General features: G+C 39.3%; 3 protein-coding genes across 8 annotated transcripts; 2 read left to right on the top strand and 1 right to left on the bottom strand.

Annotated features, from left to right (window-relative positions):
- The first annotated feature begins 3,496 nt into the window (after positions 1-3,496).
- Positions 3,497-11,139, top strand: C1H5orf49 (chromosome 1 C5orf49 homolog). The gene is made up of 3 exons (XM_048312160.1): positions 3,497-3,673; positions 7,332-7,448; positions 10,921-11,139. The coding sequence occupies exons 1-3, from the start codon at positions 3,497-3,499 to the stop codon at positions 11,068-11,070; spliced, it is 444 nt and encodes a 147-aa protein (XP_048168117.1). The 3' UTR covers positions 11,071-11,139.
- A 3,059-nt stretch (positions 11,140-14,198) lies between these two features.
- On the bottom strand, positions 14,199-21,583 carry FASTKD3 (FAST kinase domains 3). 2 transcript variants are annotated; one of them, XM_048312150.1, is made up of 7 exons: positions 21,537-21,583; positions 19,573-21,033; positions 18,382-18,467; positions 17,817-17,979; positions 16,713-16,782; positions 15,263-15,377; positions 14,199-14,485 (listed from the first exon to the last, which is right to left on the bottom strand). In XM_048312150.1, exons 2-7 carry the CDS (start codon positions 21,002-21,004, stop codon positions 14,387-14,389), a joined length of 1,965 nt encoding a protein of 654 aa, XP_048168107.1. In that variant the 5' UTR covers positions 21,005-21,033; positions 21,537-21,583; the 3' UTR covers positions 14,199-14,386. The 2 variants fall into 2 exon arrangements, with proteins under 2 accessions (XP_048168107.1, XP_048168109.1); XM_048312152.1 differs by lacking the exons at positions 15,263-15,377; positions 21,537-21,583 and having other exon boundaries at positions 14,376-14,485; positions 19,573-21,327.
- Positions 21,584-21,646: 63 nt separating this feature from the next.
- MTRR (5-methyltetrahydrofolate-homocysteine methyltransferase reductase) lies at positions 21,647-52,228 on the top strand. 5 transcript variants are annotated; one of them, XM_048312104.1, is made up of 16 exons: positions 21,649-21,824; positions 22,578-22,709; positions 25,537-25,704; positions 29,820-29,973; positions 33,103-33,220; positions 34,134-34,506; positions 37,390-37,512; positions 39,132-39,285; positions 40,062-40,150; positions 41,856-42,036; positions 43,387-43,429; positions 43,864-44,050; positions 46,361-46,479; positions 47,953-48,045; positions 48,134-48,313; positions 49,270-52,228. In XM_048312104.1, the coding sequence occupies exons 3-16, from the start codon at positions 25,561-25,563 to the stop codon at positions 49,412-49,414; spliced, it is 2,103 nt and encodes a 700-aa protein (XP_048168061.1). In that variant the 5' UTR covers positions 21,649-21,824; positions 22,578-22,709; positions 25,537-25,560; the 3' UTR covers positions 49,415-52,228. The 5 variants fall into 5 exon arrangements, with proteins under 5 accessions (XP_048168099.1, XP_048168061.1, XP_048168070.1 ...); XM_048312142.1 differs by lacking the exon at positions 49,270-52,228 and having other exon boundaries at positions 21,647-21,824; positions 46,407-46,479; XM_048312113.1 differs by lacking the exon at positions 25,537-25,704 and having other exon boundaries at positions 21,650-21,824.
- Positions 52,229-60,948: the final 8,720 nt, after the last annotated feature.

The raw sequence follows: 60,948 nt of genomic DNA, 5'->3' as shown, positions 1-60,948 counted from the left end.
ATGCCCCAAAGAGGCTGTGAGCCTGTGGGTAACCTGTGCTGGAGGAGGCTCCTGACAGGACCTGTGGGCCCATGGAGAGAGGAGCCACTCTTGTAGCAGGTTTGCTGACAGGACCTGTGACCCCATGGGGAACCCGCACTGCAGCAGCCTGTTCCAGAAGGACTGCACCCCATGAAAGGGACCCACGCTGAAGCAGTTCATGAAGAACTGCAGACTGTGAGAAGGATTCAATGGGAGAAGTTCATGGAGGACTGTCTCCTGTGGGAGGGATGCAATGTTTCTGAAAAGCCTTCCTGTTTGAGGTGGCAGTCAGTCAGTAATTAGGATCTAGAAAAAACAAGCACTTCTGTGAAACAACTGGCTTGACCCAAAGCTATGGCAGTAGAAAGGAGACAGGTTTTGAGCCATTTTTGTTTCAGCCTCTTTCAAGGGCCATCCAATGGAACATATTCGACAAAGACTGTCTCTCCTTCATGGCTCAGCTGAAGGTCAGGACCACATGGCAATCTGATACATGTTGAGGTCAAAGAGCTAGGACAGGAGAGGGCTTGCTAAGCCTTAATTTGACAGCAGGTTACTCAGCTCTAAGTGACATGAGTTTGAAACAGGCACCTCAGCTTGTAGCAAAAAACAGCTACTGTTTTTTCTGTGTATCAATGACCTGTCCAGTTATATGTCCCCCGTCCTCTTGTGTCCATCCTGTCCCCCCCAGTTATCATTGTCTCCTTTGTGGCCTCTCTCTCTGGCTCCACTATTATTTGCTTCATATTTCTTTTAGGGCATTTTTTCAGAATTATTGCACAAGCCAGTTTGACATTCCAGAACAGTGCCCCTACCTTTGAGACACTTTATGGCTATAGAAGTACATACCAACATGTTCAAAGCTCAGACATCTTAGCAGTGGAACCTGAGGGGGTATTACTACTCTCTAAAAAGGCAGGCAATTGAACTTATCATCACCAAAACACCAAATTCAAAGCAACTTTTAACGCTTTGGTGTCTTAGCTCAGATGTATTTGAATGCATAGTTTTCATCATATGGACTAAAATTGCTCCAGTGTTTACATGTTCGAATTGAAGTTACTAAGGAAACAGACTGACCTTCCATGCTATTTCGTAACAAGAACATACACTTAACAGTAGCATATTAATAAAGTCTGGTTGCAACTGGAACAAACCCCCCTGGGCATTCATATCCTTCTTCTGGGCAGTCTGCAAAAGGTGACCAGGAAGAAAAGCCTTTTTAAGTTTCAAATAATTCTAAAAGGATTTTTACCTTCACTGGGAAGGAAAAATTAAGTGAAAAGCATAGTTTTTAATTACTTCAAATGGGCGGGGGGGAGGGAACAACAGTATTCCAAATCTGTAACAAGCATCTAGCAATATTTGTGACAATCTATACTGCATCCAAATGCTGTAATTCAACTTAATGCCATCAATTTAATGTTAATCAAAACAAGCTACATGAGAACAGTAGAAAGAAAACTGGAGAGAAATCTTTCAGATCTGACTTCAGAGCTCTTGCCTAGCTTAGTTGATATCTGTGGTGAACAGTTTCTTGTGGCTCTATTTATAGCTGCAGTTTCAGCTGAGCTGCTTTTTATAAATGGGCTTGCTATCTCTCTGTGCTCGGACTAAACTACAGAAAAGCACTTGCACAGTGGCAAGCGGGTCTCTGCGTAGGAAGCTGATGTAAGGCAGCTGTTGGATTTTCAATTCCACTGCTCGCTTACACTGTGCTAATTGGCCCATGCTACAGGAAGAAGAGGATCTTAATTGGTAGAGGGACATTATTAGATAAGCAGATGGAAATTGTCACAAATTATTAAAAAAACCACCCACATCAGTCTGCAGATTATAAAGCCTCCATGCTACACTCACAAAGAAGCAGGAGTCTGTGTTATTCAGTAGGTTAGTGATGGTAGAGTGGCAGCTACGTCATAGGGATGAGACTTTTGTAGGCCTGAATTACTGCGTGGCTCCAAGATGCCTGAAACAATCAGTTGTGAAGATTTCTGGTACTCTGAAAGTTGGGGGATTTTAAATAAATTTTGGATGTTCAGTAAAATTCAAGATGCCTGGGAGAGTGCTATTGTGAAAGTGCTTACCAAAAGATACTGGTAGCAATAATAATAGTAATGCTGTGCCCACAGGACAGTAGCTCTACAACTGTGGTTACAGGAAACAAAGATAAACTAAACCAAGCTGCTTGCAGATCCCTAGGGACCACAGTAAGAAGCAGCATGGGCATAGTTACATATATGTATTAAACCAGGATAACCATGGGGTGAATATCAAACCTAGGAGCCAGGTACTACTAGGGCAGAGAAGTTTTACAGTTGGTCTGAGATTTACATGCTTATTTTCAGTGTTCCCAACAAAAGTGTGTGAGAGAATTTTCCAACTGCATTGCCTGAAATGTCTGAGCATCCCATGCTGGATTCTGCACCTGGGATGGGGCAACCCTGGATGTACATACAACCTGGGGAATGAGATGCTGGAAAGCAGTGCCATGGAAAGGAACTTGGGGGTCCTGTTTGATGGCAAGGTGGATCTGAGTCAGCAGTGCCCTGGCAGCCAGGAGGGCCAACCGTGTCCTGGGAGGCATCAGGCACAGCATCGCCAGCTGGGCAAGGGAGGGGATTGTCCTGCTCTGCTCTGCACTGGGGCAGCCTCACCTCGAGTGCTGGGGGCAGGTCTGGGTGCCACAATTTAAGAAGGACATTAAGCTTTTAGAGAGCATCCAGAGGAGGGCAACAAAGATGGTGAAGGGCCTTGAGGGGAAGTTGTATGAGGAGCAGCTGAGGGCACTTGGTCTGTTCAGCCTGGAGAAGACTGAAGGGAGACCTCATCACAGTCTACAACTTCCTCATGAGGGGAAGAGGAGGGGCAGGCACTGATCTCTTCTCTGTGGTGACCAGTGACAGGACCTGAGGAAAAGGCCTGAAGCTGAGTCAGAGGAGGTTTAGGTTGGATGTTAGAGAAAGGTTCCTCATCCAGAGGGTGGTTGGGCACTGGAACAGCTCCACATGGAAGAGGTCACAGCACCAGCCTGACAGACTTAAACAAGCATGTGAAAGCCTTTGCCCGAGTCGGTGATCTGCTGTCCGAAGAGAGAAGCCCAAGCTCCTCAAGACACTGGCTCCTTATCCTGGTGGAAATTGCATGCTGTGGTGTAGTTTTATTCAAGTTATCCACTGAAAAGGGCATGTGGGGTCTAGTGTAAGCTGTCACAGTAAAAAAAGTCAGTCCCTTTCTGCCAGGCTTTGCTCTAACCTTCCTCCCCAGCTTCCAAGGACACAAAGGACCAGGGAGCGGGAGCCGCTGCACAAGACTGAGACCAAAACTCCACGAGCCGGTGGATCCACACTTGAGGCTCGGCAGGGCTCTGCGGAACGCCCCGAGGCCCCGCGGCCCCGAGCCCGGCCGCGCCCGGGCCGGCTCCCGCCGCGCTGGCCCGAGGGGCAGCAGCGCCGGTAACGGCGGCCAGGGCAGCATGGCCGCGCCCGGCCCGCGCACGCCGGCAGCCATCGGGACGCGTTTGGCACAGCAGGCGCTCGACAACGCGCCGGGGAGGAGGCGGCCTGCCCTCAGTTCCTTCTCCGCCTTCAGCTTCGTCCCGCCCAAACGGGAAGGGCCGCCGGAGCTCAGCTATTTCAGCCGGCCGCGCAAGGTGCGGGAGGGAGCGAGCGAGCTGGGGTCGGATGGGGGGCAGCGCAGGGCGGAGGGACGAGTTCTCCCCGCGGGTCTCTGCGCAGTGTAGACACTCTGCTTGGACCCGGTGCAAGGGCTCGGCTCTCATCGTGAGGGACCGGGTCAGACAGGTGCCTAAAATCGTCATAGCATCACGGAATGGACTGGGTTGGAGGGGACCTTAAAGATCATCCAGTTCCACCCCCCTGCCATGGGCAGGGATACCTTCCGCTAGACCAGGTTGATCAAAGTCCCATCCAGCCTGGCTTTGAGCACCTCCAGGGATGGGGTACCGACAACTTATCTGGGCAACCTGTTCTAATGCCTCACCACATTCACAGTGAAGAATTTTTTTTCTGATACAAAAATGCAGCGGATTAATCTCTATCACTAAGCTATCTAATGCCAAAGTAATAGGTTTCACCATGAGAGGCCTTTGCAAAGTGTGTTTGCTATTTGTGGATGGCAAATGAGAGTAATGTCTTCCACTGGATGACAAGAGAAGGCAGAGACATGGTTTGCCAAGGATTGAGGATGGACAGGCCACTTGGTAGCAATGAAATGTGAGGCATTTTTAGGGGGAGCACTAGGAAAGGCATCATTGGTCTCTAGGGTTTGATGCAGCACCAGTGGATTTTCTCCTAACACACTCTTGGGAACCCTTTAATAAGGAAACTTCTCCATTTTAATTGGAGGGAAAAGATTTTCAGTGTGCATTGCATAAATTTTCCACAATGCTCAGCTTTAGTAAAATCAATAGAGCTACTCAAAACAAAACATCACTATATGCCTCTGTAACTGAATCCTTCTGAAGGTGGTACACTGCCACTCAACATGTAGTAACTCAAGTACACTGGCAGGGAGTCTCACTCCTTGCTCTGCTGCATTATGTCACCTTTGTTCCTCATTCTGTCCTCATATTTAAAATCAGAAATTAAAACAATCTTACACCCTCCGCCTCAGCTTACCTACAGTTCCTGGGTGGTGAACTTTTCTCTCTATGAAGTGTCATGTGAGACATTGAAGTTAACAGGCTTTTTTGTCAAAAATTGGCATAAAAAAGTTCTGAAATACCTATTATGTCAGTGTAACATGGCAATGCTATGGCAATTTATAACAATAAATACAACCCATGAATCCCCTGCTCACCCAAGTGACAAGCTGCTGAATGCGCCAAGCACCGGGCAGTGCTGACTGGTGGTTTGTGAGAGTTTGCACGTCCTGTGTCCCTGGGTTGTGGGCAGGGTACATACCAGACCACTGTTCTGTGCATTAAAGGAACAGCAAATTTCCTGCATTGACCACCTGGTCCTGCTAAAAGACAAGTAGATTTCTAATGTCAGACTCTTTTGTGTTGATTCCAGCATTTCCTTGGGAAGGTGATCTGACCCAAAGGTGAACGGGCACAGTTGGTGCCATGCTTCACAAAACAGTAGGGAAAGAGCAAGGTGAGGGCAGGCCAAAGGGCTGGCGTGGTGCTCTTGGGGCTGGTGGAGCTCACAGTCTATCCAGTCTATCAATGGCTGCAGAATTAGCAGCCACATGGTAGAGCTTTTCCTTACAGTATGGTCTGCTTTCACACTCAGAACGGCCTGGTTTGTGAAAAATGCTGCTCCAGTGGCGTGGAAACAAAAAGTGGTAACAGCTCTTTAATAGGTTTCTTCACAGCCCAGGCCTCAGCCGCAGGGGACGAAGCAGATTCAACCCATTTTTCTACACAATTTAGGAATTAGATAATTTGAATCTTTTTATTTATACAGCAAAAGGAATCTCATTCCTTTCTGCAGCTTAAATACCTAAAACCAACTGAAGCAGAGAGAAGTAGGAAGAAGATGGGCTCATTGCATGGCCAGAAGCTAGAAATTCCTGCCTTTTAATCCCTTGGCTGACAGTTGCTCCCTGGATTGCTTTACATAAGTTACTGTAGCCAATGTGCCTGGTGTTTCCTCTTCTGAGACGTGGAGAAAGCTATTACCTATTTTATGTGTGTCCAGAATACCAATGAATGCTTGCAAAGCACTTAACTTTAGCAGCAGTACACAGAGGATGCCTACCCTGAGTGCACATTTATCATCAGCTCTGTATGACTCACTTGCTCTGATGGGTTTAAGAAACAGCTCACCACCACCACCACCACCACTATCACCACCCAGGCCAACCAAATTATCATTTACAACAAAGAGAAACAGCAGCAGAAAGTTATCAGTATATTGAGCAAAGAAGTGTTGTCTCTACACATCTGGCAGAAAATCTTAAATAGGTATCTGGGACCGAGGTAGTTTTTGATATAACAGCCTGGCTGACTATCTGCAAGTTCCAGAAAGAATGAATTATGTGCTCTGACACAAGTGACAAATAATGCCAGATGAATAACAGCAAAGAGCAAATAACATTTCTGGTGGTGAGTACAAATAAAATGCCCACTGAATGAAACTGCTAGCATGGGGAGGAAAGGAGAAGCAAGGAAGCACAGAAATAGTCATGGAGATGACAAATCATGTGCAGGGTGCTCTTGAACGTGCCTGAAATCCTATGAAGCTCAATGGTTTCAGAGAAGTGAAGGGATAGATGGGCTAAATACCAAATAATCTCTCCTCTTGGCAGAACCAAGCAATGGAGATACCTTTAGGAATAAAGCCTGAAATTACAGCAGTGTCTCACTAGTGCTCTTAACTATGGTGTCCTTTTAATGGAACCACTATAGCCTTCTTGACCTGCCATGACTTGACTATATTTGGAGAAGTCCATTGTAATTCAAAAGACTCAAAGTACATGAGATTTTCAAAGGTTAAATTGGACACACTGTAAAATTGGAGGAGAAAAAAAGCCCAACAAAACGCACCATTTTTTTAGTCAGCCATGCACAAAGCCAGTGATGACTGACATGTTTAACAGAATATGGACCTTTTAATGAAGTTCAGTAACAACTGGCAGCGAATTTCAGTAGGGATTTTGCTTTTTCTTTTTTCTTTGAAAACTTTTTTTGGTTTTGAAATTGCTTTGATTCCACTTATGAGAACTTCTTGATTGGATTTCACAAACGCCTTTGTTGGAAGAGCAGATCTTTTATGTTGCTTATTTGGATGCAACTGTGTCAACAGTTAAACAATAATATTCTGGTTTTGGGTGTGCTTTATTTTCATGCCTGACATGTGTGTCATGCATACTACTGGATCACTGGATTATCACTGTGGCATGTTTCTCAATTCTGCTCTAATCAGAAATGAAATTATGTTTACAGTGGAGAATCCCTTTGTCTTTTTGAAAATGCCTGTTTTGCTTTTACTTAATTTTGCCAGATCATTTGACAAATACACGAATTTATGAAGGAGAAATTAAGTGCAGGAAATTAAAACAGATCAGTTAAATTTCCAAACATTACAACAGATTACAGGGGGGGAAAATGAAGTAAAATACCACAAGAGAAATTTCAGAGCTGAACAAACTTAATAAATGATACCACGTGTCATTAGGTAATTTTGCAAACTATTCCAAAGGAGGGGCCCAAACTTCCTAATGAAGTTGTCATCACCTCATGCAATATATGCACTGTTTAGGTATTGATTTGACTACATGTGTTCTGTAATCTACAAAGTAAAGCAATTCTGTGAATTAGTCTTTCTTCCCCTTTTCTCAAGACAGGAGATTTTTTCACCTATGATGCCGTTTTTGGAATAACAGAAGGTTACGACCAATATCTTCCATGCTGCGACAGAAAACATGCAAAGGGTCGTGGCCTTAAAATTCATGAGGAGGTAACCCTTTTATAAATTCGTAATTATCTTTGTTAAATGTGTTTTGTACTTTTTGACATGACTGGAGGCTATAGGCATTGTTTTACCCTTTATGGTGCAGCCTATATGGTAAGAAAGAAGGAGAACATCATTGTACTCAGCTTGCAGGTTTAGGAGAAAGCATTATCCCATGAAGACACCCTAATTAGCTCTTGCTCTTTCATATCCTGAAGATTTCCAGGACAAGACATATGCAAGTTAAAGCAAGGGGGAAGAGGCAGATCCTCTCTTGCAGAGTTCAGGGTGTACTCTGAACCATCTGTGCCCCTCAAGAGTTGCATTTCAGGTGGTTCTGCAGTTATTTCTGTGATGCTTGAAAACTGTTCTCCCTGAGAGGACTGGATTAGGAGGCCATGACTTCACTTACTGTCCTCTGACACCCACCCTCTCTACGCCAGCATTTGCTGTGGAAGGCAAGTCTCTAAAGCTGGTGAGTTTGTTAAGAAAACCTATACCAGATTGCCCTGCAGGAAGGAAATTCATAGGGAGCTAGTGCAAAGGTGTGGTCAATCAGAACACATGGGATGGGCAAAGTATTTGAGGCCAGCAGAATCCGGGTTTGATGTGCACTTATAGGTAAATATAGCCATGGTTTTACACAGCACCCTTGGAAACAGAAATACTGTCATATGTATGCATAAATATATATGCATGTATTTTTCCATGCAGCATCTGAATAATACACATATATACAAGTGTCTGTATATATAATTATATTTATACATACACACACAAAACTGCACATAGAGGCAGAGGCTGTCAACAGCCAAATGAAGTGTAACCTCTGTGTACTAACGACCTCAAAATCCCAGTGGGTTCATGGGATATAATGTGATGGCTAGGCTAAGGATGGCTGCTCTCATTGAGGGTTTTATGTATAGAGAAGGAAGAAGGAAGAGCAACACAAGAGTTCAAATTACTCTAATTTCTGTGTAATAAAATTGTTTTTTTCTGACAAAGCCCACTGCTTGTGATTTGTCTCACTAGCAGTTATATATGCCAGACATTTCAGTGCAAGTGCATAGCCATAATGCCCTTCAGCTCTATCAGACAGTGCAGGAAGTATTAGATGCTCCCAGAGGAATCCCAGGAGTGCCCATGAGCATCACCTGCTCATGCCTAGTAACTCAACTGCAAATCTGTGTGAGGCCAAAAGGTATGTAAATGACTACTCCAAGTAGAAATTAAACTTTTTATTTGAACAAAACAAAGACAACCTCCCTCCCCTTGTACCAAGCCCTACCTCCAAGTGAGCTCTTGCATCAACAGAACTCACTTTCCTATTGGTTTTCTTCCTAGAGCAAACTTGTACAGGCCAGAATTCATACCAGCTCTGCTGGGCAGTGCACACAAGGGACTGTCCAAACAGGTGTCCCTTAATCCAGCCCTTTAATTAGCAGGGAGACACATCAAACCCACAGCTGCTTAATACTACAACATGATCCTCTTGCATGTCATGACACCCAACACTGGATGTAACCATAACTAAGTGCAAGTCACATACTCAGTTCCTCTTTACTATCACAGTGGCCCTCTCAGACTTTATATAATAATAACTAAATTACAAAATCTAATAAATACAAATGCCACAATTTACATCTTTCTAGTACAACACTGAAAGCAGACAGGCTGAACCCTCCATAGTACACTGCTTTACTTGAAGTGGAAAAGTAAGGGGCAAGCAAGCCCCTCATTTCTTGCAGATAGCCTGGGTGCACTCAGGGAATTCAAGAGTACAGTGACACATACTCAGTTTAGCTACATGCAGCTGAGTAACTGCAGTGGAGTGTGTGCACAGGGCTGCCATTGCTGATTGCAAGTGCTAGCAGTGCTAGAATTACACACTGCGAAGGCGGGTAGCAGGATGCTTCCCAGCCAACTGTTGGAAAATCTGAAACCCACTGAATGCCAAACCCACAGAGATGAAATGCCAGTGTGCACAGTCAGCGCTGTGCTACCAAGGATGCTGAAAACTGAATCTTACTTATTTAAAAGGAACACAAACTATTGGAATTACATACTTCTGTGTATCATTAGCACTGTAAACCCTGCATTGCTAGCAAAGCCTTTCTTGATGGTACAAAGATTTTTTAGTTTCTCATTTTTCAATGTATATCCACAACTAGGGCATGGAAGAAAATGGTCTTAATTTTGCCTGCCAAACTTCTTGACTTGATTTTCATTCTTCTGGGGTTAAAAGTTGGTATACTGAATAGTTTTTAATGGGTGGAGTAATGTTGGCAAGAGAACTGGGGGATAAATGGTTGTTTTGAAATGAGCTTTTCTATTGAGTGGGTTAGTTAGTTAGTTTTTTTGTTTGTTTTTTAAAAAAAGAGTTTACAGTATCTTTGCAAGAATCTCAGGTTCTGTCCACGAGGCTGGAAATGTCTCTTAGCTGACTGCCTTGCTATGAGATCCCTCCAATCTGAGCTCCCACCTGCATCCTTGCAGGACATTTGTGCTGATTTGTTCAGACTTGTGTGTGTTGTAGCAAAAAAGTTTATTTGCTTGCACTTGAACTATGGTGTGGCATCTGCATTTTGATTCTCAGATACTATTTATAAGACTAGATAAACACATTGCAGACCAAGCTTACTGTGTTAGTCAGTGTGCAAACATACAAGCAGCCTGATAAATCTGAGACCTTTAGCTAGGAAAAGAAAAACAAACAAATCCTGTCTTTCCCTTCTGACTCCATAGCTCCCTGTTGCTGTAACACAGGAAGGAACTGCAGATTGCAGATAGTGATTGCAGAGTCACTTAAAGTGCAGCTTACTAAGAAGCTTAAAATCTTTTCTTGGTCAGGTTATTTTTCATCAAGTCCACTTTCCATCATTACAAAGCAGTTACTTCCGTAATCTTACAGCTACAAGTATTTTTAGTAAAATCTTTCATTGTGCAGAAATAAAGTAGTATATGCTTTACTTCCTTTAGGGAAAGCTTGCATGGACTCATGGTTGCTCAGGGTTTTTCTTTAGGCTTTGATTTTTTTCAAGCTGTGCTTTCACTGAATTGTGCAAGCAAGGTAGGTGTTCCTGTAACAGGGGACACAAATCTCTCCTATTTTTCAAATGAATCATGCAACTTAGTGCACAATAAAAATAAAAATATAATCTGTGCTTTTCTAGCATTTAGTTTGCCAGTAATCACATGGTAATCACATGTGTGTATGTATTTGTGTAAAAAATTATCAGTCCACAGCTCCATATCTTATCATCAGTGTCATCTAGGGACACATTCATGTTTATTAAGATACATAAAAAACTAGGGCAGGGATAGAACAGTATGGGCACTAAACAAATCCATATAGCAGATGCTGTACAGTTCTGTCAGTTATTTTACCCCTGGCCACAGCACATTTAGCAATAGAAAACTGCCAAGTTTTCTATTCACTGTGTGATTTTCTTCTAAGGGGACTTTTGTGTTTTCACAGGAAATGGCAAGACCTGTTCCTGTGGTGACATCTTCACAGTATGGGAAGCGTGTAAATAAGCCCTTAGACCCAGCAACCAGAGAGCATGTGAGGGTTTATAGCCTGCACGCAGCAATCTACGGAGAAAGTAGCCACCACCCTACTCATTGAAAAAACCTTCTCTAGGCCTGGATCCATGTGAAATCTCTCGTGTCTGTCATCACCAGCAACATTTATCTGGAAAAAAACCCCACGTTGAAAAGCAATATGGTGCTTTTGCCTTTTCCTCTACAGTTTAGTTAATGAGAATGATCTGGATTAAAAATAGGGTGAAATAGCAGCTGCACTTTTTCTCATGCTAATTAAAATGCATGTCTTCTCCTTACATTCTCATAAAAATCTCATGAAAAGCAGCACTGACAAGAGCTGAGCATTTTAGGCAGCAACACTGGGAATGAGACCTGTTGGGTCAAAAGCTGTCTCTGCAATTCTGGGCACTGCTTCTACATAACCCTTCACAGACCTAACATTTAAGCAAGCTTGCCCCTCAAGGTATCAGTGGTCACAGATTTTTCAATCCTTACAGAGTTGCTAGAGAATTGTGGGACATTGTTTTATGTGCACAGCAGCTGAAACAGAGATTCAGCTCAGAATTTTCTAAAATGGATGGGCTTACGTGCTTAGCGGTTTCAGTAGACTTCAAGTGGAACTTGAATTAAAAGGAACTTCTGAGTGCTTTGCATTTGAAGAGACAAAATCTGGGTTTAGCTGATTTCAGATATTCATTTCACTGACTTCCACTATAGGAAGGTCTGACTGATTTAACAAGAAAAATCATCATTGGTTCTGTATCCAATCTGGAAAAAAGGGGTAAAAAGAAAAAGCAATACTAGCAGAACAAGCACTAAATAATTTGGTAGAAAGTATGGAAAAAACACAAGGATTTGAGCAGTAGTCATTTAAAAAGCATGTTTAGCACAAATGTCTAAATCTGATTAAACATTTAATGCCTTGTACTTTCATGGAATCCAGTACTAAAATGTTAAGGTAATTTCAGGAGGAGTTTCTCCTGCAGGGTATGCATCAATTTGGTTCTCAAGAGCCATTGATCCTGTTGTTTAAAGCTGAGGCAGTATTGTTCAGAAAGGAACAGCCAGAGTGATCATACCAGAAAAAGAACTGGAAGTCCACAGCTGTGACTGACACTGGTTTTGTCAGGTATTTAGACATAGGAAATCTATGTAATTTGTAAATACATTGAGACTCCTAGTGAAAAAATAACAGAAAAAAAACCTTCTTAATTTGGGACCTGAAAAAGTAGTAAATTAGGCAATCAATAGCACTTGTTTGGCATGATGTGAGAAGCAAAGCACATAGAGCAGCCCATTCTGAGACATGTTTGTTACTTTCATTATTCATGACCTTCTACATGCACTGGGCTATGGACAAGAGGACATTAACTGCTACATTCCTTTTCAAAAATAAACACTTCACTAAACAAATTCAGCAGCATTAAATGAAAGGAATCACAGTAAAACAAAGGGAGAAGGAAATGTTTTGTAATACCACAATGTTTTTTCAAAAAATTAGCACCAAAGTTATACCAGCAAAGAATGAGATGGAATATGGCCATATTCTTAGCAAGTTATTTTTACTTTGGGACAGTCAGTACAAATTGCTTCTTTTAAGTAGCCTTTATTTACAAACCATCTGTGTTGGAAGAACTATGGGAAAGCAAATTTGTTTGAGAATACCACCACCTTCTGGCCTGTGTGAGAAAGGCATCACCAGTTCACTTCCACCACGGAGAAAGTCAAACATCAAAAGACCAGTTTGAGTTTTCCTATCTCATTTCTTTGCTTATGTCACACCCTTTTCATCCCTACTCACTTTTGAAGGTCTTTCACAGGTTGTTCTTCCCACTACTTGTTTCTCATTCAGTTCTGAATGGGTCACTTCTTCCTTCAGTGCTCAGTGTCAAAAGAACACCCTGACAGTTTCTTCTGTGTTAGGGATAAGTTCCTTACAGATGTTTGCAAAGCCATTTCAGCTGCTCTCCTTCGGTTTCTCTTTTGCTAAAGTGACAAACTCTTAGGCTACTGATATTCTGAATTTACCATTACACTGTTAGAAAGCATCTCATTACCTTTTGGTGCTCCCTCACCTGCCAGTGTTGACATACTACTGTGAGGAAGGGTTTTATACATGCAACAAATTAACACAAACAGAATGGACAGCATGACACAATGTAAATCATATTCTGGATCTGAATTTTGCATCCAGTAATCTCCAGAGATTGACAGACACCTGCAACTCACAAATTATTTACAGTAGCCTTGGAAGGAAAAAATGGCCCCATTCTGTATCTACTGGTGAAGTATACGGAATGTCCATGATGTGAAAGTTTCACCTTTTTTGGATCAAAACAACAGTGAAAATCAAACTAGGTGATGCTGGGAATTCTGCTTTGCTACTCATAAATAGTAATTCTACACAGAGAATTACTAACCAAGCTAACCAGAAAATGTGTTTTACATGGCAGCTCATCAAGTATACATGATGTGATCAGAACTAAAGCTCTTGTTTTGCCTTCATCCGTCTGCAAAGCAACTCACTGACCCAAATTAGGGCACACTGGTTCCAGCTGAAGTGGGTACTGGTTCTGGTTCTCAGTTCCAGAATTTCTTTTCATACATAAAAAAGGCTGCCATGGGACATAGTTCTTGTGACCTTCAGAGCATAGAGTTTCTGTAACCTGGAGGAACTCTGGAGTGTATACATGACCCCATTTAGACAGTTTACCTAAAACGGCCACCAAAGGCAAAACTACAAATAGAATATATCTGGAACACTGACTGGCTGGCCCCACAGGGACGGTTGTGCGTGTCCATTCTCCTGTGGCAGTGTTACTTTACAAAGTAAAGCAAATCCTTTTTTATTAAAAATGCTCTCATTTTCTGTAAGGCATTGCTCTTTATTGAACAGCACTCTACAGCTCTTAAATAAAACCAATAAGCCAATGCTGTTTCTACAACTACTTCAAATTTTAGTTTTATGAAACACTTGGGAAATCACATGAGCAGCTGTAAATAAATTGCACAATTCCTTCTTATACTGTCAAAAAAAGCCCTGATTAGTAGGTATTCTGTAGGCATATTCTGTCCATTCAGACTGGCCAGTATCCTTGAATAGCCATGTGCTGCAGCTGTAAATTAGAACCATTTAAAATACGAGGGAAAAACAGCACTGACTGTCTGGCACTTATATCTGTAAAATTGTAATAAATATTGACACAAATCTTAAGAAAATATGATCCTCTTTATTACTCTTTACATGTTAATTGTTCCAAATATTGGAAGGTTTCACATTCAGAAGCTCAGATTTTCTGAGGTGGAGTTATATAGAAAAAAAAATTATTCTTCCATGCACAGAATTTACACTTTGTAGTAAGGAAGTTCAGCCTGTGATCCAGTGGTATTCTCCAGTGTCAGTTGCTGAGTCCATATGTACAAGGAAAGATTTTTTTGTGTAGATAATCTGCCACTTTTCTGGTATTTTGTAGATTTTCTATCTCAAAAAATGGAATCTGGAAACAAACCAAAAATGATTGCTGGAAATACCTTTTAATAAATAACTGAATAAGACCGATGTTCATTAAGCAGATGCAAAATTACACATCAAATATCTTTTTTTTTGTTTTAAAATTAAAGATTTAATCCTAAATATATTATTGATCTGTAAAGGACCTGAATAGAGATTACTGTGAAACAAAGAGTGGTATCTATTACAGGTTAAACTAAGCTAAATATTATGGAGTTGGGCATACGTAATAAGTGATGATAAGTGGAAAATAAAATCTCAAAAAACTAAAAGCAACAGCTTTCATTCAAGGTATGTTTAAAGAAAAAATATCTTTTATTAACAGGCAAAATAAAGGTTGTACTCTGTTGTGAAAATATTATTTACAATACAAAGCAGCTTCTTGTTTTTAACTCCTCTTTTTAAACTCCAAGTTCAAACCTTTTAAAAAAGTATTTGATTAAAAATTTCAATTCTAATGAACTCTTACACATCATTTTCCTTTAAGTCAAGATTTGAATCTTAATCACTGAAGATTATCTTCCTAGCAGCAACTATGTGGCAAAAAGCACAGACAGAGTACACTAATTAATCTAAGGAAGAAAAAGGTATTTCTATACACCCTCAAAAAGGCAAAAACTAGGCAGAGAGAACATAATATAGAAAGGACAAGACTACATCTGCTTTAGGAATTAATTCAAACTGCAGTTTTAAATATTGTAAAATAATTTTTTACTTATTTTGTTAGCCAGAGCAAAAGTAAACCTTTATCTTTGGACTCTACCTGCACAACTTCATAACCAAGTAACTGAAGATGTCTCTGTTTAATAGCTTCTTCTCCCAAGAGATTGTGGCTATGAGCACAAAATCTATTCTGACCATCAACACACAGGGCGATTCTAAAATCAAGCATAAGTGTAGTATCAAAAAAAACCCCAACAAAACCACAACAATCAGCTATTTTAATCACCATAACTGCTGCAGTTTCTAAGAAGCATGAGACAGCACCTCCCTCTTACACCTCGTTGAATCAGATGTAGGATGGGAGTTACTTAGTTCAGGATTATTTAAATCACTCAATTTAAGAGTGGGAGGTGAAACCCTGAAACTTAGTGAAACTGATCTGAAAAGGTTTTTTATTTGCTCTGAACAAAAATTACCATGCAAGTTAATGAGAGCATGATATTTTTAATGCTATGATTAGTAAGCTGTTTTGAATTCTTCTAGAAGGAAAAATGTAAAAAACTTTGCCTCAGCTAGAAAACATTTTAGCAATAAATAGAATTTATTTAACTTACTAATTTACCTGTTAAATGCATTAGAGTTCAAGTTAAGTTTAAGCTATGTCTGCATAAGCTACACCTGTACATATGGTTGGCAGCATGGATTATAACTATATTTTTAAATCTTGGTGATAAAAATCCCATCAACTTAAACCAAAGTTTGTATATCTACTGTTAAAAAGTTGCTTAAATTTTCAGTATGTTAACTGTATTGTGACTTTATTTACTTTATGAAAGCTATTACTTAAAAAAAAGCCACTAAAGCTCATTCTTAAGCATTTAAGCATGGGCTCTTGGAAAGAACTTGTATTAGTCTCTGAGTCTTGTGAAAGTGTCCTGGTTTCAGCTTAAACCTCAACAGAAGGTTAAGCTGGAAAAAGCCTAACCTCCTCAAAGTCTTTTGCTTTATTCACAGGATTGCAGTTGCAAATACCACACCAGCAAGGTTGTTTAACTTTGTATCCAAGGCTTCCCAAAGTAACCCCTGTTTAACATACTTTTAAACACCTATGCATTTGTCAATGAAAAAAACCAGCATCTGTAGCAAATATCCTTATTATACAGGATTCCTGGCAGAAGTAAGTTTGTGAACTCAAACTGATTTAAACTCTTTTAAATCTGTGCAAATACACTCATTTAGAATTTAATTTTAATTTGAAAATTAATTACAGAATATCAAAATACATTACTATAATCCAAATAAGGATCACTTGATTCTGTCACTGAGTAAAAAGACTAACTGTCTGACACTGTATAGTCAGGAGGCAAAACAATGAGCAAAAAGCAGATTGTTAATTTTGTCCTTTTGCCAGCAGTTTTGATATGAGACCTGAACTTTGTTGAAGTCAATGGCAAAACTGCAAATAGCTTAAATTTTGCCAGGTTTTCACCCTGGATGCTCTTTCTTAGTGTAAATCAACATTTTACCAGTGGTTTCTTTTATTCTCTTACCGTCTGTATACTTCTTCAAGTTGGGCCGCAGGCAATACAAAACCTTCTTCATCTAATTTAATCTCAATATCTTGTGTAGATGAAAAAAGAAGTGACATTAAAAGTCATTTCTTATAACAAACTTTCTACGGCAATTCTCATCCTCTCACAGTTGTTTTATTAAATAACTGTAATACTATCACAATTTTTTTTTTTTTTTTAATCACAGAGGCTAGCAAAAGTTGTATAGACTTAACACAAATGAGTGATAATTAGTAACAGTTCAGCCTTTCATAATGCTAACAAGCAAAGTAGTATTCCAAGTCCACTAAAAATTGTAATGCAGTTAAATGGCACTTTGCTGTGCTAGCTAGGGTCTCTGGAATTCTGAGGGCCTTGGGGAGAAACACACTCTCTCCTTCTTTGCTAACTTCAACATCCCCATGAAAGCTGACATGCAGACTAACTCTGGAATCATGCCCTTTTTTTATTTTTTTTTAAATCCCTCTGACATCCATGGTGTCCAAGACTCCCTTCCTTCAACATCTTATTATCATCCACCCCTCCTGGGCACGTGCCTTTCGTCATCATTGCTTTCTGTGTTTCTTTTCCTGCTGCACACAACACTCTGCTTTGCTCACTCCTGTCTTAGAACCCACAAACCATGACCGAGTGTGTAGTCAGTAGCTCTTGCTGAGGGGAGAGGAGCCCAGCTGAGCACGGCACAGGGCTGACCACCTTCCAGTCCTCCTTTTTTTCTACTCACCACTAAAGCAGGGAGATCAGGCAAATGGCATTGCCTCATTTTACTTTGCATTATACAAATTGTTTAATGGATAAGGAGCTGATAATAAAAACACAGAATACAAGCATTAGCAGCTGTTTTCAGTGCAGACTGGCTGCGTAAATACCAATTAACACTGCAGTGCTTTTCTCTCCATTTTCCTTTCTCTGACTCTAAAAATTATTTACTTAAAGTTCCCAAATTTCAGATATTTTACAGGATTTTGTATCCCAGTTTACTTTTTCTGTATTTGCAGAATTTAGAATGCCCGCAAAAGAAATTAAAGCTTTGGTACCATACACACACATATTTGATTACTAATCTAAAGAAATGATACTTACCAACTACATAGAAATATGGTGTTGATACCTCTGATGCAAAATAGATTCTTTTTTTCAGTAAATAAAGTAATCCAGTCTTCACTCTTTTAAAGAGGTGAACATCAGGAGAACTGTGAAGCGTAGGAAAGGCCTTTACTTGATACCTTGAAAGGAGTTTCGGACCCTACGTAAGCACAGAAAACCAAATCAAAAGGGAGATAACATTTTTGTAATTACCTCACACTAACAGAGCAAAATGTATTCTGTGCATTTCAAAGTCAAGTCTATTGAGAGACCTACAGTCTTAGGTACGATCTGCTGGAAACCTAAAAATCACCCAACCACCAGAACATCCTCAGGAAGCTTCCATGCTATCAACGTTCATGAGAAATGCACAGCTGTTTCCATTCATACAAATATATCAAGTAATTCAATCAGGTAGAAATGCCCCATATTGTCATCAAAGAAAGTTGTTTTGTCCAATTCCAATGTTTTTATGGGAAATACACTCAACTAAGTATAAACAGGGCCCTAATAACCTTATCTCCTCTTGTTAACATCACTTCTAGTTTCACATGTACTGTACCTCATAAAATGGGCATTCCAGGGTGACAGTCAGAAAAAGCTGGGTTAGCTGGGACACAGCAGCTCTGTTCAAACCAGGTGGCTGAGCTGAAACAACAACATTCAGGTTTTCAGGTGTACCTTCAACAAAGTATCTTTACACAAACCATATGCAGAAGTTAGGAAAAGCTATTCAGTATAATGTGCAGAAAAGCTACTTAATCATTAAAATTCCCAGTAATTGTTTGAACGAGCAGAAAGATCAGTATGAAATCACATAGGTAGAAAAATGAGAAAATTATTTACAGAAATATCAACATAAGAATATACAGCTAGCAAGATCTTAGTTAAAACTGTCATATTGTTTCACCAAATAAATGAGGATCCAAAAGATGCAGGACATTCTACAGAGAAGAATAAATTTGAGTTGAGGTCTTAGATAAATATCTCCTTCTTATAACTTCATTTTCCCCAGGTTATAATCCCAGGATCTCACTGTTTCCCCCTTTTTTTTTTTTTTTTTTTTTAATCTGCAAGTAGTGGATAATACCACATAATTTCTGGACATTTGACTGCTTGATAAAAATCAATTCCTTAAGGTATTTCATGTTGAAAAATTAAGTGACCAACGTTTCTAATCACTTTAACAACTTTACCTTAATTAATAGAGCAATCTTAGCTGAAATCTTATTAAGGCAGTCATCTTTCTCGCATAGCATATATCTCTCTACAATGACCCTAAAATTCTTTACTATCAAATAGGGAATAACTCAAAATGATGTGTTGTTCATAACAGATTTGTGTCTAAAGGCATTGAAATGTGCAATAATTAGAGCCAATAACAGGCTATCACATGGGGGATGTTCTAGCATCCTGTATAAGAAAAAGGACAAATATGGGGAACACCAGGTCACTGTATTCTAGAAAACCAGAAGGATTAACTGAAATAATTCCTTTAAGGGAATTCAAGTCTTTGTTTTAAAACTGTACAGTGCAATTTTGAAACTCATCTAAATGACAGAACATGAAAGACAATGGCAATTGTGACAAGGAAGCAACAGCCTTTGGCCTCCTGATCACTATTTTCCAGTCACTTGGATCAGGTCACTGTTGATTTGACAAATGAAAGCGATAAAAAATGGGTGCTTGACAAGAAACAAACTACATAATAGAAAGAAATATGGAACATCCCAGGAGAAACTCTGCTCCTTACCTTGAAGCTTTTGCAGAAAATAGGGACTAAATACCTTTGGCAGAAAATTTATTGGATAACGTTGAATAAGGACACATGAGTGTAGCAGGTGCAGCAAGGTGTGAGGCTGAAAGTGCCTCAGGCGGGTATGCAGCACAGTTTCAAGCTTCCTGAACAAGGAAGAAGCACTTGGAGGCAGATAGTTAAGAGTCCCAAAGGGTGTAATATATGCAGCAATCTGGTCAGTGGTAAGTCTGTCAGCATTGGAAATGAAACCTTCTGCCACTGCATCAAAGATGGGCTTTGAAAGGATCTTCTTTCTGCAGCAATACTGCATGACCTTGCTGACTGTTTGAGGATGCATGGTGAGGATGGACTTGGGGATGTGTCTTTCCAGTGCCTCTGTAAAAACTTTCACTTTTTGCCCAAAGTACAGGAAGGCTTCCAGTACATTAACCAGTTCATGATCTGTGAAATAGGGAACATGCTTCACAGAATGTTTACACAGTGCTGTGACTAAGGGAACTGCCTGAGTCTGACTAAGAACCACCAGCGAATTCAGTATTACACTTGCGAAGTTTGGGCTTAGCTGGGAAACCGTGCGTAAAGTGACACTGTTCAGTCTGTTTAGCAAGTTTTGGCATTGTTTCCCTTCCCTGACAGTCACCTGCAGTATCTTATAAACCATCACTATTTCCTCAGGACTCCATCTCTCAATGTCTTTTTCTTGCATGTGGTTCACAATTTGTTCCAGCATTGCACAACTTGGGCCTTCCAACTCAAGCAAACTCTCTCCAAGAGCACAGAGATTTTCAGCAGTCAGCTGTCCCTTACCAAGCCTCTCCTCGCTCTCTGAAAGCAGGCTTGCCATCAGCGTGCTCTGCGGATCTATACGAAGCTTTATCAAAGCCTGCAATGCATTCAGCAGTCCAGTGTTTGACAGTTTTGAGGATTCAAATTCAAACTGGAAGCATAATGCTCTGAAAACTTCATTCTCTAACAGTCCAGGGTTTTTAAGACCATTGTCATCCACCTCAACTTCAGAAATCCTCTGCAGGGCTCCTGAGGCCATAGTATCAGACATGACCTCTAGAGAGCTAAGAAAGTAAAAAATCTCTTTTGATGTACAAAGGTTGTTCAACTTCTTGAAAAATAATTGCTCATCCATCCACACATTATTTGGTTCAGTACAGTTCCTGATATCTCCACGAAGATGCACAGTTTCATTAACAGAAAGTGGTTGCATCTGCAGTTTTAAGTGTTTTTTCCTACAAAACATATACTGAGATTTATCTTTCAAATACAGCATCCTCACGGCCACGAAGCTACACTTTTGGGGTTTTTGCTGGCCACTGATGAAGCTCAACCTTTTCCTTAGGGTCATCAAAGCGGACCTGCTTGCTGCTGTGCAGCATGAATACAACTGGAAACTTTTTCGGCTAATCAAAGCCATATTGAATCAAGTGAGTTCTGAAATGATACCTAGGGGAAGAAAAATAGATATGTAGTCTGGAAAACAGCACCACGGTCCCTAAAATGCAGGAAAAAAAACCCCCAATCCTTTTGGTGGCTGGAAAGACGGGTACGATCTCTCTCCCATGGCCACGAGCAGAAGGCAATGCCAGGAGCAGAAACTGACGGGAGCAGCGAGCCCTGTGTGAGAGGCTGCCGCGCGTCTCTGCCCCGTGTTCCCACAAGGACGCTTTGGCAGAAGAACAGGAGACTGACACGATCGCTTCCCCGGGCAGGAGCTGCGCGACGGCGCTTTGCCTCCCACCGCCGAGGCCGGGGCGGCACCGGCGGGGCCCCTCCATCCCCCTCCGCCCCAGCAGCTACTGCTGCTACTGCTGCTACTGCTGCTATTGCTGCTACTGCTGCTACTGCTGCTATTGCTGCTACTGCTGCAGCCGCTGCCGCGGGCCGGGCCCGCGCTGCTCCGCCCCGGAGGGCACCCGGCGGTGCCGGGGCAGCCGCGACGAGCTCACCTCGGCAGCCATGACGGGCAGCGCGGCGCCTGCCGGGCCCTTCCGGCGCCTCCGCTCGGCGCGCCCGGCTCCGCCCCGGCCCCGCCTCCGCCCCGCCGCTGCCGCTGCCTGCGGCCCGGTCCGGCTCGGCTCGGCTCGGCTCGGCTCGGCGCGGCGCTGCCCGGGCGGTCGCGGAGCGGGGGCTGGCGCTTTGCTTCGGAAGTGGGATTCGTGCCTGTGTGCACCGCGTCCTGCAGCGCAAGTACTCCTGTTCCCCGCTCCGGGGGGCACCGGGGCCGGGCGGAGAAGGTGCGCGGGGCGGAGGGGTTTATGTTTCGCTTTTTATATTTGTCTTGGCCCTAGAGTGAAAATGGTTCTGAGCAAGTCGCAGGCTGTTGGAAAAGTGTCTTGGGAATGACTTCGTGGCTCAAGGCACGGTCCCACAACCCGGATTAAAGCCACAGAGGAGTGCCTGAAGCTTTTCTGGTTGATGACAGAAAGACGTTGTTTTTCTAAGTTTCAGAGAGATGAAACTCCTCCATGTGTGCAGTGCAGCTTGAATCAGGATCATAGGAGTTTATCCATCTGATGACATAACTAACAGTTTGCGCACTGAAGTTTCTTGGTTTTTTTATCCGGTCCGTGGCCGCGCAGGTCACATTTGCCAGGGCAGGTCCATGAGGTGTGTGAGTCTGGCCTTGCCGTACAGCTGCGGCACTGCTGGGGCAGCACGTGTGGTTCAGCGGCTCCCACAGTCTGTTGCCTTAGGGGGCTGGTGGGCTCCCTGCTAATATTCTGTGGACTGCTAGGTTTCTGATTTTTCCAAGTATTGGATCAGATGAGCTGTAATTTGGAATGCCGTCCTTAGCTTCATGTTAAGCCCTGGTTTGATCCAGCAAATCACACGTTGTTTTCACAGCTTAAACGTTGTTTTTTGATGTGCATCTACCAGCACAGCAACATGTTAAAGTCTGCTGGTGTGGTACTACTATTAAAGTTACAGGGATTCTTTAGAAAGCTCGATAGTTCAAGAATTACCTTTTTTCTCCCTATTTATTCCAGTTGAACTTGTATCACAAGTGGAAGTGGCATAGCATCTTTAAAGAGTGTATAGAGCAGCAAAGCAAGAGCAGTGTGGACAGTATGCTCATCTGAGAGCAAGTGTGTTCCTGGGTTGTGGTTGCTCATCTGCAGGTAGGCATGACTGATTTTTATCTCTTTGAGCAGGCACCACTTAGCAGTCTGTGCACAAAGATCTTATGGTTGATGACAGAGAGAAGACTTGTTCACAGGGTGAAATTCTTCAACTTGTGCAGTTTAGATCAAATCATGATCAAAGGAGTTTATTGATCTATTGTTGACGTAAGTGTTAAGGAATTAATAAAGTACTGTTTAATCAGTTAATTGAATTATATATTTAAGATCAATAGCAACAATGCAACAGATATGATACTAGGCACCTAGAAAATGTTAATAAATGCCTACAAATATTTGAACAGCTTTCTGTATCTAAATCCAAGGAATTGTCTAATTGTGCTCTCTCCTGCTGCCTCAAGGATGCATTCACACTGTTGCATACACACACAGTACCCTGTCTCAGGAGGTCTGCATGTGCATCTCCAGTATTATCTGCCCTTCTGGCTGTGCTGGTGCTCTTGTTTCCACGTGCCACCTGTGGGAGGTGTGATTGTTCCAATTTTTGTGTCTCTGTGCAATCTACTAGTCCACTCACCAGGGAAAAAAAGCCTTTCCTCAAGTTCCCATATATGCACTGAAAATATGTGTGGCTGCTTTTTGCATCCTTTAGTGTTGCTGGAGTAGAAAGCTCACAGTGTCTTACGGGAATCCTGGCTGCTCTGCCTGACCTAGGCAGAGAACATGGCACTGTTAGGGCAACATCTGACCATGTCACACCACATCCTGACTGCTGTTCCTTCTGTTGCCCTCTCCATTCCCCCTGCAATTGCAAATCTTTGTGCTTCTGAAGCACTAACAGCTTCCCAAGCTGACTCTTGTTCTAACAGTCTCATGTTGGTAATGCCTGAGCTGTAATGTTGGCAGCTTACTTCTCAGCTTTTCTTATACAGAAGGATTCTGTGCTATGGTGTCAGAAACTGATTATCTTCCTGCCTTTTTGAGGTATGAGAAAGAGTGTAGTAATGAAACACCACCTCATCTTTATTGGTTTTATCCATTTGTAGTTGGGTGATGCCACCTGCTGACAAGAGAGTTAGGTGAAAACACAGCACATGACCAGGATGAATCTGTATTACTACAGGGACCTGAGGGTATTTAAAATGTATTTACACTATTTTATATGAATCATCATGATTAGTGCATTTCTTTGTATTTCTTCTGGAAAAGGAAGGTGAAAAATCATTTTGTGGATTGTTTTGTTGTATGCACCTTCTGTGCACACATGCTCATGAAACCAGTTACATAAATGAATTTATTTAGAGGTGACTGTTAAGGTCATTACTAATAATTTTAGATAATATATATAATTAATTTAAAATGAAAGCTAAAATGGAAAACAGAGTAGAAGAAAATACAATGAAAACCTCAAAATTTTCTAGTAATTACATTTTTCATGAAATTCACATATGATACAGGCACTCTTAAGAACCTATCACTTAGTTTTGCTACTTTTGATGTATAATTATGCTTTCAAAAAAAATTCCTGTAAGAGAAGCCTTCCTCAGTACTGTGAGGAGAAATATCCTGCCATATGAATAGAATACAGTATTCTTATACAATTGAACTATGTTTGTTTTCCCTTGAGAGAGAAAAGAGAGGTACATCAAATAATGTAGCCACAGGTTTCCATAGCTCAGTGTGTCTGGTTAGGACACTGAATGCTTTCCATAGTTGAAACTATGTGAAAGCAGTAGGTGAAGTACAGCAAACTGGGCCCAGGCACATGAGAGGTACCTCAAGATGGGAACTGAAAATTTCTCACTACTAATTCTAGGTATTTGAGTTCTACTGCACCTCCTTAGCAATGATAAAATATTGACAGAAAATTAATTTGCAATACTCGTGCTGAAGACATTCTGCTTCTCTCATTTACTGCTGTCTGAAGTTACATTTGTTGTGTTCTCTGTGTCAAAATAATGGAAGAAAACGTCTCACATTCAAATTTTCCTGAGACTGGTGAATGGATAAGGATATGCATTTCATTCATCCTGCCACTTGTGAGAGACTTGGTGACACCACAGCAGATTTCTCTAAGATTTTTTTCTTACTTTTAGGAGAAAAAAACCCCAGAGAGTCAATTCTATAGTTCACAGCATCACAGAATAGTCTGAGTTGGAAGGGACCCAGAAGGATCATAGAGTCCAACTCCTCCAAAGTGAATGGCCAATACAGGGATCAAAACCAACACGTTGGTTATTAGTACTTTGTTCTGACCAACTGAGCTAACCTCAGGGTCAAGTTGCACTTGGGTAAGAAGCTCACTTTTGAAATATGAAACTAAAGTCAGTGATTGTGCTCCAAAATACATAGTGGACAATAAAGTGTAAAGTCACTCAAGCAAAAAATAATGATTTCAAAGTAGAAGAACTGAGAATTTTAATTTTTTTCCTCAGGCTTTGTAGTTTGACTTCACCAGGTCTATGTTTTGTTTTGTTTTCAAAGACAGCTCAGAGAAGTGAACGAAGCAGTCGCTAACTTGAAATGGAAAATATATAAAAAGACAATAAAAATAGTATGTATTTTCATAAAAAGAGTTTTCATATTGTATTGTTTACAAACTAGATTCTTGATATCGGAGATATTGCAACATTACTGCAGCATCAAGGCAGTACAGCACATAGGACCAATACCATGTGTCCCTCACAGCCTGATCTACAAAGTTTGGTTGTGAGAAATGCCTTCACTTCAGAGTAGATGCCTCATTTCCAAGTTAAACACCAATGCTTCTGTCTTTAACTGTCTCTTTTTAATCTCACAAGCAAAGTAAAATCTTGCTGTTCTGCTTACAAGAAATTCACTTTTTAAATTCTTTCTTCCCCTGCAGTGTCTCTAAAAAAAAAAACCTCAAATGTGCTGTGAGTCAAAAAGGAGGTTTTTGCTCCTCTATGCAACACAAAAGGGGCAGGCAAAAGCCATAGCTGAGGAAATATGGCAGCAAGCAGGTGCCCATGGACTTGAAGCTGATATGCACTGTATAAATGAAATGGATAAGGTGAGATACTCCATACTGTTTTGAAAAATACGTATTGAAGAACTGCATTCTTCTTTGCATGCTTGAGTGGTGGCTCTTGATAATCATGAAGGCTGGCAGATGCACCCACCCAGGGTACACCATCTAGTGTCAAATTTTTGTTCTTGTGAATCAGTAATTTCCACCAGTACTTACAGTCACTTAATAGCCTTCTGCCAAAGATACATCTTGTGATTTTTCTTATTAGAACTGTATTTAATAAATCTTTATCTCTCTTCTCACAATGATTCAGTGACTTCTTGAAAACTTTTTATGTATGCAGTAGTGAAGGAATTTTGTATTTACAGGTCAAGTCTGCTGTTACTAGAAACGATGGTTTTTTTCTTGTTTATTTGGTTGTTTTGGGTTGGGGTTTTTTTGTTCTGTTTCTTTTGTTGCATTGATGTTCTGTGTTCTGTTAACTGTGGGCTCCAGCATGGCTCAGAGCTTTTGCAGGTCTTCTTATGTTGCTTAGCATGTGCACTTACTTCAATTCCCACAGGACTCACTCAAGTTACGTTCTAGAACAAAATAAAAAGCTTGGCTGGAACAAGGAAGTGGCTTTTTATTACTTGCTGTTATCCAGGAGTAAGAATGTGAAAACCTAGTTCTGTAACTGAAAGCAATATGGACTGTAATTTCCTTCACAAAGTACTCTCAACTGTATGTCCTCAAACAAAAACATATTAAAAAAAACCAATCAAAACTTGATAGCCTGGTATTTCATATGAGAGGAGGATAAAATAACATCTAAAAGAGTTTTTTTATGCACTTGAAAATGTGAGACATTTTGTATGAATGTGCAGTGAGTATGTAGCTGAGTGTTACAAAGAGACTTTTATGCAGCCATCAGGGAATGTGAAGATTCTCCTTATAGTCTTCTCTTTAATTTCTTCTGCATTTGACAGGTTTGGAGATTAGTTTCAGGAAGGTGGTAGTCAGAATATTTCTAGCCCTGTTATTGGCCTGCCACTTAAATGAATGTATTTTGCCAAATTTGGCAAGACAATTCAGAGCTGCAAATTAATGATGAATTCAGAATCTGAGAATTGGGCACTGAGGAAAAAAGTAATTTCTGCAGCTTTGTAAGTTTTATCACATAAGCTGTTTTTTTCCCTACTTGTCAGTTAGAAAGTCTGTCTTTATGTAGCTATTGGGTATTTTGAGACCTTGTCATCACTTAAAGGGATTGCTGTGAATGTCTGTGGATGGAATAGGTGGTTACAGAGTCAATAATAGTAATGTGATCCTCTTGCCATTCAAAAGTGAATGGTCAAATACTGCTCAGGTCTCAGGAACACTGGCTATTTCCAAGTAGTGCCTCTCACCTACAGTCTCAGGGGTGAGATAAGGTCATAAATCCATGGCTGGTTATGGTTGATTACATTTTATGAAGACTGAAATGAAGTGGAAGTGAGGTAGGAGCAGTAACAAATGGGAGGCTAAATGGAGATCATCTTGGGTCACAGTGCATGTAGTCAGCCTTGGATGAGTTACCTGAATAAGTACATTTGTCATGGTATGATATGTATTATTCTTGATAAGATGAACCTGGCTGGCTGATCCCATCCTCTTCTTTCAGTAACCAGGCACAGCTCGAGCAGGCTGCTCACTGCTCTTGTGTGGCATTTCTGTCCTCAGCTGAGGAGAACGTTTGAAGGAAAGAGAAAGAATGAGACAAACCTGAAACACAAAGGATGTAGGAAGAAGTGAAGGTAGAGTGAAAAACTGTGTAGTTGTGTTAGGTTCTTGCTGGTCTAGTGATGTAGCAGACCTCGCAGTAATTGACACAAATTATTGCCGAAGCTGTGTCACCTAATATTTGGTTTCCAAAAGGTGTCTAAGTTTGCAGACAAGAATCTGCAGTGGAATAAGCAAGAATTTAGTGAGCCAGTCATGCCTCTGTTCTAATACACCACTTCGTACTTTCTGAGCTTGTATCTTCTTTGGTTTTTTAATGGAGCTCATTTTATTGTATATTCTCATGTGATACCAGTAGACCCTTACTTTCTTTACCTGAAGAGTTTGCTTTTGTTTGTAAGTGCAGTAGTTACTTGTGGCAATGCACTGCAGAAGCTGTGGGTCTGTACTTACCAAATCAGCTGTGGAAGTTTTGAAAATCTGAGTCCTTATTGCAACAGAACCCTTAAGGTGGTTTTTTTGTACAACTGATAGCTCAGTTTTGAAAGTCTCAGGATTTTGTGAGTACTTGGAGTTTGCCTGAACTTACGAAAGACAAAAGCTCTATTTGAATCGTTCCTGGAACACAACCCACTGAAGTCTGGCAAAGTACCCAGGGAATATCCTTGCATGCTTAGTCTGTTTGCTTGTGCTTCTCTAGGCCTCTGCTGTAGGCCACTGCCAGAGGCAGGACATGCAGTAATTTAAGTTTACCATGCAACTGCTTTTAGGTTCTTCAGGAAAGATTTGGAAACAATGCCAACAGTAAAACACCTTTATTGTCTATTTCTTTGTATTCCTAGCCTTTTTGGGTTGTAGGTGTTAAGTAATTTTTTACATGGCTTGACAAGGGGATAAAGTTTGAGTGATTTATTGAGGGTGGTGTTTAGAACATAACTTCTCAAAATCTGGAGTTTTGAATTGCAATCTTGAAACGGCTCTAAGTGAAATGCAGCACCTCTTGCAATCTTTCTTTTTATTTTCTTATAACCCTATTATTTTTATTAAACTTGGAATGCTGGGAGATGATTTAAACTGCAGCCTACAGGGAGCAGTAGAAGGAGCTTAGGTTGCTTATTATGGCAAAGGGGAGGCTAAGGAGTGATCTGATAGCAGCCTGTGTGAGCCAGACTGGACAACAGGAGGCCAGATCCATTGGGTGTTGCCTGAGAAATTCAGATTTGACACTAGTGAAGAAGTTCTGCATGGAATAAACTTCCCAGAAAAGGGGAACCTCTACCCTTAGAAGTTTTCAAAATTCAGCCAGTTACAGCTGACTGAGCGCAGTGCTGGCAGTTAGTCCCACTTGGGGTATGGCGTGGGACTAGGTGGCTTCCAGAGGTCACTCCCAAACAAGGGCGTGGAGCTGTGTTTCACAGAGGTCACTACCCACAGGCCATACAGGTGCTGCGAGAGCGATTTGTGTGGGTGCCCTGACCAACAGCACGCTGGCACGGTGCTCCAGCCTGCTAAACATGGGGTAGTCACAGACTCTGAGTGCTTTTTACTTCAGAAGTAATAAATGGTTGCATGAGATCTGAATTTGTGGAACTGACACATGGTCCCTACTACAGGCAGTTCTTGTCAACCTGGTGTAATGGGAGTAGCCCCCATGAAATTCTGGGAAATATGGGAGACCGGTATTAGCAAAGGAGAGAGAAGCGAATTGGGCGCAGGGTGAGTGGGCTAAAATTAATCAGACTGTCGAGCTCAGTGTCTGATTATGACTCTTCAGAGCTACCTTAGTTCCCCCAAAAGCACTGGGAATTTTTTTTTATATGATGATCTCAAAGGTCTTTTCCAACCTAGTTAATTCTGTGATACTGTGATTCTGTAACATGGAAGTTACCAGACAGGACCAAATGATACTTAAGGGAACTTAGAAATGATCCCTACAGTTTGTATGGACACACACACCACTTAACTGTGTGAAATCAGGATTATGGCTATATATGTGATTTTGATCATATATACAAGAATACCTTTTCCACTTGACAAATAAAATACTGTAGGAACTGTGTATTTAAGCTGTCTGAGTGCAGTTGTGAAGTATTCTTCATGTGTGTACTAGCCTGCTCAAAATGCTGCCCTTGGACATTTTTATATGGGGTCATAGGATATTTCAGGTTGGCAGGGGCTTCATGTCATTGTCTTGCAGCAAAGTCAGTTGAGGTCAGAGCAGGTTCCTCAGGGCTTTATCCAGTCTGGTCTTGGAAACTCCAAATAAGATCATAAGTTGCATCCCCAAAATGACTTGTATTTATTTGAAAGACTTCCTGTGGCTTAATATAGGTAAGATGAGATTAAGTGGTTTTCTATGTACCCTTGGGAAGAGGAAAGGTGGCAGATAGAGTATCTAAGGCCACAGATAGGTATCAAATGGCACCTTTTAACTTAACGTGTTCTATTGCTTGTAGTATAACCTGGAAACAGAAAAGGATCCTGTAGTTATTGTTATTTCCACTACTGGGACTGGAGACCCGCCAGACACTGCCCGCAAGTTTGTAAAGAAAATTCAAGACAAGACCTTGCCTCCTGACCATTTTGCACATCTCCAGTATGGATTGCTAGGTGACTTGGTATTTTCTATATTATTGCAGAACTTGTCTGTAAGTGAATAATTTTTGTATTTTTTACTTCTGAATAGGTGTTTTGGGGTTTTTAAAGTGCTTATAAAACATTTATTTTTATAAACAGCAGTTTTATGTAATGTCCTCTATGAGCAATAAAGGAAAAACATCACAGAAATTTTCTGAATGTAAGCTATCAATGTAATTTTTTATAGTTTAATTTTCTTTGCATAAAGACCGTATGATATGTCTATAGCTGTGTGAAGTTTAAATTTCATGTCAAGTCTCTATAGAGATTAGTAAACTAGATTAGTTTGCTTGACTGTGTGAGTCACTGGGCATTTTTTGCTACAGAGGGAAAGGCCGTGTAAAATGTTCTTAAAAGTAAAAACCTTAAATCTTCCCATCCCTTTAAAATTTGCAGTAATATTTTAGTTTTGAATGTTGCACTCATCAAGAGAAGGAATGTACCTTCAGCTTAAAGATGGATAAGCAAAATACAGATTTGGCAAAATGTACGGTATAGCTTGAGCTGATGGTAAGGTTAGTTTGTTGAGTTTTGAAATTGCATTTATAAAAAAACTCCAGAAATGTCTATTTAAACCTAGGTTATTTTTACCTGACAAGTGGAAGTTGATAGATGGGAGTGTGGAAACTTCTAAGTTTCTAATAAGGAAGGGACCCATTAGAAGGAAATTTATATACTGGATATAAAATGTGGAAGTGTGAACTATATGCATCCTAATCATGTAGCATTTTAAGAAGCTGTTATGCTATTGCCTAGTTGCACATTCCAGTTTGTGAAATGGTCAAGTTTTTCATAGCTGACTGCATGCATATGTGTATGTATAAAGATAAGTATTGTATTAACACTGAATTTTATTGTGGCAGAAATTATTATGGTGTCTCAATTACAGTGTAATTCAAGTTTAACAAGTTATTAGTCTTAAAATACTTTCATGGTATTCATCTCAACTGGTGCAATGAAATGTTTGCTCCAAGTTCTGTACTTAAGAGAAAGCAGAAGTCCTCTTAAAAGGAAAAAAAAAAGGCTATTATAAGGAGAGAGGAATGGTCCATTATTAGGGGGCATCGTGGTTTAACCCCAGCCAACAACCAAGCCCCACGCAACAACCAAGCCCCACCCAGCTGCTCTCTCACTCCCCCAACCCCTCCCTGGTGGGATGGAGGAGAGAATAGGAAGGGTAAAAGTGGTAAAAATCGTGGGTTGAGATAATGACAGCTTAGCAGGGAAGGCAAAAACCATGAAAACAAGGAATTCATTCACCCTTCCTCATGGGCCGGCAGGTGTTTCAGCCATCTACAGCAAAGCAGAGCTCCATCACACATAGCAGAGATTTGGGAAAATAAGTGCCATCACTTTATATGTCTTCCTCTTCCCTCTTCTTTCTCCAGCTTTTTGTACTGAGCATGATGCCATATGGCATGGGCTGTCCCTTTGGTCATTCTCTTGGGGTCATCTCTCCTACCTGTGTCCACTTTGTGCACCCCCACCCTCCTCGCTGCTGTGGTGAGGTGAGGAGGAGAGCCGAAAATGCCTTGGCTCTGTGTGAGTGCTGCTCAGCAATACCTTAAACATCCCTGAGTTATCAACATTGTTTCCAGCACAAATCCAAAACACAGCCCCATACTAGCTGTGATGGGGAAAACTAACACTATTCCAGCCAAAACCAGCACAAGTGGAAATAATAAGGATCTAGTGGTTTGAAATTGCACACAAGAAAGGGTCAGGCTGTGAAAAATTCTGATAGCGATAGTGAGCCAGTGGTGTGGATTACTTAGAGAATTTGTGAAGGTGACCTAAAACCAGTGGTCTTTAGGATTATTAGACAAGCATCTCGAAAGGATGATTGATCACTTTTAGGGTGGGTCAGTGATTTAGCTGACCTCTTAAAATACTGGATCTTCCATGAACATGGCTCCTGAGTGCACTGACTGTTAACAGGTAACAAAGAGCATCTTCATCTTAAACGTCTTCAGAACAGTTAAGGGGCAGAAAAGCCAGTGCAGAGGAAACAAGATCTACAAAGAAGTCTTTCATTCCTGAGGAGGAAGTTGCTGGACCAGATTCCCTCATGCAGATTTTTCAGCTATCTTGTTTAAAATCACTGCTATGTTTGATGAGTCTTTTTTCCCCAAGTTCCAATATTTTTAAATTTCTTTTAATACTCCCTCTCTTATGTTGCTGACATTGTTAACAACTTAATCCTGAAAGTGAGATAATTTCTTTTGGTAATTCACACAGTTTATCAGTTTTACTCTTTTTAATTATTTCAGTTCCTTACGTTTCTCCTGTTAGAGGAATTTTGTATTTTTTAAAAGCCTCAAACTAAAGCTGTATTCTTCTTAAATATGAAATATTGAAAACAAAGTGTTTTCAGTGTATTCCTCTGTCTTACATTTGGGAAGGAGGAGCCACTTTTTCAGCCCTATTTTGGGACAAACACAATTTTGTTTGAAATCCATATATACATATTTCTATTTCAATGTAGCATCTGAATAATACACTTACATATGCAAGTGTGTATGTATATATAGATGTGTAGTTGTATTTATCATAGAATCATAGAAAGCCTTTATTGGAAGGGGCCTTTAAGATCATCTAGTTTCAACCCCGCTGCCATGGGCAGGGACAACTTTCACTAGACTGGGTTGCTCAAAGCCCCATCCAGCCTGGCCTTGAACACTTCCAGGGATGGGGCTTCCACAGCATCTTTGGGCAGCCCGTTCCAGAGCCTCACCACCTTCACAGTAAAGAATTTCCTGCTAACATCTAGTCTAAACGTACTCTCAGTTTGAAGCCATTCCTTCTTGTCCTGTCACCACATGTCCTTCTACAAATCCCCAGTGTCTTTCTTGTAGCCTCCCTTCAGGTGCTGGAAGGCCACAATTAGCCTTTTCTTTCCTAGGCTGAGCAATCCCAAGTCTCTCAGCCTTTCCTCCTCGTAGAGGTACTCCATCCCTCTAATCATTTTGGTGCCCTGCTGTGAACTTGCTCCAACAGATCAGATTCTTCAGTTTGCCTGCAAGAAAAGTCTGTCCTGTCTTTGTCTGTGTAGCCTGGGTGGCTGGCTGATTGACACAATTCCACTTTCCTTGAATTTGCTAGGTCTGGGAGATTCAGAGTACATGTTCTTTTGTAATGGTGGAAGGACAGTAGACCGCCGACTTCAAGAACTTGGTGCCCAGCACTTTTATGACACAGGATTAGCAGATGATTGTGTAGGGTAAGAACTGAATTTTAGTTTTTATTTGGATTTTATTTCTTCATGATGCAATGCTTGATGTTCTGAGGCATTTGGAGTCCATTGAACCTGGATACTCAGCACCTCATAGAAGTGAGTTCTGCCTGAGCACAGTATGTCTATTCAATCTCAATTGCCGTTAAATAAAACTGCATTTTTAAAGTGTGAGGAGACACTAATCCCTGGAAAAATAGTATTTAGCAGTTCTAGAAATTAAATAAGTCAGAATAAGTGGAGGGGTTTGAAAATGTAGTCTGTTTTCTCTTTTTCCTTTTTTATTCTTTTTTTTTCTTTTGGGGGTGGGCAGAGGATCACTTTGGAGGACTTATGTAAGAAGATTTTTCTGTCTGCTGTAGAGGAATTATGTAAGAAAACAACTCCCTGTTCTGTTGCTCTTTCTGGCCAGTAGGCTGCAGTCTTGGCTTAGTTATTTTGAACTGCTGCTTATATTGGTTCTGTGCATGATGATGCAAAGCAGTTGAACACAAACATTGTCATAACCATAAAACTTATCTCTTGTGTTTTGAAATAATAAAAATGGGCCATTTGTGTAAGCCATTGATATTGCTGTTGCACAATGAAAAGTTGCATATTCAGCTGCCATTCCTTCAACTTTATGACAGAAAGTTCAGCATATGAAAATAAAAATAAGAAACTGGGAAAAGAGCAAGGCTGTTATACATTTTAGAGTCTGTAAATTTACATAGTGATAACGACTAAATAATTTTTTTTTCTGACAAGTAACCTCGGTAACAGCTACAGATATATATTAGAAATGGAAAGTGAATGGTGCTTTTTTGCTTTTGTGGTCTTTCGTTATTTGTAAATTAGCAGTCCAGGAAGTCACAGTAATTCATCCATGCATTTCTTATTTTTTTTCCCCCTTCATTCCCAGTTTGGAATTGGTGGTTGATCCTTGGATTGATGGACTTTGGCTTGCCCTCAAGGAAGCATTGCACTTGCAGAAAGAGAAAGAAGGCATGAACAGTGCTGTCGATGCTGTTTCCAGCTCTCTCTCTCCCACTCTGCATACTGTGCATGAACTAAACCTCAGCTCTGAAATACAGAACTTGAAGCTAGAAGATGGGGGAGCAAGGGGTTCTGATGTTCTGTCACAGAAACTGGATGACATCAATCTTGTGGCTCCAGCTAGAGACACCGAACCTTCACTCATTCATTCTGTCCCTCCTGTCTCTCAGTCTGCTCTTAATATTCCTGCCCTGCCACCAGAATATATAGAGGTGCAGTTTCAGGATGCCCAGGATGAGGTAAGGACTTCCCTTTGAGTGTCAGAAGCCTCTAGCTTTTGTAGGAGTATGAGTGTATACTCCTACATATGGCTCAAAAGAGCTCCTTACATAAAGGAGATATATCCCCAAGTGCAAGAGGGTTTTGAATTTTAAGTAAAAAGTCCATTTATATTGAATGTAGCTGCTACCATATGGGTTATGGACACTTATGTCAAGATATAATTCAGCTAAATAGTAATTTGGTATTACACTGTCAGGAAGGCAAGAATTCAAATCCTCTGTGGCTTATGTTGTTACAGTGAAAACATCTTGGTGTAGTGAGGAGTTACAGTACAGTTTTTGTTTAAATTTCTAGTACTTTCAGAATGCACTAAGAGGCTGTAAAATTGCTCAAAGTCTTCCTGCATACTTAGTAACAGAGAAACTTGTCATTGTGAAAACATGATCACTATTTTACTATGGGAAATGGAAGATGAACTGTAGATCAAAAGCCAGTATGCTTTTCATGTGAAGCCACATTGAATAAAGACCTGCTGTACTAAGAAGAGAATTAGCATGAGCTGGGAATCATCTCCAGTTGGCAAGAGTGACTCAAACTTTTCTGGTTGCCTGTAGAGGGCAGATGTTTCAGTTATCCATGCAAGGAAGCAGTGAAGTCTTGCTGCTCTTTAAATGATGGGGAGCCAGGAGCTGAGTGTGGTAACACAGCCAGCATTGTTCCCCACTACCCAAGCAATGCAAACCAGGAGGTGGCAGCCAGGGTCAGCCAAGAGTACAGATCATCAGGCAAGTTTGTGGGAATTGGGCAGCTCTGGGCCCAAGCCAAGAAACCGGTCTCAATTCCAGGCGTGGATCAACAGGATCTGTGTCCAGTCACAGGCATGGTTGAGGCTGAGCTGCCGACCAGTGCTGCTGTAATGTAGCTCAGGAAAGGACTGAAGAACCAGTACTGAGCTGGGATGGGGTTTCTGGGCCCAGTCCTCTGGTGTGGCTGCTGATGATCACGGAAGCCCTTTAGTATCCTCTGGACTCTGACACTCTGTTGAGACTTAATGGAAATGCTGAGAGAATCACTTAGTCTAGCTAATACAGTTATGTAAGAGTGTATGGATTTAAACACTGGGTAATTTTGCTTTTCTTTTAAACCTCGTATTGTTGGTTTTGTGCGGGTTGTTAAATTTAATAATCCAAATTAAATTCTAGGAAGTTTCTGATTTAGAGGTACTCTTCTATTAAAGACTAATAGTTGGGTTGAATGTGCTGCTTAAAAGATCCTATATTCTTAAAGTCAGCATGTATTCAGACTGATCTCTGAAATAGTTCATCAGGTTCTAATACTGATGCCTTAACTTTTCTGTATGTAGAAAAAAAAGTTAATTTTGCTTTTGAACAGCAAATGAAAAAAGATGAATCTGCTAATTTGGAACTCAGTGACAGATTAAAGATTATAGTCCAGATTTCAGATATAAAACAGGATGGTTGTCTTGAATCCTGGAAAGAATCAAATGCATGTTTGTGGTTTTTTCCTTTGGAACTATTTTTGACATAGTTGGCGAGACCTTGTCGAAAAGTAGTATGTAGGGTCATGTTTGGTTTTGCAGGTATCACACAATTCATGTCCTCTTTTGGTATCTCACATTGCAACAGCAGCTATGGGTACTTTTTGCCAAGCGCAGCTGAAGTTGGTGTGTTTTGAAGTGCATCATGTTGAGGTTTGGATATCTCCAAACAGAGACTCCCTGCCATTTAAAGAAGGCCTGGTAAACGATCTCTCCAGTTACTTAAATGATCTTGTCTTGGGCTGTTGAGTCTCAGGGTTGAATTAACAAGCTGCTGCATACTGGTAGCAGAGCAGCAATGGTCTTAAGCATTTGTGGGAAGTGTAAGATAATACAGTTTAGCTGAAATCTTGATTTCATTATGCCTCAAATTTGGCTTGTGGGGAATACAAATGTAGACAATTACCACAGTCCAGCTGATGCACAATGGCTTGATATGGCCCAAGCCATTAATCAGCATGTCAAAATCTTAAGAGAACAAAGAAACTTCCGACTGTTCTCAAGTGATTCTCTTGTCTCCTTTTTTAAATAGGAAATCGTCAGATTAACAAATATTCTCCTCTTGGTGGGATGATTCCTTTACGTTTGACAGAGTATTGTTGTAGGCATTTGGTATCCTTCCTGCCTTTTTTTATTTTTGTCTGCATTGATCTCATGTTAAACTTGCTGACTATAGTGGTGGAGAAACGAGGGCTGTAGTCTGATCTTCAAGTGACAGCCTTTGACATATGTGACCTGGAATTATTCTTCGTGCCCATTTGTCATACTTGGGGCACATTTTTACCTCTGTAGAAATGTTGGGTTATAACATGATGCTGTCTTGTGGAGTGGGGTTTGCTCATTAGCTCTAATTTAAAACTACTCTTACAAGTTGCCTATAATAATAGCCTTATATTGACCCCAAAGCCTCAAGCTGTAAACCTGCAATGATGTAACTTCTGTTCGTACTTCTTATGTCCATTATATACATCTAGTAATCCTTTAATTAGGCAGGAGTTTTCTGGGGTTTAACATAAATGCCATTCTCTAATTGGCTATTTTCAAGGCAGTTCTTGAAAAATGAAACAGCTCGCTGCATTTGATAATAATGTAGGCCCATTAGACTGTTCAAGCCTACTGCCTTTTATAATTGAATGTATGCCAGTAACTGCTTAGATGTGATTTTTTAAAAAGAGGAGCAAAACACTCTATGTATAGAGAAGATTAATGTTTTTCCTTATTGAGTAGTTTTCCGAGATTGTTTCCAAAAAACCTGTACCAACACCAATTCCTGTATGTCACAGTAGGATGTCATAAAGCTGATTTGCATTTTTAGCGTAAGTTTTTTTGTTGTCTTTTTCAGAATCCACATCTGCCTTCACTTACCTCAGAGGGAACAACCTTTGAAGTGCCAGTTACAAAAGCAGTTCAACTCACTAGAGAAGATGCAATAAAAACTGCATTGCTCTTAGAGCTTGATATTGCAGTAAGTTGGTGACGGCTTTTTCTTTAGTGAGTTAAAATAAAGGGTGAAAAGCATGTGTGTTATGTATAATAACTGAGGAGGAAAATTATTTGACTGTTTAAAAAGAAAAAATACTTCTCCATACAATAGGATGTCAGCTTACGTTTATCCATTTGTAAATGTAAAGTTTGATTTATTCACTGAAAAATAGGACTCCATGGAAGTCAAAACAGGAGCAAAGTGTAAAGTTAATTTCTTTGTTGTTCTGTGGATATCATGTTGAGTGAAATACCTTTATGAAGGGAATTTGCAGTGGAGAAGGGCAGTCAGGCAATATTGAAAATGAATAATCTTTCAGTTTATAAGTATACAACTTGAAGAATATGCAGAAACTGTATAGCGAATTATGACTGTTCATAATGGTGAATAATCTACACAAGTAGTAGGTTGAGTGATAGGAATTTTTAGTTCTTGAACACTGTTTCTGCCTCTGACACTCATTTGCTGTGACTTGTTAACATGCTGTTCAAACTGCCAACCTCAGTTACCCTCAGTTAAAAAACTGGTTTAGTTTATTCAGTGAAGATCATATTTTGTATACTGGTTTGAAGATGAAAAGCAGGCAGAGAGTGCTCGATACTACTTTGTAAGAAATCTTTAAAAGGAAAGTATGTTGCTTTTGAGTGGTTTCCCAAATTTATAGAATATTACTTTTGAGATAGTGTGATTTTTGGCAGTACCTTCTGTTGGCCTCTCTTAGCCTAATCTGTCTCAATATATGTGAGGCATCTTTAAATCTCAGTTATAAGTAGATTCTATTAAGTTTTGAGCAACTGATTCTCTGAGCGACATGTTTTTTTGCATGTATTTGTATGTATAGATACATTCGGTCATCAGCACCCACTGAAAATGTAAGCATTTCCTTGCCTTTTTCACCTAACATTCAGTCTGTGTGTGCAGGTCACTTGCCTGATATATAAGGGAAACATAATGATGCAAGTATAATTCTGCATGTTCCTTTAACAGGCAGAAGCTTGAGTTGCACACAAGAGTTTCAGCAGTTGCACACAAGAATCTCAGGCAGCTAAGTAGAATCTAGGTCTTAAGATACGAATTTTCACTGTGCTCTTGTCTGGCTATTTTTCTGTTTTTCCTTCAGAAAATAAAAGCAATTACAGTCGTTTCTGTCACAATTCATCAAATAGTTTAACAAGCAAATTTTCTTTTAGTGATGATGTATCTCTGTAAAAAGTTACATTAATTATGAGGACTTCATTTCTCTGCTCTTCTCAAACCAGAAAATGTAGTACATCAGTAATTAATGATCTGGGCTGATTATATAACACAACCTCTTAATACGTATTTATTTTCCTTTTGTTTGGGCTGCTCAGCAGTTCTCATTAAAGAGTGTCCAAATATTTAAACCAGATAAGGAAAGACTTTTTCTAATTAGTAAGGTTAAGCCTGGAAAGGAAACATGACTGTTTCATTTCTGATGTGCTCAAAACAGCAAAGTGTTAGTTCAGAGTAAAAGAATATTTGACTTAATGTGAGCACAGTAGTAGGACGATTGTGTTCAGGAATGGGAATGCCTTGGTTTGTGATAACATTTAATAGAAATATTTCATGTTTTAAAACAGGATACAGCCTTTGAGTACCAACCTGGAGATGCCTTCTGTGTAATATGTCCCAACAATGGCAGTGAAGTGGAAGAGCTTCTTCACATTTTGGGACTTTCTGAAAAAGGAGACAACTTGGTTTGTGTAAAAGTTAAGCAGGGCACTAAAAAGAAAGGTATGGTGTGATGCACCGGTCATGGCCCAGTGCTCCCTTCTGTGTTCGTAGGAGTTGGTGTGCGTGGTTTTGAACATTTTTCTCTTTCATATGGAAACACAGCTGTGTTTTTGTGGAGGCATGTTGGAAGTCACAGTGATGTGTTAAAAAAGTGAATGCATAAGAATGCTGCTGATTTTACTATAGCTGAAAAGATGAGCTCTTGACTGGGAACTGCAGCCTGGCTTTGGCATTCATCCATCTTGTTCTTACTCTGTGCTCCTTCATGTTTATGGAGATAAGGCTTTAATCACATAACATTACAATCCCCCACTTGAAAGTAAAATCTCCTTGCACAACACTGCATGTCAATCTGTTTTACATCCTAAGAGGGCTGCACTCCTCAAGGACAAGCCTTAGTGCTGTTGCAAGGTGCCTTTTAATAGGGTTATAAGTCTATGGATGTGTTCTGCTAAGTCTTATGATGCCATGCTTCAGGAAGAGTAGCTGCAGGTTCAAAGTGTGCCTGTGTACTGCCAGCTGGACCCGTGTGAATTACTCCATTCTTGCACTGCATTTGGTGTCTTAGTGGTGCTGCTGAGCTGTGCCTTTATTTCCACAGGATGGTGTAGAGCTCTTTGTTATTCTGGTTTATAGGTAAATCAGTTTTCACTGTGAGATTCCCTGCATCTTTGAGGGCTGCACAAGTTGTCCATTAAGTGTGAGATGTGTGATGCCACTTTCATGTGTTAATAGATGCACATTTTACTTTGTTTTTTTTTCTCCCACTGAACTAGGAGCATCTCGTCCACAACACATCCCTGAAAGAAGCACTCTCAAATTCATTCTAAACTGGTGTCTGGAAATAAGAGCAATTCCCAAAAAGGTGTTTATGTGTTTTTTGTTCTAAAGAGAAATTAGTAATTCTATGCTATGGGCTCTTACAGATCTGTCATTGCTTTATGTGTAGTTATGGTATCTCTTAGTGAATAAGGATTGTCAGTTTGTATACTGCTGTTTGTACTTTACTCTGAGAAATGTCAGTTCTGGTAGTTTATCTGGCAGACACTCCTGTTCTGCAGTATCTTGGATCCTGACTAGTCTGGAAGTAAGTAGAAAAGTATTAGGTAACTTGGTGCCAGATAACTGGGAAGGCTGACTGAACCCAGCCCCATAATTATTTTAAAGAAAACAGTCTTTCTAATCAGAGGGAGCCGCATCTGTCAAGTTCTGTCGCTAAAAAGACACGTTGCTGTATGCAAATATACCAAAGTGTCCTTTACATTAGCTCAGTTGGTCAGAGCATGGTGCTAGTAACCCTGTGTGGGTCATTCACTTAAGAGCTGGAGTTGATCATCCTTGTGGGCCCCTTCCAACTCAGAATATTCTGTGAAATCTCTGAAATTCTAAAGCTTTTCTTTAGCATTTCAGTAACCTAGCAGAATTCAAAGAAAGATTTTTGCTTGCATAGTATTTGTTCTCACAACATATATATATTATTTTCCTTTTGTTTTGTGCATGTAAAAAATTCAAAGCTTGTAACTGAAAATGCATCTGTATTTCTGGTATTGTCAAAATGTATTTTAAAGATAACTTTGTATGAAGGATGAAGCTAAACGATTGTGTGGTTGGGTCTCTGAGGGGAATCAGTCTTTGGGAGGACCTTTTTACTTAATTTAGTGGATTTTGCAGCAGAAGAGAATCTTCTTGTTGTTTCAACCTTTTCAAAACCACATTTAATGATTTTGAAAATTTGTCTCAGCAATAAGAGTAGGCAGAGGGTACTGGCTGGGGAATATCACTGAAGCCAGTTTTTATAACCTGTCTGCTGTATTAACTGTTCAGCCTAAAATGTGCTTTATGTAACTCCATACTCAAAACTATTATCTGGAAGCTCTATGGTTGAGTACACTCACATTATTTTCCAGGTATTCCTTTGTGTATAATGTATCATCTGATTGCACTTGGTGTTTTCTATCACTTTTCTTCTATGCACTGTGTCTATTTCCACCTTCTTTTTTTGAAAAAAACCTGTAACTATTTACAGCTGTTTTTCACCTTATCTTACAATGCTCAATTTCATTTTCCTTTAAGAGAAGTTTACAGTACCATTATGTACCATAAAGCATAGAATAAAACACCACAACAACATTTACATGACTCATTAAATACCATACCTTATTTGTAGTCATACCTCTTCAAGGATTTTTGTTATTAGTTTCCTGGCTTCTGTAACTTAGTAAATGGTGTTTTGTCTTGAGTGAAGTTGTGTTATGGAGCTGCCTAACTAAAGTGTAAGTAGGGGCAATAAGAACACCTTTCAAAAACCTGGAATTTTGGGGGGAATGGCTTGTGCCTGTTTTTTTATCTCTTCCTCGCTCAGGCTAAGTAGGATTTTCTGACCTGCTAGCTTGTTGCAGCCATTAGAAGAGCAATCAAAAAAAAAAAAAAAAAAAAAATTGAGAAATAAAGTGTATTATCCATTAACCTAATTCCTGTCCCCAGGCAACCCAAGTTTTTCCCAGTTTTGTGACCATTTCCCTAAATGGACAAGTTTTTTCATCCTTCCCTCTTTTCTTTCTTCCCTACAGGCATTTTTGCGAGCTCTTGTAGAGTGTACCAGTGATGCGTCAGAGAAACGGAGGCTTCAAGAGCTTTGCAGCAGACAAGGAGCCTCTGATTACACTCGCTTTATTAGAGATTCTAATGTTTGCCTCCTGGATTTACTTCATGCTTTTCCAAGCTGCAAGCCTTCACTTAGCCTGTTAATTGGTAAAAGACTGATTTAGATTTAATTAGATTTGGTTTCTGAAAATGCGTCAGAGTAAATGTTCAGTTTCCCAAGAAAGGGGAATAACTGTTCAGTTAACTACTTTAGGAATGTTATAGTTTCTATAGTGATCAAGCTGAAACTGTTGTTGGGGAACAAAGCTCTCTTCTACAGTTTGTAGTCTTTGGCCTTCTTTCTGCAAACATTTCGGTTCACACCAGTGCTTTAATTGACTCTGGATTACTCCTGTACATGAAAAGGAGGCATAAGGTGCTTGCAGGAGTAGGGTCTTTACGAATTATTTCATCAATTGCTTACAATTAAAAAAGACTTATTTTTACAACTCCTAATTTCTCTGCCTACGTGGTCTTTACTTGCACTTTTACCTGTTAAAACAACATGGTTTTCCCAGTATATTTGTGTTTATGTAATGTCTAACACACTCACTGGGTTCCTGATATAAAATACTGAAAGGATGAGATTACAGCTCTAACCATGTCAAATACATCTGAAATTACTGGCAGTTATTTTTCAAATTAAAATCCAGAGTTTCTTAATATGTTTCATAATATGAGTAAAAGAAATTGCTTGCTTGTTTTGCAGTCATTTTGTCCACACTTACCCAAAATTTCTGAGTGGGTTTAGTGTCTTGTGCAAGTGATTTCACTGCACTAGCTTTTCTTAACTCCACCCAGCAACTGTCTTCTGTAGCAGAGCACCTTTAAAATATGTCAGGGTGTGCATGTACTGACAAAAGGGTAGTTCTGTTTATGTATGTACATAATGTTGGTATAAATGTGTGTGTGAGTGATATATATATATATAGATATATAATGGGCGTCTTGTTGAAAAAATTCCCAGTTGTTTTTTTAGCTGAGATTTCAAAACTTTGCGTAGGTAATTAGTGATTTGAAACTGAGCTGGCACATCTGCTTCCAGGACATTATATGTAGGAAACTTTCAATCAAGCAATGTATATTGTGAGAGCTTTTGAGCTCATGGAGGAAAGGTGGGGAAAATTAAATTTCAAGCTTCACCTCATCTTGCTAGCTACTGGCATCTCTTCTGTACACCTTACAGTCATTTTTATTTGACCAAGAACTCCATAAATTAACTGTTATGGTCCCGTCATATAGGATCTCTAATTGATGTTCCACAAGGTCTAAAACCCATTCAAAATAGAGTTCAAGTCTTAATTGCTTGTTTCTCAATCACAAACACTCAATGTCACTAGAATAAGATTGCAGTTAAATTAAAATACCTTGTAATCTGTTGTAGTGTAAACACTCATTATATGACATTTTCATTGGGGTGAATCAAATAAATTATACATTTTTTTTTCTGTTCTTCAGAACATCTTCCTAAATTACAAGCCAGATCCTATTCAGTGTCAAGGTAATGAAATACTCAAATTGTATCTTCTTAGTTATTTAGGTATGGGGTTTTTCTCATGCATGTTTCTGTGCATTATAATCTGAAGAAGAAAGAGAGAAGTGAAGGATAAAACGTAGTTGTGACCCTATTGCAAGAAACATTGTTGGGCTATTCCAAAGAGCATTGTTTTGAGTGTGTGGCAATGCTTTTGATAAAGCTCTTAAGAACAAGCTCGCACACACCTGAATCTGGTAAGAATTTGGATTCCCTTCTGTAGACACTGGCCTCTGAGTCCAACCTTAAGACAATTTCAAACTATAAATATTATGCAGTTAGCTGACCACTGAGAATCTTGGTTCCATTGAAATGGTTTGGGCTGCAGATGGACTCGCTGCAAAATTGTACAGCTGTCTCTCAGGTTTTGGATTGGTTTTTTAATATTTTTGTCTTTGTAGTTCAAACTTGTATCAGCCAGGAAGGCTGTGCTTTGTATTTAATGTTGTGGAGTTCCCTGCCAGTCCCTCTAGACCAGTCTCACGGAAAGGAGTATGTACAGGGTGGCTTGCTGAGTTAGTTGCACCTCTACTGCACCCCAGTAAAAGCACTCTGGATACAAAAGGAGAAAGCTCTTCAACTGAAAAGGTATGAATATTGGATATAAAGTCATTAACTGTTGCATTTATGCATGTTTGAAACAACTGCGGGTTTCTTTGTTCACTGCTGTGATGTTGTGCAGATGTTTTGTCAGTATACACCTTAATTTTGCAGTTCTACCCTACTTCTGTATAACATGTCCAGAACTTCATTGCTAAGCACTAAACTTAAATTTTACTTACCTATGCGTACCTGAACTGTGAAATTTTTCCACTGCTGAAAGGCCGGAGTTGTTTTCCACCCCTCTGCAGTCCTAAGTGTATCTTGGAGGATGTTTTCATGGACTAAACTGCCACTGTACAATTAAATGGTTGTGACTGTTTTCATCACAAGAGAGAAGCACTTAGTCATTTCCAGAAAAGGGTGGCAGATAATAGGGAAGATACTGTAAAACTCATGCTTCTTGTCAGGTCTTCCAGAGTTTGCAAAGGCCAAGTTATTGAATATGACACGGGTGTCAGTCACCTGTGGTTTTTTTCTGATGTGTATTAATGATTGTTTGGCACAGTGGGTATTACTGGGAGAAGGTACTTTTTTTTCCCTTCTTTTCCTTTTGTGGCAGAGATTCTGAGTCATTAATCGATCTGCAATTTGCTAGGTCTAAGCTAATTATTAACAAATTGGGATTCTACTATATAATTGATGTATGTGATACACATATCTTCTTTCAAAAAGAACTACTGGCAGCCTAATGTATATTTGATTATGAAAAATGGAACAAGCATAGAATTCGGTTGAAAGAAAACTGTGCCAATAATTCAAGATGTCAGTCAGACAAAATGGAAAAAAACACCATACAAGTTATCTTCATTTTTTAAAACTAATGCAAAGATTCATATGTGCATGATATATCTTACTCCAATGTTCATGTCTGCTCTTTATTTAAAATATAATTGATTTGAAGTTAATTAAAGATCAAACAACAAAAAGAGGTGGCTAAAAAGAGAAAAAAAAATTATTACGAAATGAGTCTGTATAAAGTTTAGAACTATTTCCATCTGCTGCACAAGCTAGAATTCAGCATAGAAAAATGTGCAGCAATGCACATAGATTGCAGAAATATATGGAATAACAATACAAAATAGATGACTGTGATCTTATGCAGAAATACATTAGATTAATTGAATATACTTTACAGCATAAATGTGTTTACCATTTGCAGTCTGTTTTGAAAGAATGACCAGTTTGGAATCATTAATAGGGTAGCGAGCCTCCTAACTCAAGTGTGGTTTGAAGGATATATATAAGTATTGGTCCCCACAAGCAAGAATTATTCTATTTTTTTATCATCATGAAACCAGGAAAATAATGCTCTTTAACATTGTTGTATCTGTAGTGAATTAGAATATAAAAAAATTAGTTGTGCTAAACTATTCAGATTTACACAGCAAAGTTTAAATAACTTGGTCTAGTGCCTTACTCCTTCCTTAAACTTGAAAGTAAATTCAAATCCTTTCATAATTAATGTGCAAAATAAATTGGATGTTTGCTTATGACGTTAATGGATGAAGCTCTGCTGTGGCTGCTGTTGAGTCTTGAATAATCTTTTAGAAATGAAAATAGTCATCTCTTGTTTTCCATAGATTATGTTGGCCATGTCTCAGAGGGTAGATATGGAGCTCCTATGAAAATATGTCTTCCTTTCTGACACAGATATGCAAATCAGAATTACTGTTTATCAGTGGGATTCTGTAAAACATTTCCTGAGATCTTTGAGCTCTTATGTGCCTCCCCTCACCCATATGCACTTTTGGAAATCATGTCAAACTTTTATGAAAATTAAGGAAGCAAGCTCTGTACCAGTAGGCTTCAATTCACTATAAACAAATCCTGACCTCCGCTGGATTATTTTTAGATGCCCACAATGTAAAAAAAAGTTGAGTTACCTTTAATAGCAATAAACAAGCTCTACTTCCCTTTGAATGCTAACACCAAATTTTCCATGCATTCTGTAACAATATTCCCCAAATTTGTGGTGCAATCAGTTCATGTTCATGAGGTTTCATGTTCAGAAACTCACATCTGCGTGGTTCATCCCAGTTTTCCTTCAGATGGATTAATAGGTTTGTAAAATAGGTTTTGTTCTGTTTTGTTGGTTTTTTTTTATTTTCCCAAAAACTTCTGTGAGGTTCCATTCTAAATGTCTGCGTGGAATTAAAGATGAACTCTGAGGCTCAGGATTTGGAAGGGTGTGTGGGTACATATGCTGTGTAAATACCCTGAAGGTTCTAAAAATGTCGTGGTGTTTTCACTGCTTAAGAATACCCTTCAATTATATTTTATCTAATTTAATTTTAGATAACTATTTTTCCTCGTCCAAACAATGCTTTCCACTTACCTGCAGACCCATCTGTCCCATTCATTATGGTTGGTCCAGGAACAGGAATTTCACCATTTATTGGTTTCTTACAACATAGGTATGTACCAAGTTGTTACCTGGAGAGCAGCCTTTTTATGTTGAGGAAAGAAACAGCCTGAGGATTTGAGTTTAAATGCAGTTAATTTTTTTTTTTCCTTTTTGTAATGGTGGTATGCTGATTATAAGCAGTCTTAATTTTAAACAAGCATTGCTTGTGTGTTTACTTGTTTTTCAAAGGAGTAAAACTTTTCATCTAACTGTATTTACTATTCATAGTAGGTATATGAGAAATGGGGTGAATTGCAGAAATAGTAATAAGAAGTTAAATCCTTTATCTGTTTGTGTTGCTGGTGGAAGTCCTGTAAGAGAATGGTAGTTTTTAGGAAGTGCTGACTGGCTTAAGTTTGTTATTCAAAATTCAGTTCCTTGAGAAGTGGCATCTGTATTAAAAGGCATGATGAATGTCAAGTTTTCTCCTGTATTCTCCTGTTTCTGTGTGGTTTACATTTTGATGTTTAAGATGAGAAGCTTGGCACCAGAACCTTCAACTCAGTTGTAGTCTTTGTGTTTGGGAGTTTGTGTGTGAGGGAAGGTGGATCTCTTATTTTCCCTCTCCAACTCCAGCAGTGTAATTTTGCAAGGCAAAGAGATGTTTGTTCAAAAAGTGACAGCACACCACCAAAAATATGTAAAAATTTGATCATTCTGAGGAAATGAAGAACGGGAGGAGTAAAGTATTTGGGTGGGAATGGTTCTAAGTTTTAAAGGTAACCAACATGACTTGTTAGTTCCAGCAAGATAATGGAGTTTATTGGATCCTATAACAATTATTTTTGAAACATTTTATTTGAGAGAAAAGTGAGGTTTTGATGTGCTGTTTCTAGCTCCATGCTTTGCTTTAACCAAATCGTCATGTACCATCCTTGCTCCTTAATTTTGATTCCCAAATATACCTTTATCTCTCAGAAGTATTTTGCATTTTATTTTAAAGTATAAATGAAAACTCTCTTTGAAAATGTAACTAGAAAATGGCAGCTAAAACTCCTTTAAAATAATACTTTCAGCATTATTCCAAGAAAATGAAATAATATTTCTGATGATGTGGAAGTTAATAAATTATTATTCACAGAATCTAGCAGGTATCTACAGCTAAATGGAAAGCCTTCTAAAACTGCTCAGTTTTCCCAGGTGGTTTTACAGGGCTTCCAGTGAAGGATAAAAGGTAGTGATCTCCTTATTCAGCAGTCAGGATTATTTTGTGGGATGTTTGGAGTTGCCAGTCTTGACTATTCCAATATGAAACTGTGGCCAAAACCCCATAAATTTGAAGTTCATTGATTTTGAGCTGGTCCAAACGTGAATAGTCAAGAAAATCAAATAAGCAGGGTTTGACTTTGATTTAGCTTAAGTCGTTTCACATTTCTGCCAATCCAGTGGTTTTTTAAAATACTACTTTAAATGAAAATTAGGTTATAGATGTTTTAGATTCTGCACTTGATAAAACAGGCTTGGATTTTTTTTGTCTCTTTAGGCAAAAGCTCAGAGAACAACATCCAGACTGGAAATTTGGAGAGACATGGCTGTTTTTTGGTTGTCGGCATCAGGATCGAGACTATTTGTTCAAGCAAGTTCACTATTTAACATCCATTTTTTTATTCATGAGGGAATGCTCATCTCTGAGCCATTGCTAACAGGTTTTTATTACCTTTCAGAGATGAGCTCAGATGTTTTCTTGAAAATGGAACGTTAACTTATCTCAAGGTTTGTTTCTCGAGAGACTCTTCAACTGTGGAAGTAGCCCCACCTAAATACGTGCAAGATGTCCTTAGGCTTTGTGCTAAGGAAGTTGCCAGAGTCCTGCTGAAAGACAGAGGTTACTTCTATGTATGTGGGTGAGTAGGAAATGGACTGTTGTGAAAGAGAGTAGCAGAAGTTTGAGGCTTTAGAAAGGCTTAGAGCTGTCTGAAAGAAAGGACCAATATCATACTGAAAGAGCCTTCCTGGAAAGCCTGAGTGTCATCCCTATGTCCGCTCTTTTCCAGTATAATCTTGAAATACAGCTTGTAACCACACAGTTCCACTGATTGTTTTAGTTGCTTGTTACTTATTTTCCCTTTTTTTGCTCAGTATTCAGTTAAGTTATAGGAGGTTTCAAGCTAATAGATTTCTCTTTAGAAAATGACATATATGAATAGATGTGATGAGAAACTGCTCAGCTGAGAGACAGTAGCAGTCTTCTGCTGTATTCCAGGTTTGGGTGCTCCAGAATGCTAAAGCTCTGTCATAGTAATAAATTTTACAGTGGGAAGTTCTGTTTGTGGATGCTAAACTTACATGGAGGTTCAAGATACTTAAAAAGTTTATTGATAAATGTACAAACTGTTTAAATATAGGGCCTGATGTAAATGTGTTCTCCTGCAGGTATAAATGTTAGCTATTGGTATTAAAAATAACATTATTAATAAGTGAGTGTTTTGGTAGAGGTTTTTTGTTGTTTGGGTTTTTTTTAATATTGGAACCATGTAGTGATATAATAATAACTCATTCAGCAGGTCCAGTTCTTCCTTAAAGAAACCAATTATTCTCCAATAGCTCAACTAGGGTTGCAAGGTTTTTTACTTACAAATTACAGCATGCCAAGAACTATGTAGTGTTTAATTGAGGGAAACCCTAGTTAATGTCAATGCTCAGCTACATGAAAACTCTGAGAATCATGCTGTACAATATAAAAGCTGTATTTTTGTTCGGGATTTTTTTAATGATCCTTTCCTATATTGTCCTCTGAAGCTATTGATAAATGGAAAAATACATTATTATGCATTTTCCTCCTCTGTTTTTTATTTTTCAGAGATAAGAAGCATATGGCTGATGATGTAAGCGATGCCGTAGTAGACATTTTAAGCATGGAAATGGAAGCTGACAAATTGGAAGCAATGAAAATTCTGGCTATGCTTCGAGAAGCAAAACGATATTTGCAGGATGTTTGGAGCTAAATATTTAGCTTTTCCTGTGCCTTTGTAATACAAAAGACTTCCTTTCACACATATATTTTTGACTAAAAGTTATTGTCAAAATTTCTGTCGGTAGTCACACACAAAGGTTAACTTTCTCTATTGACCTTTCAAACAGGAGCATGAAACCTTTTAAATGACAACAAACCAGGCTGGCCTTTGAAGTATATGGTTTTTTAGAGATGTTACATAATGGGCTGTCTCAGTGCCTTGATTTTCTCATCTTAAGTTTGGGTTGCTATATAAACTAAAAACTTCTGCACTTGTACAAGCATAATTGTATGTTGACATTACATCATGTATCTTTTCCTATAATGTAGACATAAAGAAGCTACAGAGTAAATATGTTACACACTGATCTGTGTATCATGAAATACATTACTGACTTGCCAAGATTTATTTGACCACTTTCTAGATACTTCCTGAGACCGCTTATATTTTTTCATCTTGCACAATGACAGTGACTGCCAAAAGGAATGAATGTCCAGGATGTTGCACAGAAAGGTTACTGAAGAATTTCAACTCAGAAGTTCTCTTTAAATAATTAGCTTTTTCATCACATCATTACATCATGTCTCAAAATTTGCAACACGCCATTCTACTACTTATTAGATCTTCCTGCATAATGCTTTCGAAATTGTTTTCTATTCCCGTCTCTGAAAGGTTTGTGGTTTAATTTATGAGCAAACTCACCAGCTGCACTGAATTTGGTTGATGGAATAATATTGCTTGGTAAATACTTTCTCAGATTACTAAATAAATAATTTTAAAATTGAAGATACAGTAAAATAATGGTGGTTTGAAATTAGTTGCATTTACATGTGGCCACCCACTGCAAAAATCAAGTGGCCGAAAGCAAATCACTGAAGTGTCTGGTCTTCCTTGTAACAAGGGACATTTGGAGTACACACAGGTGGAGAAGTAAAAGTAATTAATTTATGCTTCTCTTCAGAGCCCTGCTCTCTTCTCTCTGCTTTTTTCTAACTTCTAAACATCCATGTTGTCTCCTCAGTCCCAAGTCATGCTTCGACCTTTAAAGATAAACGCAAAGTATGAGAAAATATTTTAGACAGATCATCGTTTATTTCCTGGGGGGAATTGTTGTTTTGCTTTGACTTACACATAATCAGAACCACATCACTTACTGCAAGTTTTGTGGTTTTCTGGCGATTATTAGTTAATTGGTAGGTAAATTTTTTTTAAAATGGAAAAGTTTGGATGGTCAGTCAGAATAAAATCATTGTGTTTAAAAAAGAAACATTCCACTGAAGTGTCTGGAATTAAGGTTATGATACAACCTGTGCAATGATTGTTTAAATAACCTTGGAAGACGTCAACTAAAATTTTGTGCAGAAGTTCTTCATCAGAGTGCTTATATCAATCTCCGTCAAGTAATCTCTACAGAAAAAACTCCATAGGGAGAGGTGGCTTGCAGTAATTGCAAACTGCACTTTTAACCTCTGGCTCATAAAGAGGAAAACAAGTGCTGCTTTTTTAAAAGCACTCCAATTTTAAACTTTCATGGAAATGACAAAGACAATGCAAATGTCAGCGTTTTGCATTAGTGAATCAGCTTTACATATTTTTGAAAATTATTAATAAAAGAAAAAGCTACCAGCATTGGAATAGTAAAGATAAATCTTTACCTTCTGTTGGATCGGTTTGTTTGGAAGAAGCACTTGTTACATGATGTGCATTCTCAGATAGAACTTAGGGTCTTCTGTTCCACTCAGAAGCTCTTGGAGATTACAGGAAAAGCAATAATTTTCTGACTGCGAGTTGCAGCTTTCCCCATATCTCTTATAGGTGCTCATTTTCCTGTCACTTAAATCCCACACTACGGGAGTTGCAGTGACCATTTTGGTAATGTTGCAGGTCATTGCATGGCACCCTTTGGGATATTTACAGCTGAGTGTCCTTTTCTGATTATGTGTGTTGCATTTGACAGGGTTTGATATACAGCTGGTATCCATGCATTTCACCTCTCCTTTATCAATCCTCTACAAAATTAAAACATTTGGATTATTTAGTGGTAAATCCTTAGTTAAGCATGTGAGCTTTATTATGATCTCTTAGAACCACAAAAAATGGTTGCAGGTTATTCTTAAATTTATAACTGCATGGTGCAAAGTCCAAAGCTCAAACAAACTAAAATAACCCCAACAAACACCACTGTGTTACCCGAGGAGGAAGTATTTCTTTCAGTGACATTGAACGAGGAGGACTTTTAAGATACAGGAATCATGGAGATGGAAAAGGCTTGCAGTAAAAGCTTTGTTTTTCTTAATTGAATTGTGTTTCTCTATAATTAGATAATGCTGATTTATGACTCCTCCTCAGTGTTTCTTTTAGAAAAGCATATAGAGTGAATTTTACAAAATATCCTAAACCTAAGTGGGGATTTTTTTTTTTTTAATGTCTTTCAATTTTCTTCTATTAAGAGAAATACCATGTATGTGCTTTTCCTCAAAATTACAAAATTCATTACAGAATACCTTTGTTATTTAAAAGAAATAGTGAAGATGGTGTGCTGTTATATTTAAGAGGTTTGTGGTTGTCATGTTGCTAACAAGAACTGGTGGTCGTGCTAAAGCTGCTGTTCCAGAGCATTCCTTATGGCCTATTTTCTCATTAGATTTTTAATGCTATTCTGGATTTGTGAAATAGGGTCAATACTGAAATTTCTCTTTTAAACTGCAGTTACAAAAAGAGGGTTAACTTCTTAAACTGTTAAATTCATGCTATTTTTTTCAATTTGCTGCTTCAGAATTAAAGCTGACTTTCCTGCACCTGGAAGCAGAAGTAGTATTGGCGTGTTTCTTGCACCTGTTTTTCCTTTCCTTTTCCTTCCCCCTTCTCTCCCAACTTTTCAGGAAATCTAAAATATTGCCAAAATAGAATGAATAGGCTTTTTTAGCAGTTTCTGAAGATACTGAGCATCTTGAGAAGTTTCTTTTGAAAAATTAAAAAGCCAGATGAAGGAAATGGCAGAATCACAGAACATCGCTCATGTGTCCACTTTAAGGGTTGAACTTACTGAATGGCACCTTAGGTATTGAGTGGCACAGGGATGAGGGGTTGGGGAGTGGTTATTGGGAGTAAAAGTACAAGTTGATTAGGTCTCAAAGCAAAATAAGCTTGTGGAGTAAGGTGGGGGCTGTGTTGCAGACAATAGTTTGTAGGCAATTTGGAAATAAATAAGTTTTTCCTTTCACCATTTCCAGTTACCAGCAACCATGATTTGTGATGAATCAGACAGTGTTTTACACAAAGTGAAATGTTTTGTTCTAAGGAGGTTTAGATGACTGAGATGAAACTTTTTGAGTAGTTTTGCAAACACTGGTTTATTTAGTAAAATTGGCTTGTCCTCCATAAACACTTGTTCTGCTCAACTTTGTGAGCAGACTAATGTCAAGTGGTGTGCTGTGCTTGTTGAATCTGTTTCAAACAGAAGCCTTGTATTTTTCATCAGTCCTGGGGAATGTGTACAGTATTGCTGTCTCCTTGTTTCCTTTGGAAGTTAGGCCCCAAACCCACAATTTTTAGCTTAAATGTGTTCCAATTTTACTTTTGGAACTGCAAATGGGGAATAAAAGTATTAGTTAAAGAAAAAGTAGCTCTTACCAGTAGTGTCATTAGGAATGATGCTTCTAAGTTTCTTCCTTTCTGTCTTTGGTACTTTTGTTACTCTGTCTGAGAGCCCAAAGTAAAGAAGGAGATGAAAAAAGCCTCCCAGTTCAGATCACTGCCTAATAGGGATTGGCATAATGTGTCTACCAGGGAATGTTCTGTCCTCAAATTTCATCCCTGAAATAATGCACTTTTAAATGTATTTTAAAATAACCCCTCAAGCCTATATATGCCAAAACTTAGTGTTTTGTTGTCATCTAGGTTATCTGAAGATGAGGCCACATATGGGAATGTGTACCTTTTAATATGTGTGAACCCACAACACAGATTTTGTAGTAGAGGCCTTGTGTCTGCAGCCCCCCAGCCCTGATTTTACAAATGACTGCACATGTGTACATATATCTATCTATCTATCTATCTATACAGAAGTTCTGCAGTCATGAGCTATTCCTTTCTCCTTTGACATCCTTTTCACTCTCCAGTTACTCTCAATGTAGCTATACAGCTGATAATTAACACATCAGCTGCTGCTTACAGTCAGGAATGTGGTGAAGTCATGTTGTGGGATTTTGTATATTTGTTTGCTTGGTTTTTTGACAAGGTGGTTTTTTGGTTACATCCACTGATAGGTATTAGCTCCAGATATGTCCTGCTTTTTGGGAGACTCATGGACAAAATTATTTCTCTCTTCATTGCCTAACAGAAATCTCCATGTGGCTATTTCTTCTGATGGAAGTGTCTTCCTCACCCCTTCATTCTTCTATAACTATTTTAATATATTTATCTTGTGCTTTCAGATTGTTGGGAGTTTTTTTATAGTGCCCAGCAATTATAGTTGGTTTCATTAAGACTTTTAAGAGCATTTACTGGGCAGGTTATGTTGTTCAGTTTTTACTCAACCAGTTAGATCATGACAGTGAAAGTGTTACTATTGCAATGCATTCAATGAAAAAATTACCTTATTTCTGCTTGCTAGGTGTTCTTCAGTTTCTTGCTTGTTCTTTGCCCTCATTCATATCGCTGCACAGGGCAGGAGATGCATGGCATGCTGAAGTTAGTGGCAGTGGTACAGGTTTGATGTGGACTCTTCCATTAACTGGTGTTTCATTGTGCTCTTAGTTACTGTATTGTATTTCATACTCTGGAAATGCCGTCTCCTTTGAAACCTGCCCTGAATGTAATGCAAATTCTTTTCCAGCAGTGATATTTTATGCGGCCTAATAGCAATTACTGTTACAATACAAAGATGTGTTGTCACATAAACCATATGGAAAATACACACTGTATGTTTTATCTGAATGTTGGGCTGTATCCTTGCTAATGCTGCTTCTCAGATGATAATACTTCTGTGCTGTTGAGGATAGAAATATTTTGTCAGGCTCCATGCTTGGCTAAAGTAGCGTCCATAGCAGATGGCTGCATCTGAAGACTTTGTGCGTTTTAAAACCTTGGTCAACACCATGCCAGAGATAATTTTAAATGTATCTGACTCACAAATACCCTGTTTGAATGGACAAATTCAGCTGCATGTCTAGGTAGTGATGAATTGTGCTAAATAGACCTATTCAGTCCATTATTCTGTAGCTGAGTTTTTTAAAAGAAGAATAAAAGAGCAGCAGATATGAAATGACCTACCTGTAATTCAACTTTGAGCTTTATGGCTCCCACAAAGTCATATGCTTTCAATTTTTATTTTCTGCTATGTAAAAATTGATGTTCTCATTGCATATTTATGCGTTTAGCAGTTTGGTATGTTGATGGCTTTGCATAACCAATTTATTAGTGTCTCAGTTTCACTGGATCTCCTTTGCATAAAATGGACTTTTTTTTTCTTTTCTGAGTAGCTCTGTCATTCTGCATCTTAACCTGACAGCTTCAGATTTTTCCCTGCTCCTCAGATGGAAAAATTCTGTGACTCCATCTCTGGATCCATTTCATTCACTGCAGTTACGCATCATCTAAGTTGGGAAGACCAAAACTGAATCTAGTAGTCCAGTTCCAGACATGACAGTGATTATACAATAAATAGCAACAATATTCTCAATGTAATTTTATGTTCTTTTCTGGGTTTTGGAGTGTCGTGGAGGAATGAAAATGGGAGAATCACTGCATGCCTGCTAGTGATTATAGGAAGAATATTACATCACTGAAAGTTATGATCCAGAAGCCCTGGTCATGAATCTACATTAGCAGAGTAATATGAACTATTGATTTGAATCTATAAATGGTACTATTTGATAACAATGGTTTAAGGTAAGAGCTATAGACAATTTTAATGAATTCTGAGAGTCTGCTCTCTAGTTGAAGAAAATGTGTAAATGTAAGAAGCTACTCAGTATTATTAGAGTTGCCTTGCATAAAGAAATCAAAAAGCTTTTAAATTGATGGCAAAAACAGTATATCAATTTGTTTAGTCTCAAACCCCTATTCAAATATATTGCATATTGAAAGAATCAGAGTTTTACAGAAATGCAAATTACAGTGTTGAAAAGTTGATTCAGCACCACTACAAATTACATTCACTTTCATTAGCATTTGAATAAATGCTTCACTTGTGGTGGAAAAGGTTTGTCACGTTGACAAAGCACTCCAAGCCAATTGTGCTTATTAAAAAAGAAGAGGTTCTACTGTTGGTTTGAAAACAGCAGTTTTGTAGAGCTCCATCAATCTGGAATACTCATTTCTAATCTGCTTTTAACTCAATTGCTTGGATGATTGATTTGATTTTCCTTTTTATTTTTTTTTTTATGCATTTTATGGTAACTTGCTAGAAGATCAGCAGGGCTGCTTCCAGTACTTTCTCCTCAATGTTTTCAGTTTTTCACGTGTTGTGAGAAAATAGTGTCACTTGCCCTTGATTTACGAACATCAAACCAAACAAAAGCAGAATTACAGGGCTGTGACTGCTCAGCATTTTTGGGTGGAGGCAGATGTTGAAACAGGCACTTCTGTGTACATCTACATCCTGTGTGTCTGTAAAACTCCAGATGAATGCCATCTCCCTGATTGTGATTCTTACAGATCACTGCTTTGAGACTAAGATAATACTGCACTCTCTTTCTTTTGGTGGGAACAGGTTCTTGTAGATAAACCACTCTTCATGTCACCTTTTTGTGGTCTGCAAGGATGAGAAAGGAGCAGTATTTGAGCTACCAAAACTACGGTCAAATAACAGCTTGTGGCACTTGGAAGACTGTTTTAAAGGCAGCATCTCTTTCCCTTTTTCATGTTACAGTTCCTAAGCGTGCTGGGAAGGGGTGGCATTGCTGCCAGTGGAAGTCCCAGAGGCACAGCTTAATGGTAGTAAATTGTTATATTTTCCTTGCCTAAAACAGCTAGAGCAAACACAAATAGGAGGGGGAGAAATGAATACTGTAACATTTTCAAAATAAATTGTTGGATGCTGAAGAATTCCACGCATTAGTTTTTAATAGATCTATTCCTATGAGAAGCAGAACACACTGATATTTTTCTAAGTTGTTGTTGAAAAATTCCCAAACAGAAAGGTAATTCCTAAGTAGAAATGGCTGTATTTATCTACCAATGGCCAAGTTTGTTAAGGCTCTTACAACTTTGCACACGGAGAGTTACTGAATTTTAATGTAAATGCAAACATTTTTCATGCATGTAAAAGTTCCTACCAAAGTCCATTCAGAACTCATAGGCAATAGGAAAAATAATTCTCTCATCAGTTTATTGTTGTTTTGCTCTTTCTTTTTTAATGAGGTGTGTAAAACATCTTTGTTTTCTTTATACACATGCATGTATATATCCAAGTATAAAAAATAAACATACATATATTCAAGTATCAACATATGTATTTTTATACAAGCATTGCCAAGATCTCCATACAGTTTTTGTCTTTGCTTTACAGGTGACATGTTTTGAAATGCCTGTTTGGATAACTGTGTCCTTCAGTTTACATAGCTGTATTATACTATTAAACATATGCAAACCTTTATTCAGAAAAGGTCAAATGAATGCTTTCAAGAAAAAATAGCTCCTGGGTAGTTTCCTCCATTTATTGGTATCAAAAGAATATAGGATTCTCATTTTTCAGAGAAAAAGAAACCTAGAAATGCACAAACAGTAAACAAAAAGGAGGACATAAATCTGTAAACTGCTTTACGTATGTGGTGGAAACATTTATTTCTCTCATTCATCATTTCTTACAGTGCCTGTAGCATGCTAGACGCTTTCAAACACATGAAGAAACACGACTGACCTTGTTCATATTAATCTCACTAACTGTAAAGGCTTTTGTAGAGTTTCATTTAATCAACTGACATTACTGTAAAAATTTAGGAGAATGAGAGAATCTGTGTATTCTGTGAATATGTTATTATCCAGTGTTTCTATTTATGTATTCAACATGTAGGTTGTGAGTCCACTCTACATTATCTCTGAAAGGTCACGACAACCAGGAGCAATTCCTGAGGGCTGGAGGAAGGAAATATCACCTCAAGATGAACCACAAGGAAGGTCTGAATAAGGTCAACTTTGCCTTGTTCCTTGAGAAGGTGATAGAGAAAATCCTCCTGGAAACCATTTCTAAGGGGAAATTGGTGATCTGGATTAGTCGTCATGGATAGTGAGGAAATAGCAGCTGACCGATGTAGTAGCCTTCCAAAATAAGATGACTGACTTGCTGAACCAGGGCAGAGCAGTGGATATCATTGGAGCTCAGCTGCAATAAGGCCTTTGACACTGTTCTACTGATGAAATTGGGTCTAAAGAAATAACAGTGAGGTGGCTTGAAAACTGGCTGAACTGCCGTTCTCCAGGGGTTGTGATTAGCTCAGCTGGATGCCTGTCACTAAAGTGCCCCAGGGACAATATTGGATCTAGTCCTGTTTAGCATCTTCTTCAATGCCCTGAACAATGGAGCAAAGTGCAGATTCAGAAAGTCGACAGATGATGGAGAACTGGGAGTGCAGTGGTATTTGATAGACGAGTGTGCTGCCTTTTAGTGGGGGGCTCTGACAGTCTGGAGCACAGAGCCAGCAGGAATCTCTCTTGCAAGTGACCTTTGCACGTGGTTGTCTCCAGGCTGCCGCCTGCTAGCACCTCTCTAACAGGCAATGTGGTTTTACCCAGATAGCTTCGGACTAGGGCTTCAGACATTGTAAAGATATTCCCCCAGGAAACCTGCAAATGAAGAGAGTCCTGTAGAGGTTACCCAAAGTTTGCACACCAGGGAGTCTGAGCTGTTTGTTGATGCCTCTGATATGAGCATTATGTGATGTCTGTGGTCTTTTGCTTTTCTGACACTTGGTGCTTTCTGAAATGTTCAATATTACACGTATTTGGAAGGGACAAGTTGGGGGAGGGAATTTAATGGACCACTGCTGCCATCTATCCAGTAGAACCTTTCCCCTGATGTTTGCTTTAAAAATTACCACATTTGTTTCCTAATAAAACTTCTATGTTGGAGTTCAACAGTATTTTTCCATTATAAGATTTTCAGCAGCAGCATCTTAAGCACTGGTATGTGACTACATGTGATTGTGCTCCTGCTTTGTTTCTGGCCAAAGCCAGATTAATCTCCTAAAAGAAAATATTCAAGGCATGGTATGAACTTCTGCAATTCAGTACATCTGGGCAAGTTTGTCCTCATCAGAGCTAAATTAAAAATAAACTGGTTGATTGTGAGTCAGGCTGCAAAAAAAAGGGTGCATGCAGGCTTCAGAAAGACAAAGTATACATGCCAGCTGGCCTAATAAACTGCATTTTGGTTTACGTTTTTACTGCTGGGTTTGTGCAAGGAATGATTACATTGCTATTTTTTGAACCACTTATTGAGGCTCTGTAGCACTGAAGAATAGTCAGCTTTGATCTGGAAAGAGATCCAGGTAATTGTGAGTTTCAGATGACCTCTTATATTCCTAAGGCATCTGAAGAGAGTGGTTGACACTTACTTGTAACATTGATGTGCAGGGTAGACAACATGGTTTTATGTTTTATGGCAATAATTCCAATGGCAGCATCGAGGTTGGAATTCTGTCTTTCTTTTCTGGGACTTCTGTTGCACTAAAGTGCAAAGCAGCCAGGAGTCAGCAATGGAAAAACTTTTTCCTGTGTATTTCAGAAATAATTGCTATAAAATCCCCATTTTTTAATAGAATACTGTATTTGTCTCTTAATTAATTATTTTTTTTGTCTCTGAACTCATGCTGGGGAGTTTCTGCAGACTCTGGTTTGTCCTCTGCAGAGGATATGCCCTTCTTTTTCTCTGACAGAGCATTCAGAATAAAGAGATGGAATATTATTGTTTTCTCTAGCACTGATACTGGTAAACTCCTAGTGAATATGATGGAGATAGCCATGTCATCCTTTGGGTTTGTTTAATTCCAGGTTCAAAAAATGTCCTGTCAAGGGAAACAAAAAATATACACACATGATATACACACCTTCAGCACTGGTTGTAAGATGACAGCAGAACGTGTGTGCATCCTCTTTCTTATCACCACCCATGCAGGGGTTGTGTGTGTGTAAATCATCCCCAGGCAAGCCAGCAAATAAGCAATCAATGATCAATGTAGCGTACACAGATTTTTCTTGCTGTGAATCTGCCCTTGGCATATTCATCAGCCTTTTTTTGAGAAAGGAGGAGAAGGATCATTAAAGCAGGTATAATGAGTATTGCTTTTCAGTATACATGGTTTTCATTCTCGGATTTTTGTCTCCTTGCTGCATGCTGGGGTTGAGAAGATTCCTTGACAGAGTGCCTGTGATTCATTGCCTGCATTGTTCAGAGTAAACAGAGTGGCTTTCCTGAGACAGACAGCCCAGTTTATCTCTGCTGGCGAACTGCAGCAGAGGAACACAATGAAGGCAGTTCTGCCGCAGGTGGACTGACTCTCTGAGGATGCAGAGGATGCTTTCACTGCTGTCAGGTGCTGCAGACTCTGCTGTCTTGCAGTCAGATTTAATTTGTGGTTGAAGTTAGATAAAAATTCCACCAAAGTCAGCAATATGGGAAATGTGCTGAACTAACACAGTCAGTCACCTGCTTTGAAGGATGTGTGCTTTCTGACCAGCTTATGTTCCTGGTGAGATGCTGTTTCAGAGAGTGGTGTGCGCATCTTCCTTCAGTGATTTCTGTGACCTCTCTGTGAGAGTGTGTCCCTGTGTTGCACACTACTGAGGATATCAGCAGCTTCCTGCACTCCTCAGACACTCTTGCCGTGTTACACAAATACAACATCACTGATCCCTCATTGCCTGGGCCATGGGCAGTTGCAGCACCAGAGAAAACATTTTGATGGTGTTTATAATACCTGCCTCCTTTAAGGTGGGGAGTGATGAAAAGGGCAAAATGCTTCTGGAAATGGCAGCCTGTGCGATGTTAGAAGAAGTTGTGTGTCATTGTCTTGTAGGAAAAAAACCCTAAGGATATCACAAATTTGCTAGGGGGAAAAATCTAATTGCTTTAGAGGAAATTGTTGCTATAATTAAAATAAGGGAAAATATGAATATAAGAAGTGAACAGGGATGGAACTTCTGAGCAAATAATACTGTCAATGAGCAGAAATTTGTACTTGGACACTTTCAGTTATGCTCTAAATTAGATCATGAGTGGATGGCACAACCTCTCTGTAACTCAAGTCTTTTGTGAAATCATTGGTGAAAAAATTATAATGTTAAGGGTGAAGCATAAAAGAAATCCTTTTTGTCTTTATTACAGATGACTAAATACATTTTTTGCAGTGTGCCATCCTCATTGTGTCATGATTAATAATTATTGCTATGATCCATTGTTGCCTGTTGTATTCTAGTCTAGCTGATACCTGACATCCCATTTCTGCAAATTTTTACATTCGATCTGCTCTACTTACCTGCCATTAATTATATACTCTTCTACTCTGCTCTCACAGTTTTATTTG

This window comes from Corvus hawaiiensis, chromosome 1 (assembly GCF_020740725.1).
Source record: "Corvus hawaiiensis isolate bCorHaw1 chromosome 1, bCorHaw1.pri.cur, whole genome shotgun sequence".
Taxonomy (NCBI): Eukaryota; Metazoa; Chordata; class Aves; order Passeriformes; family Corvidae; genus Corvus; species Corvus hawaiiensis.
This window is presented reverse-complemented; position numbering and strand designations above follow the sequence as displayed.

Coding starts and splice junctions, on each gene's coding strand:
- C1H5orf49 (XM_048312160.1), top strand. CDS start 3,497: ATGGCCGCGCCCGGCCCGCGCACGCCGGCAGCCATCGGGACGCGTTTG. Junction 3,674..7,331: donor ATTTCAGCCGGCCGCGCAAG/GTGCGGGAGGGA, acceptor CCTTTTCTCAAG/ACAGGAGATTTTTTCACCTA. Junction 7,449..10,920: donor GCCTTAAAATTCATGAGGAG/GTAACCCTTTTA, acceptor GTGTTTTCACAG/GAAATGGCAAGACCTGTTCC.
- MTRR (XM_048312104.1), top strand. CDS start 25,561: ATGTGCTGTGAGTCAAAAAGGAGGTTTTTGCTCCTCTATGCAACACAA. Junction 37,513..39,131: donor TCTTAGAGCTTGATATTGCA/GTAAGTTGGTGA, acceptor GTTTTAAAACAG/GATACAGCCTTTGAGTACCA. Junction 42,037..43,386: donor TTCACTTAGCCTGTTAATTG/GTAAAAGACTGA, acceptor TCTGTTCTTCAG/AACATCTTCCTAAATTACAA.
- FASTKD3 (XM_048312150.1), bottom strand. CDS start 21,004: ATGGCTTTGATTAGCCGAAAAAGTTTCCAGTTGTATTCATGCTGCACA. Junction 18,468..19,572: donor TTTTCTGCAAAAGCTTCAAG/GTAAGGAGCAGA, acceptor TTGTTGTTTCAG/CTCAGCCACCTGGTTTGAAC. Junction 15,378..16,712: donor CTTGAAGAAGTATACAGACG/GTAAGAGAATAA, acceptor GCTTGATTTTAG/AATCGCCCTGTGTGTTGATG.